Genomic DNA, 72,089 nt, shown 5'->3' with positions numbered 1-72,089 from the left:
ATGCCAATAATAACTAAGGGTCGAACAACCAAACATTGTTGAGACCAGGATTGTAGATGGGATGCTAAGGTCAATGCTCGAAAAAATCTCGAAGTAAATGTAACCTGTGCACGGAGAGAAACAAACCACACTCTAAGAAAATTACTCAATGGTATTTCCCAAACTTAAGTAGGTAATATTATTTTAACCAATTATATTCTGAGTAAAAGATGTATATCTACAAATATATACATATCTACCACATACTTAACACTCTAGTTACTACTCTATACATATTCAACTTGAACATTTTATGTGCCTATGACTAATAACAATTTTCCCCACTTCAATTTGAATTATATACAAATATCATTATACTTATAATAGTAAACATTCAATCATATGCTCATTTCTTTCTTTGATTACACGTCACTAGCACCCGGTAATACTTAATAAGCATAGCTTCACCTTTGCACTCACCTGAGTTATCTTGGACAACAATTAAAATGACACATGTATTTGTCTAATACCCTTATCATACACACACATGGATTTGTTCTAGGTTAGGGCAGCGATTCAATACAATTTCCACATGAAGCAACTTAAATCACCTACTCATAACAACATCAAGCTCGTCATTAGCAACACTCAAATTACATTTCTAAAATAACATTTTATTCATCAAATAAAAAAAAAACTCAATTCATGCATTAACGTCAACCTTTTCTATCTCAGTCCCAAAATTATTCATTGTAATCGTTACACCACAACAAAATAAATTTCAGACCTAAACTCCTCTCAAATCGTTGCTTGAAGACATCAAAATTTCATTATTAATGTAGTTCAATGTACGACATTTAACCACTTTAATTTATGTTTTAAGATAACAAATTAATTACATTCTATTCTAAATAACAGTAGCAGGACAACATAACTATAGCTATTAACTTCTTTTAATTTCAGCTTAGCACAATCATAATTTTAACATTTAAATTAGCACAAGATACACTGTTATTCAAACAACATTAGCTAACTATGCTAACTCCCAACTTCAGTACATTAATTCCATTTGAATGAAATATTAATTTGTTATTTTTAATTTAATCTTTAGACAGACACATCCCAAAGATCTCATCTCATAACAATAAACCAAATTCAGACAACGTAAAAATGAACATTTAAAACCATTAAAACACCAATTTGAACAGCAGCCAAGCATGTAATCTGATTAACAATTTAAATGCATCAATTCGGTTGTTTCTTAGTCATGCACTTCTGAGCAGCAAATAAATATTTATTCTTAGACAATGGCCAATTTAATATTTATTTTTAGACAATAATTAAATATGCAAAATTTGAACCACACTTTAATACATTTATTCGGACCACCCCATTATGCACAAAATGGATAGCTATGTTTATACATATTGGACAACATTATTATGTTCAAAAATTAAACAACACTAATGCTACATATACCATCAATTTGAACAGCCTAACAGACTTCAATCGATCAACATTAAATCTCAAAAACATAAGTCTTTAAACCGGATCCTTCATGCATTTCTTCCAAACAAAACAACAAGGTTGAAACAATGTATTTGAAAATTTAAAATTTGTAAAGGCCAAAAGAAACTCACTTAGACATTTTTCAATAGGACAACATATAAATGCATAATTTAGTACATAAACAGTAGCCCCAATTGGCAGCTAGACAACATAAATGGGCATGATTAAGGACCTTACGACAACAATTATGATCCCTATTTGGAAAGCATGGAAAAATCAATTTAGGACATAAGATAATAATAAAAAATCATATTTGGACTGCATAAAATTGCTCAAATTGGGACAATAAGTCAACAGCTAAAATTCTTGTTTGAAAAATAAAAAACACATAATTCTGAACATTTAGGAAGCAAAAAAAATTCATTTGTACAGGGTATTTAATTTGTAAAGTCTTACTTAATTTGTCACACCCCAAGTTTGGAGAATCCAAGGAGAAGGAGGGTTGTGGCGAAGTTATTCGTTTGGCATAGTGTAATCCGCCAATTACCAGTCTTTTGGCGGATAAGAGTTTGGCATAGTATATTCGTCGTAGAAATGATTAAGGATTTTGTCACAGGTTATTCTACTATTTAAGAAAAGGATTTGATAAGTAAAGAGTAAGCCTGGTATGAATTACTACTAAATGTATAGTACGCCCTGTTGTTTGAGCACTGTGCTAATTGGGTTTTGTAAAGTGATTTGGTTAGGAGCTAACTAGATTGACTGGTCAAATATCAATGATACGGAATTCTCATTTATGTTTATCTCAGAATCTGTAGGCCACTAATAAGGAAAAATTCTAGATTCAAGTGACACTTGTTATGTTCCACTAAGAGGAAATTGGTTATATATATATGTGTGAGAAGAGTTCGTGTAATGAATCAAAATTCACGGGCATCGAAAAAGTATAATATCGGGCCTCCGTCTTAGTAAATTAAGTTCGAAAATAATTATTAGAAATATTTACGAGGCTAGTTGTGTGTTTAATTAGATTTTTATTTAGTGAATATAGCTTAATTTAAAGTAATTAGGAAAAGGATAAAATTGAATAAAGAATGAAAGCCTAATTATAGATTAAAAGAAAGTGAAAGGGGCTAAAATGGCAATTAAGCCATTTATATGAAATGAGGCGGCATATAAACATTAAAATCTAAGATTTTATTTGAGTTATACATAAATATTATATTATTATTATTATAATTATTAAACCATTATTATGGTTTTATATTATTATTATTATTATTAAATAAAGTAAATAGTAGGCAAATGGATGGTGATAAAGTAATACATGTGTAATTAAAATATGTATATATTTGTAGTTTGTAGATTTAATTTGCTTATTAATTAGTATAAGATATTTATTATTTATTATTAGTTATTAGTTATTATTAAATTAAAAGATATTTAATAATTAAATAATTAGTATAAGATTTTTAGATAATAATAAATTATGATTTTGCCAAGTGTGTGGTAAAAATAAAATACAAGTGTACTACATTTATTTATTTACTTGAAAATTAAGTAAAAGATAATTATTAATTAAATAATTATATTATGAGATTTTATTTGATAGACAAATTAAGTAGTGACAATTGTATGGTATTGATGGTGTACAAATGTGAATATATAATTAAATATTTAATAAATATTTATATTAATAATAATAATAATAAATTAAATTAAGCTACCAAATAAAATAACGTAAATGAATTATAAAAGAAATAAAGAACAAAAGATAGAAAGAGGAAACAGAGAGTCATTCGAAACAGGGAAGGAAAAGAAAGAAAGAAAAGAAAAGGAAAAGGAAAAACTAGGGATTTGAAGCTTGAAGTTAATTGGTAAGTTAAATCAAGTCTTTTCTCATAAATTTGATGTTTTGGAATTCTAGAGTGAAATACTCTTGGATTTAAGTTGAAAATTTGAAAGTTAATAGATTTTTGAATAGGGTTTATGTTGAATAAATGATGGAATTGAGGGTTTATTTGATAGAAATTTTGATTAGAATTGATAAAAGGATTAAATTGTAAAAGAAACTATAAGTTTTATGTTTTAGGGACTAAATTGAGGGAAATTCGAAATTAGGAAAATATGCTGAAATTTTAATAGTTAAATTTGAGTTTGGATGAAATTTGAATAGAAATAGAGTGTGAATTGAATTAAGAAAGTAAGTAAACTTAGTTAAGATTAAATTGGGAATAAGGTAAGAATTGATTAGAAATTCAATTATTTATTTTAATTTAATGCTGTAATTAATAGCCAAAATTACTATTATTTTCGCAGCTAACAAAGAACACGAGGCATCAGCATCAAAAGGAAAGGAGAAAGCTATAGAGGATTAAAACGGGAGATTTACGGTTTGTATTACTATAATTCAAATTATTTATTAGTAAATGATATATTTAAATTTATATGTATGGTAAGTAAAATTAGATAAGTAATTGAAATGATAATATTGATTTGAATTGAATCAAATTGAATCGAATGAAGAAATATATGAGAATTTGAAAAGTATATTGATTGAAAAGTAATTAATAGTTTGAATTTGATTGGAAAATGAATTAAAATTACGAATAGAATAAAGTGAATTAAATTATGAATATGTGAATTGTATATTGAATGGAAAGTCGAAAGTGAATTTGAATTTATTTGTGATAGAAAGTAGAAAAAAAAGTGAAATTAAATTGAAATGTGAATTTAGAGACCCTATTAACTAGTCGGGCCGAGTCGAATATAGTTGGCATGCCATAGGATTGGAAGAGTTCAGGGATACTTCGACCTTGAGTCGATGAGACACTGGGTGTCACTATATTTCTTCGGATAGATTCGATGAGGTACTGGGTACCAACTTTCTTCGGCTTTGCCGATGAGACACTGGGTGTCAACTATTGCTTCGAACTATCCGATGAGGCACTGGGTGCCATTTTGGTGTGTTTGGTTGGATTCGTGTATCCGCCAAAGTCCGAGTTTTGTTAATAGGGTAAATAATGAAAAGATAAACTGAATGAGTTGATCAATCGAGCTTGTAACACCCTTAACCCATATCCGTCGCCGAATTAGGGTTACGAGGCATTACCGAACAAACGCAACTATTTTTTTTTTTAAAACCAAACTGATCACAAACATAGAAATTAAACCATATTCACATGGCTAATTATATTATACAATCCAAATCTAACCAAAATCATACTCAAACCTATACATGCCATAAGATCAAGTTCAAACTGTTAACAAAATACCAAAAGAAGTCGATAGTGTGATAGACTATGCTGACGATCCCCGACCTCGTAACGCGTCTCCAAAATCTATAAACAAATAAACAAAAACAATCAAAGTAAGCTTCTATAGCTCAGTAAGTTTATAGCATATCCAAAATACATATAAACGATCATTTGTATTATCATTATATACCTAAAAATCAAGTTATATACATAATCATTAATCGTAAATATAAATTCCAAATATACTTATCATTGCATTTCATTGAATGCATGCTTATGATCTTTCATATACATATGTCAAAAGCAAATAATTATACTTATCAATCACGTGTGCCGAATGCACATATATATATACCTTAATTCACATATGCCGAACGCATAGATATATATACTCACCGACACACAAAGATTCGAGCTTTTATATGCTCATCAAAACATAGCAACAGATGTTCATATATTAATCCAATACAAATAACCAAATCATATACATATATATTCAATGTATACAATCACTTAATTTAAATGAGATTCAACGGCACATAACCTCGCTAAACTTACAAGATGATTCGGATCACCAAGACGTAGCCTCGCTAGGTTTATAACCTGATTCAAATCAACGCACGTAGCACGCTAGGTTTATAACTCGATTCGATCACCGTAGCGTAGCACTGCTAGGTTTATAACCTGATTCAGATCACCGGCACGTAGCCTGCTAGACTTAAAGTTTGAAAAGTTCACCGACATTAAGCACGCTAGGCGCTTAGCCCAAAATCTCAATTTCACAGATACAAGAATGATTTCTCGATATTTTTAATAGCAACACACGCTCATAACATTTATATATAATTCACAATCTCAACTCTATCCCAAGAAAATTTGTAGTCCATGTTCAAATCATACAAGTATTTAAAATTTATACTTTTAATTCAATGCAAATCTTAAACATATATATACATATACATTCAACCATGTATGTCAATATGTAATTCCATACTTAATTTCAATACAAGAAATTATACTGTACATATATATATATACATAACTATATAGTCGAATCTCACACTTATGCATATATATATCATTCATACTCAACTAATTTTCAATACATATACTTTTAATTTTAGCTCATCAAATATACAATAGATGTACATTTATATATATATATATGTACATATTCGAACTTCATTTATGCAGATATATATATAACACTCATACTTAAAATTCATTACAAGAACATATACATATATGTAAGCATGCTTATTCAAATATAGCATATACATATAAATTAAAATTCACATATACATATCTATTCAAAATTTCTCATACAATCATGGGTTACATAACTTTAAATAAATCCAAGAGTTTATACATATATGTACCTACATATATATATATATATTCGCACCATATATATATATATATATATATATACATTCCTTTGATTAAAATCAAGAATTTATACCTATGCAACATTCATACTTTAACTAATTTCAATAACTTTTATATATATGTATATATATTCTAGCTTATATATATATACATGCTTATTCGAATATCAACTATACTCTTATACATTTTTTACCTTTATTTCAACCCATAAATTTATACAAGATTATACTTGTATATTCGAACATGCTATATATGTAATTATCATCCATACTTCAAAATTTATTTAATCAACATACTTTTAATTATAGCTCAACATAAAATACAATTAGTATACATGTATAAATATTAACTTAATAACTTTTAATTGCTAATAGACTTACCTCGGATATTAGCGGACACGATCGACTATTCGATTACTTTCGTTTTTCCCCGAACCAAATCCGTTTTCTTCGATTCTTGATCTAAAATAATAAAATTTAACCTTTTTAATTCATCAAAACATTCAATTAAGTCCAAAAATACATAAATGGGAAAATTACCATTTTGCCCCTAACATTTTACACTTTTTGCAATTTAGTCCTTTTTGCACAAAACACAAAATACACAAAATTTGCCCACACTAATCTAGGGCCGAATGTTCCTTGTCTTCATACAATTCCACACATTTCATTTATTTCACATTTTAGTCTCTAAAAATATTATTTTTGCAAGTTAACCCTAATTACTCAATTTCACCAAAAATTCCAATACAAAACATATTAATCTAAAACACATCTTTCATTATTCATTATCAAACATCACAAAACACAATTATTCATCAATGGCATAGCTCAAAATATTCATCAAAATCAAAAATTCAAGCATGGGTCGGATAGTACTCGAAGCAACGATCTCAAAAACATAAAAATCATCAAAAACCGAACAAAATTCATACCTTAATCCAAGCTTGAAAGTGCCGAATTTTTCCAAAGCTTTAAACCCTTATTTTCTCTCTTAGTTTTGGTAGAAAAAGATAAAGAACATGTTTTAAATTTGTTATATTTAACATATAATAACCATAATAATTAATTTACTTAATTAACCTTTGTTAAAATATAATGTATAACACATATTATAAGGCCATTCTTGACCATTGCCATCCACTCACTTAATGGTGGACTAATTGCTTCTTAAATCCTCCAAATTATAAAGACAACAACAAATAGACACTTTCATATTTAACCATTAAATTTTTATTTTACGCGATTTAATCCTTTTATTTAATCGGACACTCAAACAACAAAATTAAAACACGAAAATTTCACACAATCAAATGCACACAAAATAAACACACAAAATAATATTAAAAATTTTTTTTGACTCAAACTTGTGGTCCCGAAACCACTATGTCCGATTAGAGACGAAATTGGGCTGTTACAGAGCTATTGAAATGAAATGAAAATTTGAATGGTGAATTGAAATGTGATATGAGATTTAAAAATGAACCTAAGGTTCATGATATGTCCTAATTCAAATTGTGGATATATGATATTGATTGATGGATTGCTATTGTTGAGATATTGAATTTAAATTTGTATATACGATTTATGCATTATATGTTTATTATTGTTATAATTTGAATTATGGTAATACCACTGAGTATGAAATACTCAGCGTACGGTTGTTTCCGTGCGCAAGTTGATAGAAATCAAAGGTTCCGGTTCAGCATCCAGATCAATCCCGACTTCAGCATAACTTTGGTGATGTATACTTTCTTTTAGTAATGTGACATGTACATAGGATGTGTATAAATGTTATTATTTTTTAATATAAATGGTTAAAAATGTTAGTATTAAAAGTTTATGAATTATAATGAAAGAAGTTTATCTATTTTTATTTAATTAGTACATTGTTAAATTGAAATTGATATTATATCGATTGACTTTGATTAGAAGGAATTTAGAATAGAAAATGAGAATGTGACATGAATTGGTTGATTTGATTATATTTGAAAATGATATGATTTTAAATTGCGGGGTTTTATGTAAAAATAAGCAGAAATGCTGCCAAAATTTATAAAAAAATAAAATAAAATGAAAAAAAATTAAGTCAATTGGTAAACAAACATATGAATTTATGATTTATTTTAGTATGTTGGTTATTTATTTAAGAATTATTTGTAAATCGTTTGATATGTCCGATAATGCCTCGTAACCCTGTTTCGGCGACAGGTTGGGGTTAGGGGGTGTTACAGTTCGTGGGGAAGTTTCTTCTTCCTTCAATATTACTCTTTGATTATTTTTCTTAAATTTAAATGTTATATCTTCCTCATTAAGCTGGAAGCTAAGAATCTTAATTTAATCAGTGGTTGTTCCACCTCTTGGTAAGTGATATAATTTTATATGCTAAATTTTTAAAGGAGTAAGATTGTTAAGAGTTATATGATCAGTAAGTCATGAATATAAGGCCTTACATGGGGTTATTTATGACTAGCAGATTGTATGTAAATGAGTTTTAATGGTGAATCTATGTTCTTTAAGTAGTTGTTGCAGCTGGGTCGAGATGGATGTCCATGTCTGGAGCTTCGAGCTATAGTTTAGGTTAGTATCAAGTGAGTCTCTACTCTAACTCCTGCACGTTAAATGTTCAAATTGAGATATATAATGTTAAAATCTTGGATAACGGGTAAGTATGTAAAGCATAGGTCGATGTTACATGAGTAATGATGGTATGTATGAAATACTATATGAAGAGAAATATGAGTGGTAAATATGCAGGTAAAGTGTGATGTGGGAGAGTACGAATCAGTTAAGAGTATGAATAAGTTTGGGTAAGTGAATTTTAGAAAGAACATTTCTTTGTGATGCCTCTGGTAGGGCAATTATATTGCTAACCAGATTGGCTGATCACAATAGAAAAAAAATGTGCAATACCATGTGGTTGAGACCCATGGCAATGTATGAACCGAAAAACTCATGGTGATAACTCCAGTATGATGAAGGCTGGACTGGCAGATCACGACATGAGAATGCGTAAGTCTATGTGGCTAAGTCCCATGGCATAATATGACAATATGAATGTTTATGGTGATGCCTTCGGTAATGTGTAGACCGAACTGGCAGATCATGACATGAAAGTACGTATAAGTCCATGAGGGATAAACCTATGACACCTTCTGTGAAAGTCCACTAGGATATTAAACACGTAATTCTGTATGTTTTCTTGTGTGGCGTGATTTGCTAAGCCTTTGTGGTGTATTCTGTATGGCCTTTGTGACAAGTTCTGAATTGTCTCATTGGTGTATTTGATGATGTCTGTGTGGTAGAATTTGGTTATCCGCCCTTGTGGTAGGTTCTGCATAATTCTGAGAGTTCTCTATTAAGTAAGACTGTGATAATGATATGATACATCTAAAATTAATTTTATGATGTAATCGAATCACTCTTAAGGGAAGTTTCCAGAAAAGAAGTACATATATGTATGTTTAAATAAGGTATCCACCATGGTAATCTGTTAGTTTAGAATATGGGCGTATTCATAGTTATGAAAGATATAAACATTTGTCAATCTGAGTTCGTCTGTGTTATGTAGTGTTGAAATCTGAGTATCTGGTATCCTACATATTTGAATAGTATCATGTCTCATTCTAGAATCCTATGGAATCTGAGCTATTTGTCATATTGGATAACTTTGTGTTTTGTAACAAAGATGTGTGTAGTCATTCTGAATGGTCTGAATAGTTCATTGTTAGTATGAGCTTGTGTTTGAAACTGAGATATGATTCGATTGGTAATTTGATAGTATCAAACTTAGCATGTGAGTTCGCCAATTGTGAGTCCGAATAGTAGGTATCTGCCAGTGAATAGTATCTGTGTACGACCATTCTAGGAAAATGCTAAGTGTTGGTTTGAAGAGAAAATCCATATGAAGTGGGTTTTGTAAAGAAGTTCCTATGAGAACTATCTTCGTGGTTCTAAGAGGAAAAAGATAATAGAATATTGTCGGGTAAAATCTAAAATCATACAATTAGTGATGGGAAAGTTGGTACGTTAAGTATGTTAGTTGGAGTATAAATGCGAGTTCGATATTATGAAAGTGTCCGCCCCAAAACATAAATGGTAGATTAAGTATGGAGACTAGCAAACAGACATACATCAGAAATTATAAAAGTACCTGCCAAGGTGTTCTATATTAAAGCTCACTAAATTTTCTTGAACATACATGTGTTTATCCTTGTTTCAGGTATTGATGAGTGTGCTTGAAGGGACTAGCCAAGAATATGCCAAGGAAGTAGCGATCGGGTTATTATGCATACAGTGGGCTATTTAGAAAAATGGTGTATAATGGGATTACGCCTTAAAGAGTCTGGCTTTAGCAAACTTTTGTGTTGTAATAAGTTGTGACGAGTCTGATGTGTTATTTTACTTTTAAATATTTTTTATTTCTTTAATAATGAAATTTTAGATTTGATTAAATGCTAAAGTTACATATTTTATGTAATTAAATTGGTTAATTTATGACAGTGCACCACTAATTTTTCCATGTTTTTGTTGAATTTTGTGCAGGGGTGCAATTTGGGGGTAAATAGAAGAAAAATGAAACAATTGGGCTAGATTGAAGAAAGGAGCAAAGAAAGAGGGCCAAAGCAGAATTTTTCCAAGATTAATTAGCTGAAATTTTTGTTGACTTAGTGGGAGATTATGTAGAGATTTTTAATATTTTATTCCTTGATTTTCTATACTAGTTGGCTCTTAATTTAGCAAAGCCACTAGTATAAATAGTGGACTACTTTGTTCATTTTTATCATCAAGTCTTGAATCAAGTCATTAATCAAGTTTTTAATTACCAAGTTTTTTTTATTAAGTATCCATTTCAGCTTTAGGCCGGAATTAGCCTCGTCAAAACCCGTGAGTTACGCACCCGAGCAAATTAACTCCTAAATTGCAGTACTTATTATTTCACCGGATTAAGAGTATGATTTTGTCAACTCACAAAGTCAGATCAACATTAAGTCAAAAAAGATGTCGTTTGATTTAGTGTGGTTAGACGTACAGTTGGAATTCCAGAAGGAACGTTTCTAATCGATTTTCTGTGACACATTGGCGTGCCAAGTGGAGATTGTTGTTTGGTTTCGTCAAGGGAAGTAGTAACCGGATTTAAATGTCCCACGCAGTTGAGGGCATTGGTTCGAGCTAGGCTCTTCTAGAATGCAAAGCTGTCAAGGTTCTAAATCACGAACGTTTCGTGGTTGTTCGACCGGTAAGTGTTAGTTATTGGACGTTCCATAACTAATTTACACAAGGAAGAGTTGGTGTCCGAGGCGTCCTTCGTAGCTATAACTAGCTTATTGGAAAAGAGGAGTTCATCTAATTTCAAGGATCGGTTCAAAGACGAGGAAAAATTCGTGCCTAAAGCTGAGCTTATTTTAATTAATTTTTCTTCAGATTTATTTAACTGCTTTTTATTATTTATTTTCAGCTTTTACTTTTTACGCATTTTATTTATTTATTTCAGGTTCCAGGTTTTCGATTTTATCCTCCCCCAAATTTCTTGGGCACAACAACTGCCCCGACATAAATCTGGTCAAGAGAGCAACAATTTGCAGTAAACCCAGTCTCTGAGGGATCGACCCTACTCCTTATACTGCTTAAAATTGCAAAATTAGGTGTAGGTTTATACTGGTAGATTCGACACCCATCAAGATTAAATAATAAAAGAAATGTTTTAAGTCAAGTGTACATATTGACTGATTCAAAAGTTTTACTAAGTATTATGTGAAATAACACCCAAGATCCGAACTCGGTGAATTGGGTCGGATTGAGGTCGTTTATAATTACATACAGTATAAAATCATAAACATTGCAAGTCATTAAATCAGCACCACCATCTCCAATTCGGACACTAATACTATTCAGAACGGACAGCTTAATTATCACCAATAACAGCATAACAACATCAATTTTTACAAATAAAATTAAACTCAATTCGGCAGATACAATTAATAAATAGAATATCCTAATCTATAGTGCATTAAACAGTGAGTTTAACACATTCGGACAGCTAAATCTTAAATTCACTATCAACTAATTAGCTTTTATATCACATATGCTATTGTTGCATTTACAACATGGTTTAATTAGATTAAAGCAGAGAATTTAAATGCTGAAATTTCCAGTGTTCAGACCCTAAATTACTCTTTCGAACAGTGACTAAAATCAACATTTATCTAAATTACAACAGCAGCAGAAAAAAAATTGCACTCTAAGTATTTGCACAATACACTACAACAATTACATGCTGAAACAATAAGCATTTAACAGCAACTTGTACGATATTTATCAAATTTTTCTTTCACTTCTAACAGCAGAATTTTGGTAACGATATCATGTATTTTAAGCTACAAATTTTTGCTTAACAGTACTTATAACCGAATCTTCCTGCATGTATTCACTACACCAAAACAGGCTTTTAGCGGCGTTTTTTGCGGCGGTTGGATAACAAACGCCGCTAAAGATCGATTATTAGCGGCGCATCATGGAAAACGCCGCTGAAAATAAGCATTAGCGGTGTTTCCATAAAGCGCCGCAAAATACCTAAGCCCAACGACGCCGTTTTTCTAGCTTTCGGGGATTTAACGGCGTTTTTAAGAAAGCGCCGCTAATGCTCAGGGCTTTCGCTGCGTTTTCGAGAAAGCGCCACAAAAAAACCAAAGCCTAACTACGCCATTTTTTGAGCGTTCAGGGATTTAGTGGCACTTTTAAGTAAACGCCGCTAATGCTCAGGGCTTTAGCGGCGTTTTTGGGAAAGCGCCGAAAAGATACCTAAGCCCAACGACGCCGTTTTCTGAGCTTTCGGGGATTTAGTGGCATTTTTAAGTAAGCGCCGCTAATGCTCAGGGCTTTAGCAGCGTTTTTGAGAAAGCGCCACAAAAAAACCAAAGCTCAATGACGCTGTTTTTTGAGCTTTTGGGGATTTAGTGGCGTTTTTAAGTAAGCGCCGCTAATGCTCAGGGCTTTAGCGGCGTTTTTGAGAAAGCGCTGCAATAAAAACTAAGCCCAACTACACCGCTTTCTGACAATTCGTGGGCTTTAGCGGCGTTTTAAGAATGCGCCGCCAATGCTTAAGGCTTTAGCGGCTTTTTTGTTGAAGCGCCGCAAAAAAACCTAAGCCCAACGGCGTCATTTTCTAAACTTTTAGGGCTTTAGCGGCGTTTTTAAAAAGCGCCACAAAAACCTTTTATTTGTTATTTACTATTTAATTTGTTTATTTATATTAATTAAAATTCAATTTATTTTTAATTGAATATTTGTTAAAAATGGAAAAATTAAAATAGTATTATTTAAAATAATTTTAAAAATTTTTAGGTACATGACTGATTGATTTTTAATTTATATATTAAATAATTTCATATATAATCGTAAAAGATATGATAGTATTAAACATAAAATATTTAATTAATTATCATTATAGTTTAGGGTTTAATATATATGGTTTAGGGTATATGGTTAATTTAGGATTTAAGGCCGGTTTAAGAGTTACAATTTTAACGTTTATAGATTATGGAATTAGGGATTATGGATTAGGGATTTTGGTTTAAGGGTTGTAATTTAGGGGTTAGAGATTAAGAGTTAGGGATTTAAGGTTTATGGATTTGGTGTCAGGTTAGGATTTAGGGTTTAGATTAATTAGTGTGTTTTAATTTTTATGAAATAAGGTTTAAGGGTTAGGGGTTAGGGATTCGGGTTAGGATTTAGGGTTTTGATTAATTAATATTTTTAATTTGTATATTAAATAAGGTTTAGGGGTTAGTAGTTAGGGGTTAGTGGTTTGGGGTTAAGGGTTAGAAGTTAAGAGTTAGTGATTTAGGGTTTAGAGATTCGGGATCAGGTTGGGCCTGTTGGGAACTTTAGTGGCGTTGCAAAATTTTTATTTTATTTTAGGGTTTACGTTATAGAATATATGATTTAATGTCTATGGTTTAGAGTTTTAGGGATTACAGTTTAATGTTTATTATTTTGGGTTAATAGTTTATGTGTTAGAGTTTGGGTTTTGGGTTTAAGGATACTGTTTAAAAATTGATGAACGTTTAGATTTTACTAAAGATTCATGCAATTTAATATATGAATATAAAATATATGTTTTGTATACAGTAACATTGGCCACACAATTTCCCAAAAATATGGTTTAGGAATATTACGGTTTGGGATTTTTAGTTTTGACTTTTAGGGTTTGTGATTTGGGGTTTAGGATTTAGGGGTTGGGGTTGGATTTTGGGGTTTGGTTGTTGTTGTTTGTAGTTTCTGGGTTAACTACACCAAAACAGGTTTAGGGTTACGGGTCACGAGTTTAGGGTTTAATTTTGGATTTTTTAGAATATAAATCTAAATAAGATAAATATAAATTATCATTTTAATATATATATATATATATGAAAATGGGTTAAATCCCAAAAGGGTACATTAAGAATGATTTAATGTTAAATTGTATACGTACATGAACTTTAATTTGATCGAAATCTTGTAAAATAATAAGACAATTATTGATATAATTAACATAATTTTTATTTATATATTGCATACATAAATATTTATATTTATTCAACATAAAAATAGATTGATGGATTTATTTTTAAAACGCTAATTTATTTTTTTAAAACGTATTATTCTCTCCTTTTATTATTATTATTAATTTTTCCATTTTATAACTTTGGTTTTAATTTTGGATCAATTTAACTTCAATCTTGGATGACACTAATTTGACAACTCACGTGGTAGTATATTTGTATTCTATTATTAGCGAAGATATAATTTAAAATAAAGTATAAATATTTTTAAATTTTGTTGAAATTTTAAATATTTTTTGTTATGAAGGCTTTAGCGACGTTTATATAAAAACGTCGGAAAAAGTATTTTAACGTTAAGTAAAACGGCGTCGTTTCCTGTGGGACTTGCAGCAGCATTAGCGGCGTTTATCCATAAACGCCGTAAAATCCTATAACTGGGAAGTGGAACGGAGCCGTTTTGTTCTTCTCTAATAGTGGCGCTTTAAAAAAAGTTGCAAGGTTGTATTAGGAGTTAATAAAACTGCGCCGTTTTACGTTGCTATTAGTGGCGCTTTACATCAAACGCTGCAAAATTGTAATTATGTTTATTGAAATGTTGTCGTTTTGTCTATGGTATTAGTGGTGTTTTTATGAAAACGCCACAAGCTTGAGTTAACTGTTGGGGAAACGACTTCGTTTGAGCTTATAGTTAGTGGCGCTTTACTCAAAACGCCGCAAAATTGTTCTAACATTTATAGAAACGCTGCCGTTTTGTAAATGTTATTAGTGGCGTTTTTTCGAAAACGCCACGGGTTTGAGGTAAGTGTTGATGAATCGACTGCGTTTTGATTTACAGTTAGTGGCGCTTCGGTTCAAACGCCGCAAAAATATTTTAACATTTATTGATACGAGGCCGTTTTGTTGTATTATTAGTGGCGTTTATTCAAAAACGCCACAGGTGTGAGCTATTTGTTGATGAAACAGCTTCGTTTTGACTTATAGTTAGTGGTTCTTATTTATAAACACCGCAAATGGTTAATTTTTTATACCCGATTCTCCATTACTTATCCCCCAACTCATTCTCCCCCAAATCCCTAAAATTTCCCTTAATCTCTAATAGCTCCCCAAACCCGACCACCTGCTACTCTGTCGTCTCCTGTGCTGCATCAATTTCTCCGTCCGTCTCCAGTGCCGCAACCATCGATAAGTTCGAGTACTTCGTTCTTTTTCTTCATGCATTAATGTATCTCTATTGCTTCTCCATTACTGTTGTTTTGACTCCTTTCTTTCAGCTACCCACGCTTTCAAGCTTCCAACTTTCCCCGAAGCTCCAAGGCTGAAACCGAGGAGAAGACGCTACAATTATTAATTTGGGATTCCATCTTTAGTTTTGGCCAATACCCTTTTCCAAGGTATAAAGCTCTCGGTATTAATTTCATCATTTTATTTCAAGCTTTGTGTCCTTAGTTCTGATATGGGTTACTTTTATTCGACTCGTTCATGCTCAAAATTTTGTCCTTTTTGAGTAAATTAGTCGATGCTTTTGATTAGTTTGATAGTGGGTACCATACCATGTGTTTCTTTTATGTGAAACACTGCTTTGCTCCTTTGGATTTGGAACTGGTAGACTGTTGTTTGCCTTTAGTCTGCTATATATATATATGGCGTGGAAAAGTTATTGGCATTTGTTATATCTAATTTATTTGTTTTAAAAACTTCTCATTGGGAAAAATATGTTGAAGTAATAGAAAAAATCAAGTTGGAGAAAAAATGCAATAATTTTTATTTTGTTTTTTTTTTCTTATGTTCATGAGAAATCAACTGTCAAGGGAAAGTAACTCCCCGAAAGAAAATTAGTTTACAAGAAAAATAAATAAAACTTGACATACCAAACATTATCTTAAGTTTTTTAATCAAAATTATAAATAAAACTTGGCATACCAAACTCATTCTTGTGTTTGATTATAATGAATATATATAGGCTTCCTTTTATCATTTCTGATTTGGTTTGATTTTATTGTAACTTGTTATAACCAAACTGAAATTCGAATTCAATTGCTATAGGTGCCTAACATCATGTTTTGGTCAAGATTTTATAGTAGAATTTATTGTTCAATGTTCATTGCTTTCTTTTTTGCTGCTGCACTTGCAGTGACACATAGGTGCCTAACATCATGTTTTCTGGTCGGCATTTCTGTTGCAAAGCCAAAAATCATAATTATCACAAATAAGGAGTCATAGCCTTACTGTTATTTTGCATTTAAAAATAAGGAGTCAAAAATAAGGGTTAGATTTTGATATCCATAGGAAAAAGAAAAGAAAGACTAGTAGTAATGGAGAAGCAATTATCACAAGGGTTGAAGTATTTGATACTAATTTATTTGGTACTAATTTACTGTTATCAAAAGCAGTAATGGAGTCATAGCCTTACTGTTATTTTTTTCTTATTTATTTGGTACTAATTTACTTATGTTTTCCTATTTATTTTATTTTTTTTGCCGTAGTTTGCTTCGAAGTCGAGGAAATTGAGGTATTTATTCCTATGTTTCCCACCTTTGTTTTCTTAAAAACACCTCCAAATGTTTAAATTTTGGATTCATTATATTTTAGCTTTATACTTTAATTATTATTTTGAGTTTTAAAAGGAATTTTAATTAAGATTTTTTTAAGTCAGGGTATCGGTTTTAATTATCATTTTGATTTATATGTTGCTAGCTCAATTTGCATGTTAGTTTGCAAACTTTTTCCATAACTACAAGGTATAAATTATGATTGTAATTTTGTACGTATTTTTTACCCAAGCAAAAACAATTACGCAAATGATTAAAATTCTTAAATCACTTTATATATTTGAGTAATTGAATAAATTATGAGCGAATAGTGGATTCGGTTTAAAGTGAACAAATTATCGATTTTCAATTTTATGTCAATTAATAAATTATCGACGTTAGTTCTCATTTATGCGATTGAATGTTAATGTTTAATAATCTATGATTATTCAATAAATTAATCGATTAATTGATTGAATATCAATGAATTATCAATTTTGTAAGTTAATTGATTGAATGTTTAATAAATTGATTATATAATGACTTGTCAATGAATTATTACTTGATTGCATGTTTAATATAAATAACTTATTAATATATATATTTTAAAGTTAATATATATTTTCAATATTTATTATATTTTTAATATATTTTTACAATTTAATTTAACTTATTACTAATATATATATTGATAATATATAATTTTTAAAATTTATATCTTACATTACTTAAATATATATTTTAAGTATATTTTACATGACTTACATTACTTACTAAAACATATTTTTACTAAAATTTATTTTAATATATTACTTGAATATATTACTTAAATAAATTACTTAAAGACATTACTTACTAAAATTTGGTTAAATTTATTACTTAAATATGTTACTTAAATACATTACTTACTAAAATATGTTTAAATTTATTACTTAAATATGTTACTTAAATACATTACTTACTAAAATTAAGTATATATTAAATTACTTACATAACTTATTAAAATATATTATAATTTTAAAAATAATTATAAATAAGATACATAAAACTGATATACTTACATCATACATATCTTACATAACCAAAATTTGTATGTACAAGAACTTACATAACTGTCACATAAACTTATATGTAAACTTACATAATACATAACTTACATGTTAACTTACATAATACATAACTTATAAAATTTTTTTATATAAACTTACATAACACATTACTTACATATTAACTTACGTAACAATTTCAATTAACAACATTGCATGGTTATTTTTCACCCCTTATATCTTAATACACGGCTGGAAGGAAACTTTTCCCTTCTCCAATTCTCCATTTCCACAAGATATTTAAGATTAAAGAAAAATTTAGGATGTTTTACCGAATTTCCTAAGGAACCAGCTCCTAATTGACCTCAAAAATAACATGCAATAGCTTTCCTCTTCCTTCTCTATTCGAACAGCAAAGTCCTTAACTTTCTCACCCTGAAGGTACTCCACCAAGTCAATTTTTTAAGTCCAATCAAGAATATGAAATGTTTCTTCCCACCTTCACCGGCTCCCCCTTTCTCACGATCAAGAAAAAAATATATAAAATAAAACAATCATCTACACACCCCACTCAACCGGCCACCAACGACATTGCATGCATTCGCCAACTTTCCTATTGTTTAAGCAACCTACCTACATGACATCATTTCCTCTTGGACAACAACTACTTTGTTGATTTTCAACTAATTCACTCTAAGCCTCTAAGCCTTGGCCGTTCATACTAAAGAAAATTAGGCCATAATCCACTCTCAATTTGTAATACCAAGTCTAATTTAAAATGTTACCAAATTTTCATATAATGGCCGGTCATATAATTATACTTAAGGGCCTACCACTTGCAATTTTTCCTTTTTAAACTTTTTCATGCTTAGCCAAAACAATTTAAATACATTAGTATGAAATACAAATAAGTATAATAATAATAATTTAGATGCTTAGGTAGGAGTACACCTAATTAATCTACTTCCAGAAATTCGGGTGCGGCACACTTGTATCTTAATTAATTATCAACTCAATAAAAATTTATAAACCAAAATTCAATGTTATTCAAAATAAACTCGTAAATATTAATATTTACAGACTCACTCGTTAGAAATAGAGTTCCAAAACCACCATTTTTCGACACCACTGAAAATTGGATTGTTACAGCATGCTATGACAATTTTATAATATTCATATTCATTTATTCACAAGAACCAATCAATCATAAAAACAAAAATTTTTGATTCTTCATAGTTTTTCTTTTAAGGGAAAAACTGAAGAGGTGAATATAAATCGTGCATCAGGAAGGGTCACAGGAATGGGAGGTGAGTCATATTTGACCACTTAAAACCCAAGTCTTTCATTGTTAGAGTCAATCTTAGACACAACCGAGATTTAAATAAGCCAAATTCAAGTAATAAAATTTTTACAGTAACGTGGACACAACCGAGCTCCCGTCGCACCGACCCGCCGAAGTCTGAGGGTTACCTGAAATCAACAGACATACAAAGAGTGAGTTTTCTTTTAAAACTCAGTATGTAACCCATACGTATACAGAAATTTAGATTTATCACAAGGCGGAACATATACAAACATACACTTAATACAAAATCGTATCAGAATAGTACAGATGCAGATATATATAAATCCTACCCCCATCCTCTACACACTAACTTCGACCATTCCAACACACCACGTGGGGTATAAAACACTCACCCAACCCTACACACCACATAGTGTCCTCACGACACTTTCCAGAATAATCACAGCAGTGGTACTAGTATAATGGCAAGTTAACGCCTTACACAGAACACTTCCTCCATATAATACATAACCCACCCCATAGTCAGATACAAACAAAATATCAGATATATCTGAATAACATATACCAGAATATATATATCATGCATGCTCGTAAAACATATATTGAACATGCTTATACATAATAGATCAAACATATAGCATCATATAACATGCATTTAGGCATTATTTACGTCAAAATCATACTAACAAAATAACAAATTTCATGCTTTAAGGCTTATATAACACATACGAACCCTACGGAAGGTCCACAGTCGGTCGAGAAGACATGTACGACCCTAGGGAAAAAATTCTAAAATTTGGGCCCACACAGCCCAAAATGGCCTAAACCGTGTGTCATAGACAACCTTACACATGGCCTGTCACACAACCATGTGGCATTAATAGGCCCCAATTTTGGCTTTCACTGTTTGTTGATTTTCGAGTTTTTCGTTACACACCTGACTCGATTTTGATACGAAAACAACCACGAGCCCTTCGAAACTGCTAATGAACAGCAATCAAACACACGAACTAGGTCGTTGAAGTAAAACCCAATGATTTTTAATATTTTCCAAGCTGAACAAAGAAAGCCAAGATATCCGAAATCGCAGTAATTCAAATGAAGGATTTGTGAACAGAATCAAGAGAAGAGGAAAAAAGGGACTTGTAGAGAAAAGAAAGAAAAGAACTTCAGTAAAAAGAGGAGTTTTTAGGAAACAAAATAAAATTAAAAATAAGATAATAATCTCAACTCCCCACTACCCCACTAACAATCAAATCCCACCAAAACCGACCCATGATCCTCATCCAACTACCTCCAAATTTCAATTCTACCAAACCTCTACTACACCACCAGCACACACCCACAGAAACAAAAATTATTGCCAAACGCCCACTCGGCGATTCAACCACAGGACCCAGAGCCAAGCTAACATTTACCACTTAAACTAGCAGGCTCATTCTGATATGAGTTGACCGAAAATATAAAATAAGTCAAACAATTAAGGATAAGGCTAGGAACAAAAAAATAGCAGAATTTCCAAAAGTGGGACATGAACCTAATACTTTAAACACATACCTACATCACTTAACTATTGAAGCAGATACTTGATTGTGATAGAATTCATGAAAACATAATCTAATAAATCAGGGCGTTACAACTCTACCCCCTAAAATAAATTTCGGCCTCAAAATATACTTGACTCAAATAGATATAGATATTGTTGACGAAACACGTCCTCAGGTTCCCACGTGGCTTCCTCAGTGCCATGATTCTGCCACAAAACTTTAACTAACAAAATAGATTTCTTTATCAAGATTTTCACATCTCAATCCAGAATCTGAACTGGCTCTACCTCAAAAGTCAAATTTGGTCTAACCTCAATCTCCTCAATAGAAATAACATGAGATGGGTTAGACCAATACCGCCTCAACATGGAGATGTGAAACACATCATTGATACAGTCTAACTCCAGAGTTAACTCTAATTGATAAGCAATTGGTCTCACACGTTTCAAAATCTGATACGGCCCAATGAACCTAAGGCTTAACTTGCCATTACGTCCAAACCGTAGAACTTTCTTCCACGGAGATACCTTAAGGAACACATAATCACCCATGGAATACTCAATCTCCCTACTCTTCAGATCTGCATAGGACTTCTATCTATTAGAAGCGGCCTTAAGACGATCTCGAATTAGTCTAACTTTATCCTCAGTCTCAAAAACCAACTCAGGACCCAAAACCTATCGCTCACCCAACTCAGTCTAACATAAAAGAGTACGACACTTATGACCGTACAGAGCCTCGTAAGGTGCCATTTGAATGCTAGACTGGAAACTGTTATTGTAGGCGAACTCAGCTAATGGTAGAAAATCCTCCCAACTACCTCGAAAATCAATCACACAACTCTGAAGCATATCCTCCAGTATTTGAATCACCCTATCAGATTGACCATCTTTTTGAGGATGAAACACAGTACTAAAGTCTAATCTCAAACCCAGAGCCTCATGAAGTTTTCTCTAAAACTGATAAGTGAAGTGATGATCTCTATCAGAAATAATTAAGACTGGTACCCCATGAAATCTCACGATCTTAGAAATATACAACTTAGCCAACTTCTGAAGAGAATAATCTGTCCGAACAGGAATGAAGTGGGCAGACTTGGTCAACCGATCAACGATGACCCACACAGAATCCTTCTTAGTAGGTGTTAGAGGCAACCCATTAACGAAGTTCATAGTCACATGCTCTCATTTCTATATGGGAATCTTAACAGGTTGAAGCAAACCCGAAGGCAACTGATGTTTAGCCTTAACTTGCTGGTACGTCAGACAACGAGAAACAAAATTTGTCACCTCCCGTTTTAAACCAGGCCACTAGTACAATTCACGAAGATCCTGATAAGGGCTATTATGCGCTTCCCTCAGAATAAAATACCTCAAATCAGAATCACTAGGTACACAAACCCGTCCTCGAAAACACAGAACCCTATCACTATTTATCCCAAAATAAGAAATACTACCATCCCTCAACTATTTACCTCGAATCTGATCAATCCAAGTCGTCTTAACTTGTAACTCGACTAATTGACTCCCATCATCAAACAGACTTAGACGAGCAAACATCGCCCTTAAATCAGACATTGCCCTACGACTTAGAGCATCGACCACCACATTAGCCTTACCGGGACTATACTTAATCGTGCAGTCGTAATCCTCAAGCAGTTCAATCCATTTACACTGTCTAAGGTTCAACTCCTTTTGGGTAAGGAGATATTTAAGCCTTTTGTGATTGGTATAAATAATACATCTCTCACCATAAAGATAGTGCCTCCAAATCTTTAAGGTAAAGACAATAACAGCTAACTCGAGATCATGCATCAGATAGTTGCCATCATGTGACTTAAGCTTTTGGGACGTATAAACCACAACCTTACCATCTTGTATCAGTACACAACCCAAACTGAAATGAGATGCATCACTGTAAATCACGAACTCCTTACCAAATTCAGACTGTATCAGAATAAAAACTTGAGCTAAAACAGATTTGAGCTTCTCAAAACTCGATTGCTGCTTATCAGTCCAAACAAAAAGGGCGTTCTAACGAAATAACTTAGTCAGAGGAGCCACAATTAACGAGAACTCCTCGATAAACCTCCGATAATAGCCTACAAGACCTAAAAAATTGTGGATCTCAGAAATTTTCCTAGGTTGTTTCAAATCAAGTACATCCTCAAATTTTTTAGGATCAACTCGGATCCCCTTTGCAGGTAGCACGCCCTAGAAAAGTTACTTCCCTAAACCAGAATTCACACTTGCTTAACTTAGCATAGAGCTATTTCTCTCGCAAAATCTGAAGAACTACTCTAAGATGCTCATCATGATCATCTTCGGTCTTAGAGCATACCAGAATATCGTCGATGAAGACCACGACTAACTGATCCAAATACGGCTGGAAAACCTGGTTCATAAGATCCATGAATAGGCTAGAAACCTAGAAGATATTGTTATAAGCTAATCGACTATAACCGTTGCATTCAGATATCTTTACAATTCAAACATTATTCCACTAATTATTACAGTCTTCATTAATCCCACATTATCTCATTCACTCAAGAAATCAATGTAGAAGAAATTTTCGGTTTATACATTCTTTAGATACCATACCTGAATAGGTTGATTACCCGAGAATAACCTTTTTTCAGCAATGACATTGCGTATCCCGAATAATCTTCAAAAAAATCTAATATCTCTTCTAAAACTCTCTTTATCTGCTAACCCATTCTCGGCTCTGACCGCATTATTATTCATTCATCCACTGAACTCTTCGATTTTACACTTGTGAGCTTAATCAAGATAAATCTTGTAAATTATGTTATATAAAACTATACAGGTGAGGGGGTGAAGGTCGTAAAGCCTCTAAAGTTGACTCTCATATAAATACACATAACATAAAATTCATCATTAGCATACATTATAAAATATTTATTCATACCTTTATAAGTTTCTACTAATTATAAGCAACATTTTTACTCAAATACTTGAGTATCGCATTCAGCATTATCGGAATTAGCTCTGTTGGAAAACATCTCTATCTAAAAATGAAACAAATCTCATCAGGGTCAGGAGATATCACATTATCACAGGTAATATAATGGCATTTATTTCTAGACTTCACACATGTTATGTAAGCTACTCGACTATAACCGCTGCATTCAGATATCTTTGCAATTCAAACATTATTCCACTGACTATTACAGTCTTCATTAATCCCACATTATCCCATACACTAAAGAAATCAATTCAGAAGAAATTTTTGGTTAATACATTATTTAGATACCATACCTGAATAGGTTGATTACCCGAGAATAACCTTTTTTTTCAACAACGACATTGCGTATCCCGAATGATCTTCAGAAAAATCTAATATCTCTTCTAGAACTCTCTTTATTTGCTAACTCATTCTCGGCTCTGACCCCATTATTATTCATTCATCCATTGAACTCTTCGATTTACACTTGTGAGCATAATCAAGATAAATCTTGTGAATTCCGTTGTATAAAATTGTACAGGTGAGGAGGTAAAGGTCGTAAAGCCTCTAAATTTAACTCTCATATAAATACACATAATATAAAATTCATCATCAGCATGCATTATAAAACATTTATTCAAACCTTTATCAGTTTCTACTCATCATAAGCAACATTTTTACTCAAATACTTGAATATCGCATTCAGCATTATTGGAATTAGCTCGGTTGGAAAATATCTCTGTCTAAAAATGAAACAAATCTCATCATAGTCGGGAGATATCACACTATCACAGGTTATATAATGGCATGTATTTCTAGAATTCACACATGTTATGTTCAGCCCAAGAACTGACTAAATTGTAGCTCTGATACTAATAAATATAACACCCTTAACCCGTATCCGTCGCCGAAATAGGGTTATAGAGCATTATCAGAGTTTATGTTTCAAAACTATCAAAAATTTTAAAACATTTAATTCACTACATCAAGCATAGAAAAATCAATCAATAACATACATGTCCCTTATGCAAGCCCTCGAAGCCCTAAAAGCACATTAGAAACAAGTCAGGACTAAATCAGAAGCTTATAGAATTTTTCAACAAATAATGAAAATTTTCAAAACTGCAGGGGTCACACGACCGTATGGCCAAGCTGTGTGACTTACATGGCTAAGAGGCACGCCCATGTCTTAGGTCGTGTGGACATTCAAAGTAGGGACACACAGTTGTGTCTCAACCCGTATCCGTACCTGTGTAACTCACTAACTTGGGTCACATGGCCAAGCCACACGCCCGTGAACCAGGCTGTGTACCCTTCGAAATGACCTCACGCGTCTGTGTAACAGCCTGACTTGTAACCCCTTGAAAACTACAAGGAACGCACGGTCGTGTCGCCAAGTCGTGTGTCACACATGGCTGAGACACACGCCCCTGTCTCTACCTATGTAGACAAAAAAAAAGGCAGTTTCCAAGCTATTTTTTCACCCATTCATGCATATACCTACAATCACTTTTGCACATATAAACAAGCCTTTAATTTGCACTAAGACCATGCATAAACAAGCTATTCAAATATGGTACATAAGTATACAACCAATACGCCCAAAAGGTACCTCAATCACAACAATTAAACATGTATATCTAAATGCTTAGTTTAGCCAAAACTTACCATTTTGTACACAAATCAAATCCACACTCATATGTACTTAATTTACCATTTAACATTATAAGTCATAAATACCAACTACATTTTTAATACCAAAATGACCATGTTCAACTTCCACCATCTAATCATCATAAAGACTATAAAGTCCTCCATCAAAAGGCCACATACATATATCTACATATCAACCATTTCAATCATTCAAAATACCAAATTTACAAGCCAAAATATAATGGCTAAAACATCAACCAAAAATACCTATACATGTGCATATTTATCCAATTATCAATTAACTTGTTTCCATCCTAAAACTTAACATAATTGCTACATAATCACCACACCATATTAGATTCATGCCATATCTAGTTCAAACCTTTCAAAAGTATACCATATCTTAACCATGTTGATGTCAATTCATCATATATCACTTTGACCATTCAAACATGCTTTAACACATTATCAAATTAACACATATCAACAAGGCACCAAATGTACCAAGGCTACATCACCCAAAATGACATATACATGTCAAACTCATTACTAACATTCAACTATCATCAATCATAAGTCCACCTATACATGCTATTATAACATTAACCAAGATATCGAAAAATATCGATATAATTATTGGATAGTGCGATAGATCTCCAACGAGCTTCCAACCCGATCGAGCTTCTAATAATCTGAAAAGTAAAGGAAAGACAACTACGTAAGCAATGAATGCTTAGTAAGCTCGTATAAAATTTAGTCATATCAATCCATTTCAAATATGAAATTTATACATATCAAGAATAATCTTATACCGATACCGCAAGATTCATGAAATCATATTCAACAACTCACAAAGTGACTAAATCCATAATATCACATATACATATCATCTATAGCAAAGTAGGATTTTAAATAACTTTAAACTTTTTTCTAATTTTCTAATTTTCATTTGCATTTCATTACTTTCCATTGCATTTACTTTCTTTAACTTAAATAACAATATCAATTCAACTCATCATTCCCTTTTTCATCATTTTACACTTCAAGTATGAACTTACTATTTCATTACCTTTTCACACCCTTTTCACATGCATATCACACAAGACATAAGCATATCATTCAACCATAGCCACAAGCTGGTGCATTTAAACATAGCTCTTTTAGAATTAACCACATGATAAACCATTTCAATAGAAATTACATAATTTAAACCTTACCACTCTTTCATGATCACAAGTATATTTCCATTTAGGCACTTAACATTTCAATGCATAACTTATAAGTTTAACGTGGCATAATCCAACCACAACTTGGCCAAGGCCTAGGCATTTGCACCAAACATGTTAGCATACAAGATATAAATCGTAGGCACATTAACATAAATAGCCATTTAGCCACAACATGTATCTCATGAGTTTATAACTTATTTCAACCTATATAATTTTCATGTATCATCATATCAAGGATGTTCATATATGTACATGTCATAAAACATATCGTTCTCTTACCGTTTCTTATCTGAATAATGCCCGTTGAACCATTTAGAATACCGTTGAATACCCGGGATAGCTCACACATAGTGTGCTAAATCATATAACTATAATTTGTCAATTCTAGTACATGTATGCTCACACGAGCTGTGAATCAGAATGCTCACATGAGTTGTAAATCAGAATGCTTACATGATCTGTGAAAATGGGCCTGCTCATACAAGCTATGGGTCAGAACGTAGCTACACGATGCTGCTCACAAGAGTTGTGAAGTATCCACAAAACATGTCGGACCTCAGCCATCGATAGAACGTTCAGGACCAGCACCCGAATCATATAAACCCTAATGACATGTCATTTGTATCCTATGAATTCCTAAGGTTCAAATAAGGCTCAGTAATCGTCGTAAGTCGTTGGATTTAAGTCGTTTCAAAACACGGTAAATTTCATACTAACATATATATATATAGATTTAATCACAATATAATCACATATTAACATTAAATTTAATTAAAATTATACAGAATACAGTTCATACGAACTTACCTGGCTAAATTGCAGAAATACCAAAGTTTAGGGGTATTTTGGTAATTATCTATTTTTCTTGGTTTTCCACTCGATCTTGATCTAAATTAATAATTTCATTCAATATATTAATTTAGACAATAAAAAATCATTTTATGCAATTTTTCATTTTTGACATTTTACAAAATTGCCCTTAAAGTTTTACTTTTATTCAATTTAGTCCCTAAGCTCAAAACATGCAAATTAACCATTTTTACCCAAAATTGAGCATAGCTGAATGTTCATGGTATCCAACACAGCTCATTCATACAAAAATTTCACATTTAATCCTTACATTTTTTCTATTTTAACAAATTAGTCCCTAATCAATAAATTCATCAAAATCACTTAATAAAATACTTTTAAATAATAAATAATATTTAAAATTCATCAATTAACATTTAAAATCACAAGGTTCATCAATGGAAACATTCAAAATCTTTAATAGTTTCAAAATCGAAGGTACGAGCTAGCTAGACCTAGTTGCAACGATCTCAAAAACATAAAAATTATTAAAAACGGATAGCTTAGGGACTTACATGCATAATTTTAACCATGGCTGAACCTAGCTTCATTTCCATGGAGTTTTCTTCTTCCAATTTTAGTGACGAAGACACTAAATTGATGATAATAGTTTTTCTTTTATTTAATTAAAGTTCAATTATAAAATTATAATTTTGTCCATTTAAAATTCAACCAATTTTCAAGCTTTTAATTTCCAAAACCGTCCACTAAATTCTTAAATTTTCTAATTACCACTTAAGTCCCTTTTCCTTTATTCAATAAACCATTTAATCACTCAAATCAAATATTGACTAAATTTTACATCTTTTACAATTTAGTCTTTTAATTAATTAACTATCGAAATGTTAAAATTTTTCAACGGAACTTTAATACCACCTTAATGACACTCCTAAATATTTTTATAAATATTTACGGCTTGGTTGATATAAACAAGGTCCCGATATCTCAGCTTTTAAAATCACTTGACCTTAGGGTCATATCACTTAAACTTAATAAATCGCTTATAAATCATAATTTATCAAACCAAAAACCTTTTTAAAAACCATACTTGACTCATAAATATTAAATAATAATATTTATGAACTTTCTCGTCGAGTTTGGTGGCCCATAAACCACTACTTTTGACACCACTAAAAAACGTGTTGTTACACTAGCACCATTAGACCGAAGTCGTTTAGTTACCGACCCACAGCTCACAGAACCAGAATGAGGTCCAACGACCCTCTCTAACACCCTAAGCATGGCTTGGGACAATGCGTCATCCCTAGCCGAACGATTATGAGACCCAGTCACAGCAGTAGGTGTAGTTGGGGTCTCACTTGTATCCAAATTAGGCATACTACCCATCGAGGACGACTCAGCTCGAGTCCCTCTACAGCGCCCGCCACGCCCACGAGTACCATGGTCACACATTCCATGAGCACTAATCGTAATCATAGTTTTATCTACATTACAATGTTATATGTATCAGTTTCAGTGTTTATTAGCAAGTATTTTATGCTTCAAATAATTATCAAAAGTAGTTTTAGAAATTTCAGAAATTTTCAGTCTCTAACTAACTCAGTTCAGTTTTAATCATTTTAGAGTTTTCTAAATAAAGTATTTCTAAGTTAGAAGTACTTACAGGATCGACGTCGAAGACTCGGTATATCACAAACTTACTTTTCAAATTGAAACTAAACTTTACTCGAAAAATAGTTTTTACAAATATAATTTTGAACCCAAAATTTTCACAACTCGAGTTTTACAACCTGACTCTAATACCACTAAATGTAACACCCCAAACCTGACCTAGACGTTACGACTGAATTCGGAAGTGTTACGAAGGAAAGTTATAAATCTAACTTTTTTTCTTGAAATCATCATAAACCGTTGTCACTTAGTAAGCCCATTTTGTTTGGAAAACGTTTTGTGGTACTTTATTTAATTAAAACCGTTGTTCGTTTACGTCTTTCAAATAAATTGAATATTTTTGCGATGGAGTTTCATAAAACGTTATATTTTGGTAAACGGGGTTTGTTTTCTTAAAAATAGTTAATTTTAGAAAAGCAGACATTTTTATAAAAATCGTTTCATCAATTGTCATGCTAGAAAACCAAAATAAAAATCCGAAACCAAAAACAATCCCAAAATTCTAGAGAGTCGAAATTACACTTAACTCTCAAAACAGAAATTTAAGTAAGCCAAATTCAAGTAATTAAAGTTTTACAGCAACGTGGACACAACCGAGCTCCATCGCACAAATCTGCCTAAGTTTAAGGGTTACTTGAAATCATCAAACATACAAAGAGTGAGTTTTCTTTTAAAACTTAGTGTGTAACCCATACGTATACAAAAATTCAGATTTGATCACAAGGCAGAATAGATACAAACATACACTTAATACAAAATCGTCTCAGAATAGTACAGATGCAGATATATATAAATCCTACCTCCATCCTCTACACACCAACTCCGACCATACCAACATACCACGTGGGGTATAAAACACCCACCGAGCCCTACACACCACATAGTGTCCTCACGACACTTTCCAAAATAATCGTAGCAGTGCTGCCAGTATAATGGCGAGTTAACGCCTCAAACATAACACTTTCTCCATATAATACATAACCCAGCCCATAGTCAAATACAAACAGAAGTCAGATATATCTGAATAACATATACCAAAATATATATATCATGCATGCTCGTAAAACATATATTGAACATGCTTATACATAATAGATTAAACATATAGCATCATATAACATGCATTTAGGCGTTATTTACGTCAAAATCATACTAATAGAAGAATATATTTCATGCTTTAAGGCTTATATAACACATACCAACCCCACGAAAGGCCCACAGTTGATCGAGACGACATGTATGACCCTTGAGAAAAATTCTAAAATTTGGGCCCACACACCCGTGTGGTCGACACGGCCCAAAATGGTCTAGACCATTTGTCACACGCGGTCATGTGTTGCACAAGGCCTACCATATGGCCTGGCACACGGCCGTGTGGTATCGACAGGTCCTAATTTTAGCTTTTGTTGTTTACCAATTTTTGAGTTTTTCGTTACATACCTGGCTCAATTTTGATGCGAAAACAACCACGAAACCTCTAAAACTACCAACGAACAACAATCACACACACGAACTAAATCGTTAGAGTAAAACCCAATGATTCTCAATCTTTTCCAAGCCGGATGAAGAAAGCCAGGATATCCAAAACTGTAGCGATTCAAATGAACGATTTGTGAACAGAATCAAGGGAGGAAGAAAAAGGGAATTGTAGAGAAAAGAAAGAAAAAAAAGTTAAGAAAAGAGGAGTTTTTGGGAAACAAAATAAATTTAAAATTAAGATAATAATCTCAACTCCCCACTACCCCACTAACAATCAAATCCCACCAAAACCGACCCATGATTCTCATCCAACTACCTCCGAATTTTAATTCTACCTAACCTCTACTACACCACCGGCACACACCCACAGAAACAAAAATTATTGCCAAACGCCCACTTAGGGATTTGAACACAAGACCCTGGTCCAAGCTAACACTTACCATTTAAACCAGCAAGCTTATTCTTATATGAGTTGTTCGAAAATATAAAATAAGTCAAACAATTAAGGATAAGGCTAGGAACAAAAAAAAAATAGCAAAATTTCCAAAAGTGGAACTTAAACCCAAAACCTCAAATATACACTCATATCACTTAATCACTGAAGCATATACTTACTTGTGACAAAATTCATGCAAACAAAATTTAATAAATTAGGGTGTTACAACTATAATATAACATAATACAAATATTATAAACAATTATAAAACAAATATATAAGGAGATGGGTAATTAAAATAAAATTGCCAACCAAGGTTTCCATGGTTCTATTTCTAGAAAATAAATAAAAATAAAAAATTACACAATTTTTCACCACAAGGAATTCCTTGGGTCTTCAACCGGCATCGCTCCATCTTCTCATTGCCATTGACTCCTTTTGAAAAAAATTACATTTAAGTCCTATATTTGTTTTCGGCTCACAAGAATTCTATGAATTTAAAAAAAACAGTCCTATATGGATATGATAGTCCACGGTCTATTTCCTAAGAACCACAACCTTGGTAAAAAAATAACAATTATATAACACATATATAATATCACTTTCTATGTAATTGAATCATTCAATAAGAAGGAAATCTATTTTGATTACATGTTAATACTTATAAGTAGAGCACAACCTGGCTCTTATACTAATTGTTGGAAAAATATATTTTAGGAAAACAAGAGTTTTAAAAATTTTCTAAAACAAGAACTTTGTTGTGTTATCTAAAGTAATAAACACTATAATATTATATTAAAAAAATATTATCAAGATAAGTATCAAATTAAATTTAATATTAAATCTTATTAAAATAATATTATTTTTGAAATAGTTAATCTGAAATCAAATTATCCGATAGAGTCCCAGTATGAGTGTGATTCCTTCACTGCTCAACCACCGAAGGCCCACTCGCCGGCCATGGAATATCATCGTCGCCAACACCGACACCATTGTGTCCGATGGTGCCATCGCAGGTGCGACACCCTCACAACACCTTAAGTTGATTCAACTGTTGCCGATTCGACTCGACCAGTCCGATCTAGCCATTGGGTGGACCGTCGGCCCAGTTTCACATACCAGGCCCAATTCAACCAATTTTTAGGTCTCTCATTTTGGATTCTCGGGCCTAGTTTTCGATCTTAAATCCAATTTTAAGTTCATTTACCCATTGGGTCAATTTTCTGACTTGAAAATTAATTTTTAAAAATATCATATTAATTTTAATTAATTTGATTAGTTTAATTTTACTTGATCAAAATTAATTTTTCCAAAAATCACTTAGATTTTCTAAATTAATTTTTCAAGAAAATTCTTTAATAAAATTCTCTAGTTGAAAATTCTCACGACCGCCTAATATAATTCCACATAGAATAAATTGACTTAATTAAATTATTTCCAAAGTCGTAGAATTTTCTTCTAATTCAAATGTAGCTCGATCGAGTTTTTATTGAGCTAGCCGATGGACCAATCTACATACACAATTAGGCTCTAGTAATTGCAATTATGTCTAGAAGTATCGTTCTGATAATTCTTAATTTGCTTATCATGAAGTCAGTCCACAAGAAGTACCATGATTGAAAAATCCTTATTAAATACTCTTTACAAAAGGAATTCATTCAACTGCTTCGTCCAATGACCTCGTCATGCATGTGTTACTCTCATATGATATCCTTGACTCATTTGAGTTAATATGTTCACCCAATACAATCCTATTTTATCTCATTGTCACCATTGTGTCTTCTTAATGATTAATATGACCACTGTCAACAAATGACTATGATAAATTGCTCATTTGAGAACAAGTAACTCGTGCCCACGTTCTATATTTACCAATCCACACAATGCCAATGAGAGGATATTGTTAACTCTTTAATCGAGTTATGAATTCCATTATTGAAAGCCATATCATACACAAGTCATGTACCCAACATATCGGCTATGGGCTCGATCATCTCATAAGTCTTCACTTATATCAAAGCACATGAGTTAAATACTTATGGTTAATGACTAACTCAGGATTTAGGTAAATCACACCATAAATGTCACAAGTGAAGTAATTCACAAACGAAGTAATTCACAAACGGATTCAAAAGTAATTCATCTTGGATCCAGTGCAATGTGTCATTCTTCCAATGAATAAATCTATGTCTTTACTCGTGGATTCAACTACTCTGATAGCCAAGACTAGTCATTTCCCCAATTGAAATTGTAGATGACATAATAATCATTCTAAGTATTTGAATCAAATGCTCTCTTTATTTCTTTTACAAGATTATAGACTCGTTTAGATTATCTACTAAATTAAGTTGTCTTTCTCGCTATGTAAACATTCTTATAGTGTCACTTATAACCAGTTTGAACTTAAACAATCAATGAGTTAATATTTGTTTGTTACAATTTTTCTATGCATGCAAAACATGAAAGACAAAAACATAAAAGGCATAGTAGTGAAATGTGAAATTAACTTTATTTATTTGTTCAAATACATAGAAAACAATTACATGTTTACTACAATATGGACAATTTCCCAACACAAAGTGTGGCGTACCTTAATCTTGAGTGGATGATGGACTATGTATATGTGACTCATACACTTTGATGTAAGTAAAAACTTGAGTTCAAATAGAAAAGAAGCCGAAAGTTGGTGCGTTTGGTATACGACTTCTGTAGTATGTAGCATCATTTACAATAGTGGACTTCATAGCCTAAGACATGGGTAAATGATATCCTCTTATTGGCATTATATGATAGATGAAAAGTAAACGTGGTCATGGGTCTTTCTTCTTTGTGATGAATGCCTTAATTACTATTTGATAGTAATTGACTTTTCATGAAGGAAGATGTAATAGTTACTATGAGATAAAATAGGATCATATTGAGACAACGAATTTATCCCAAAGAGATTAAGGATATCTTATGAAGGTAACACACCTATGACAAGGTCATTGGATGAGTATTGATCAAGTTGCTTTCGTAATGGTATGTGATTAGGGAAAGCTTAGTCACTATAGTGGAATGACTTCGTAACTAAATGAGTTTATAATTAATAGGCAAAAAGTAATAACTTAATTATAAATCACTTGAGTCCTAATTACATATGTCCAATCGATCGCTTAAGTAGATTGTTGAAACCAGAAATGAAATTGCATGTTGAATCAAATGAGCATAAATGATAAACCATATCCTCCTACATTCGTAAGAATGTCATTGCCAATCAAGCTAAGACTCAACCGACTAGCTAAAGTTTAACTTGGTTTTTATATTAATTTCTTATAAATATATTTTTCTTCTATATTATATATTAAGCCCCTAATTAAGTTGGTGTAAGGAGTCAATATGAAAGATATTATATCATTTATAAAGTAAATTATATTATTTTAAAAGTATCTTGATATTTTTTGCTAAATTAGCTAAATACGCCGAAAAAAAAGTTAATTAACCAAATTGGCCCTTTTTTTAAAATTTAGGGAAATGAGTTGTTTTTGGAGAAAGAGTGTGAAAACGCGACCAGCTGGACGCGCTTTCTGCACAATTGGCAGGAAGGCGCACCCAGCTGGACGCGCTTTCCGTTTAAGTCGCATTTTCTGACTTTTATAACATAATCAGTTTCTCAAGTCAGATGGTTAAATGTTAGTGGTTTTTTCATTGAGTCCTGGGTTTGATTCTTCTTCCACTTACATTTTTATTTTTTATTTCATGTTATTTTAAGTTTTTTTTGTATTTTTAATTAATATTTATAACATATTAGCTCCCTTGGTTAAATGGTTAAATAATAATGATTTTATCATCGAGTCCCGAGTTCAATTCCTCTTCTTTAACACATTTGTAATTTTTATTCCATGTTGTTACAATTTTTTTAATTAATAAATATATTATTTTAAAAAATTTATTTTTAATTCATCTTTTAATTAATAACTCTTTTATTTATAAAATCAAATAATTATTACAAATATCATTATTTTTAGTAAATATAATTTTTATAGGTGTAAATTTTTTGTCAATCCATATCATGAGTGTAGTAAATTTTAGTATTATATATTTTGTATGTGTATTTAAAATATTTCACATATAAACATAAAATAATAATTATATTTGAAATAATTATTTCATTTTATACTATTAGAAATCGCTACACTTGCAATATATGTGGAGAAAATAAATATTTGACATATAAATATTATATATAAAGAAAAATATATAAAAAATTAGTTGATGTTTATATTATATATAAAGGAGTTATTAATTTCAAATATTTTTAACATAATGATATATGTAAAATATATATTTTATTATATAATTACATAATTATTACTTGATTTTATGAATAAAAGAGTTATTAATTAAAAGATGAATTAAAATAAAAATAATATATTTATTATGTAACGCCTCAAAAATTTGAATGTTTGACTAAGAAATATTAGCGTAATCATCTTTATTTTTGTGGTTATGTGTTCTGCTGATGTATTTGAGGTTAGGAGTTCGAGTCGTGCTTTTAAAAAGTTTTCCTATTTATTTTAGCATAACCTTTTTCCCTCAATAGTTAATTTAAGTTTAATTCTGTAGAAAATTATTACAAGAATGAGCTTGATGGTTTGATGGTTAAGTTTTTGTATTCTCTTTGGTTTTGTGTTCGAATCTCGGCGTGTGCATTCGTAAATATTTTTGCTTATTGTTGAAATATTGACTGGTGGTTTTAACCATTAAAAAAAAGTAACATTCTTTCTTTTTCTTTCTTCTTTTTTCTTCTTTTTTCTTCTTCTTTCTTTCTTTTTTTGTTGTTTGATTTTTCGTTCCTCTTTTCCTTTTCTTAAAATTTTCCTGGTTCGTTCCTTCTCGTTGGTTGTTGTTAAATCCTTGCAGTATATTCAGGTTAGTATGTACTTTGTATTGTTGATTGAAAGTTAATTGTGTAAATCTCGTTGTGAATTTCTTAAAAATGCCAGGTTGTTCTGTTGAAATGACTTTGTTTTTGTTGAGTCGAATTCTTGTGATTAAACAACTTTTGGCTTCTTTATTTTAGGCATAGGTGTCGGAGGTAGCGCTTCCTGATAGATTATTTGAGTGGTTGCTGCTAATTCGTTGGTAAGCATTAGTTTTGTTGGAAGTTTATGTTGAGGTTTTTGACATAGTTCAGTAAGGGTTAAATTGTGCGAATTAAGTTGTGGTAGTTGTTACATTGGTTTTCGGTTGGTTAATTTAGGCTCTGGGATTCCATTGCGTTGTTTCTACGTCAAAACTACTTTAGGCGCGTACTGAAAACCTAACTTTCTACGAACTTCGGACGCCGAAAAACATGGTTGTCGACGCCATACGGCCTACTGTTTGCCACTATGGACCACATGGGCGAAGGACAAGGGCGTGTGTCCAGGCCATGTGACATATTATTTGTATATTAGGACCACACGAGCAAGTGACACGGACGTGTGTCAGGCCGTGTAAGGCACATTGGCGATCACACGGTCATGTGCTACGGTGTGTGGACCAGTATTTTAAATTTTTCATTAGGGCCGTAAATGTCGTTTCTAACAAATGTAAGCCTACCGTAGGGTCTGTATGGTCTGATTTGGTTATAAAATCCACTGGCTGATAATCTGTTTTTTGTATAAACTGTTATTATGTACATAACAATGATATTGTAGACAAGCGAGTAAATGTAAGTTGTTTTAACTGGGTATGATCTGAATCTGTTACTTGGCATACTTATATCTGCATCTGTTAGTTTGCATCAGCATCGGAATTGAGACTTTATAAAGAAGTTAGTGTGACAAATTAATTACATGTTGAATCTGGTGGAGATTTATCATATTCTGATCTGGCAGCTATGCTGCGAACATTCTGAAACGTAACATATAGTCACTACGCGGTGTGTAGGGATGAATGGGTACTTAATGCCCTATACGGTGTGTTGAGATGAGTGGAGATGGTATGTAACAAATGAGAAATCTATATTTGAATCTGATTTATTCTGCATCTGAATATAATATGTTCTGCATCTGTATCTGACATACCATGTAACTGTATTCGACTTACTCTGTTCTATTTTGTATTTGATCCTGAGTACCGAATAATGTACGAGAAATGAAATTATAATTGTAGTTTACTGATCATTATTAAATGTAAGTTGCACACACTAGGTTGCAAACTCATTTAGTTGTTGTATGGATTTCAAGTGACCCATAAACTTAGGCGGGTCGGCGTGGCGAGAGCTTGGTGATCTCTTTACTTCTTATTTAATGTTTATATGGATTTAGACTGTTATATGTGTTTCGGGTTTCAGACTATGAATTGGACTCCATATAGACTTAATTATATATGATCATGTTTGTCAAACTTTAAATAGTTAAAAAGTAGGTTTTTCAGAAATAATGTGATGTAATCCTCCAGACTTGGTCTTAACTAGGCCATGTATAGGGTGTTACATATTAATTAAAATTAATTAAAACTTAAAAACTTTAAACAACATAAAATAAAAATTACAAATGTGTTAGGAGGAATTAAACTTGGGATTCCAGGATCAATTTATTATTATTTAACCATTTAACCAAAAATACTAATATATGAAAATTATTAATTAAAAATAATAAAAAGCTTAAAACAACATAAAATAAAATATATAAATGTGACCTAAGAATAAAACCACTAATATTTAACCATATGACAAGAAAAATTAGCTATATTAGAAAAGTAAAAATTGCGACTAAAATGGCACGCACTTTCACACACTCTTTTCAAAAACGACTTATTTCCTAAGTTAAAAAAAAAGACCTACCTATTTGATCAATTAACTTTTTTTCGACATATTTAACTAATTTAACTTATAGTTTTATATCCTTATATATATAATACACATAATAAAATTTGATCTTATTTAAGATCATTTTACCATTTCAACTTATACGTCTTCGTTTGCTTTTATAAAGATATTTGTCATATGATCTTATTTTTCACTCAGTGTACCATAGTCTAGTTTTTAATTATGTGATTAAATCCATGTTGTTCCGTCACATTAGTATATAACGTGAAAAATAAAATTAGGTATTAGAATAAATGAAGTTTTGATTAAATAATAAAATATAAGTGTTGAAAATTATAAAACTAAGGTATTAGATTACCCTAAAAATACTATAAAATAAAAGTATTTTATAAGAAAAACAGCTTGAAAAGAGGTTTTAATATAAAAATTTTACATAAAAAAGGAATGAATCATTTTTATTTATTCAAGAAAACAGGCATTCATAATTTACATGAAAAATAGATAAGATACAGCCAAAATTAATAAATATAAATCATATAAAAGGTTAAAAAATTTGTAAGATCAATTTAATTTTATACTAAAAATAACAATTATTATGATGATGTAATAAAAATCTGTTCAAAATATTTATAGCTTCGTAGGATGTTGTTACCGTTGTAGTTACATCCCAATTCAAAGGATTGAGTGCAAAATTTTCAAAAGAATAGAGAACCTAACTAGACAAATACATAGTTTGTTTCTGTGAGAAAAATGTGTAACCATCAGACCAGACCAGACCACACTATTTGCTCTCTTAAACTTGGGCAGCATATCACCAAAATGAGAACACAAACAAAAGTAGTAATAAAGATTTGAAGCCTCACATTATTCACCATTTCCACTTGAAATCAACTTCAATCTACCTTTCTCTGCTCGTTTTACACCCTTCTGCCAAAAATATTAAAATTGTAACAACGCAAAGCTAAAGTCAATCAAATCCCATCCACTGAGCCAACAAATGGAAACAGCATCACATAAACAACTTTACTATTTCTTTAATTTAATTCATTCAATTGGTTTCTAACTGTACTTTTTCGCACCTACCTTTAAATTTTGAATGATATTTTACCTCTGAATCATGATAGGTAACAAAGTTTTCTACTATAAGACTGTTCGTTGAGACGTTGAATGGTGTAAAAGTTCAGTCATGAGCAGTCAATACCATCCAACCATGATCACATAATGACTATATAACCTATTGGATAAACAGGTTGTGTATTCTATAGTATCCCCCTGGTTCATCAAATTAAAGTGCAAACAACAGGAAGAATAACTGAAAGAAAAACAAAAACTAATTGGTTAGATGTGCTTCCTTGAGTAAACCAGGGAAACCCCAAACAGATAAATAAAATCAAATGACACTTCGGCTAATTCAATTAAAGGATATCTCAGAGTAAAAGTAACCCCATTATCACGACATTCCAATTGAAACAATCATTAAAAGACAGGAAAACAGAAATTATCATGAGACTAAACATGCTGCAACCGTGCTCCAAGTACAAGAGCATATAACATGGGTAAGTTATTCAGTATAGATCCCAGCATGAAGAGGAAATCAACAATATCAAATCACTGGAACTCGTAGAACACCAATAAATAAGGGGAGAAGAATGCATAGTAAGAAAAGAAAGTTTGCCTCAGCTCATTGTTCATTTGTCTCCTTACAAACACACTACATACAGCAAACAAAGGGTGTTTACAGCTGCAAATTCATGTCAAATTCAGATATACTGCAACTGACAAAGAGGTTGAGAGGCACAAACCTACCTATTTCAACTAGAAACTTTACCAAGCTCTGATGTCAATCAATTGACCTAATCTCTTATTCATTTTGGCCATATGTACCAAAGAATTCCATAATAGAAAAACTTGAACCATCAAACCTTAAGTTTCCATCCCCTTGCATGTTTTGAAATATACCAAAGTCCTTGCACCACCTTGACAAATGCCACTTAATTGGACCTCAAACTCTAGAAGGGAAAAATCATCCAGATTAAGATTATCTTTAGCTTTGGGAGAACTAAGAACTGATTTCCCACCAAAAGAGGCAGACAGGTTGCTAGCAATCGTCAAGGACTAGTCTCTAGTGTGAATTACTAAAAAGAAAACTTGATATTTCTTAATCCATAAAAGAATCGATAAAGCTAGAAGAGCAACTTAGCTAGAATGGCATACCATGAAAACAATGACTATAGAAGATTAGCAACAAAATTTTATAGCTCCTGCTAGGGTGCTATGTGTATCCAACTTCTAGATCCCACCCACTTAATGCAAATTCCCCAAAAGCAAGATGAAGTTTCATAAAAGGATCAAAGAGCAGAAATTATACTTGAATGAAATGTAAACTACGTATAAAACCCCAGAAGCAATTAAAGAAAAAGCTAGTTGCTTTTGTTCATCTACATGTAAAAAGTTTACTGAACAATCGCACGTTAAGCAAAGCATGTGTTTAATCAAATGCTGAAATGCAAGAATTATTCTAGATCACACGAAGATATGCATAATTAACAATGAGAAGAAACCTAAATCCTCACCGTTGGTTGGACTGGAAGAGGATCAAGATCCACGGAGCGTATGGACATCTTAGCAATCTCACTAACTGCATCCTCTCTAACCCCAGGCACATCGCTGGTCAACTCCTCGTAGGCAGCCTCAAATGCCTCTTGCCAAAACCTCGGTAATCTAATCCGACGGCTGTTAGTGTACACATCCCACATGTGCTTCACCACCTTCTCTCTCTCCTCCATTTCCTAACCGAAAATGAAACAAGAAAAGAATTGAGTAGCGAGAAGTGAGAACAGAACTTTAGGCAAAAGCAGAATTAGAAAAAGAAAAAAGAAGAAAAGGAGAAAATTTGTGGGGAACATACGAGAACGTCTAGATCGTCGTGAATATGGCTATCAAAATCATCTGAAAAACGGTTGAGGTTACCGGCTGACCACCGGAGAGTAACGGTTCCGGTGAACATCGACCAGAATGCCAATAACAAAATCGCCGCTAAAGCCCAGAACTTGTAACGACCTTTACCAAATAAACTCGAATCTGAGCTTTCCTTCTTCACATTCGCTAACGCCGTTGTTGTCGCTGCGGTTGTCGTCGGCAGAGTATCGTCATTCTTCATTTCCTTTTTTCTTCTTGCGTTCTTTGTTTAGTAGAAATGGTGTGGACTTGGATTTGGAAGGAAACCGACAAAGGGAACTGATCTTTGATTCGCCGTTTTAATTTTGATCCATTTGCCGTTTTGAGGGAAAAGGACGGAATTAGTAATTGTATGTAAATGTCATTATATTAATTTGTGGACGATATTGACCGTTGATGTGAATCTGATGATAGATTTGACGGTTTTGCCAGTGTTCTTGTCAATTTCATTTCTCATGTAACCCACCGACTCCACACGGCGCCGTCTCTCACTTTGAGATCGCATTTCTTTTTAAGGTCAAATTCTGCTACTAGTCCTTATACTATGAGAAAGTTGCATATCTAATCCTTATACTCTAATTTAGTTAGTCTTAATCTTTTTCTTTCTTGAATATTGATATTTCAATCCTAATCCAATCGGTAACAGCTAGGTTAGATCCTGCTATTAGTTACTTACTATGCTAAAATTGCGAATTTAGTCTCTAGTTTTCAATTTAATCATTTTAATCTTTATACTTTTCAAATTTTGAAATTTCGGTCTTGACTTAAATAAGACCCATTAAATTCATTAATTAAAATGGTATTATGCATATAATAATATATTTACAGCATTAAATTTTAAAAATATCATAAATTAAAGTTTAGTTAAATTTGAAATTTCAAAATTTACAAAATTATTTGTAAGAATTTGAGCTACGGAAGGTAAAAAAATAACATTGGAGTTTTCTAATTAGCTTTTTTAGTACAAATATTAAGTTTTAAATCAATAAAACTTTTATTTTTCATTAACGAAATCAAATAAAAAAATAAAACAACAATAATGTTCTAAGAAGCAATTAAGGGAGAAATCTATCACTACACCAAAATAGGTCTTTAGCGGCGTTTTTTATGCCTTTAGCGGCGCTTTCTAACGCCGCTAAAAATATTTGCGGCGTTTTTGAAAGCGCCGCAAAAAACGCCGCTGTTGTGAACGCCGCTATAGAGCAGGACCTTTAGCGGCGCTTTTCCACAAACGCCGCTATAGAGCAGGACCTTTAGCGGCGCTTTTAGCACAAACGCCGCTATAGACCAGGACCTTTAGCGGCGCTTTTCGCACAAACGCCGCTATAGACCAGGACCTTTAGCGGCGCTTTTCGCACAAACGCCGCTATAGACCAGGACCTTTAGCGGCGCTTTTACCACAAACGCCGCTAAAAACATATCTTTTAAAAAAATAATTTTTTAAATAATATTTATTTCTATGATAAATATTATATTATATTTTAAGGATAAATAAAAATATTATTTAAATTAAATTTTCTACAAAAATTTTAATCAGAAACTAAATATAAAATTTAATGAATTTAAATTTAGAATTTAAAATAATACATTAATAACACAATTAAAATCTAAAAGTTAGAACTCTTAAGTAAAAATAAAAATTTAGAATCAAAACTAAAATAAATAATACATATTCAAGGTAATAAAACATACAATGCATTTTTTTACTCAAATAAATAATACATTTACTTAATCAAGGAAATCTTGTACATCATTGAAGTCACACCATCAAATCTGTACCCATCAAACTTATACTCCTCCAGCCACCATCTTGCATATGAAAGAAGATACCTCAATACCTAAAGCAACAACTAAGAAAAAATATTTACAACTGGAAGGGAGGAAGCCAAAATCTTTAAACAAGAGCTATTCATTAAGAAATGTTTAGGTAGAAGTACATACTTCCCAGCTTCCATAATTAAAAAGGCGAGAATCCCACACCGAGTGGTGACCCCTTAACCCCGTGCGGAAGTAATGTGCATCAGTTCCATCAAACATGTTCAGCCCATCTAACACATTATTGGAAGCATGGTTGTATTCATAAAACATCATTCAGATACACAGGTAGATAAGAAGATAAAATTAGCAACTTAACTATAGAATAAAAATGAACGGGGAAATAGCAAACAAATGCTTTCACAACAAGTTGGTCGTGAACAATCATACTAGAAATTTTATAGTATTCTAGTCATTTATATATTCTCAATCAATTACGACTTTGCTTCTCTCTTTTAGATTTATTTTTTAGCAACCTTTTAGGAAGCAAAAATCAACTAGAGAAACGAAGGAGTAAAAGTGACAACCAATAAGAGCCTATATTCTCATGGCCATATTTGCATCAAGTCTACTGGAAAAATGAGCATAAAGCCAAAGCAGGAAAAGAATAAGAGTTCAAGTTCTCATTTTATTTACAAAACAATCAGGGAAAATGTTGGCATAAAAAGTATAACATCAAATATAGCTGAAGGGCATGTTTCTAGAAATTATATTCTCCTGCAGACATAACTATATAGTGAAGATGAAACAATTATAAAGAAAATTATAGCTTTAGTACCTTTAATATCTAATGAGCCTTGCACATGGTTGGCATACAAAGACGCAGGAAAATTATAGCTTTAGTACCTTTAATATCTAATGTTTCATAATTGCCCAAACATAAACATGAGATTTTAAGAAATAAAACAATAGACAATAATTTAAAGTTTCTAATATTAGTATTTATTTGTAATAATTATATTTAGTTATATTAAATAAAATTATTGATAAATTTTATTTTATTTAATAATGATGATGTATAATATTATTATTTATTAATGATAATTGAGACCCATGCATCCATACATTATAACCTAAAAATCAAGCATTAATTTAGTTTTCTATGTTAAAAGATAGAACTTGTTTTAAAAGGTATTAATCTGAAATAAGATAATTGACTAATATGTTATATTAACTTCTTTACTTGTATTTAATATTTTTAGTCATTATTCAAAACAAGGTTAATTTTCCAAAATTTAAGATTTTATTTTACTTTTCAATAATTTAATTATGTTTATTAACTCTTACAAATTAAATCTTGTAATTGGACAAAGATTGGGATTGATACCCACTCCACTACAACAAATATGAAAATATGGAAAGAACATAGGAAAGTATGTAGAAATAGAACAACGATGAAACTGTGAAGACAAAATAGAAAGAAATAAAACAACAAATCACAGTTAATTGGTCTCTTATATTAGCAAAATAGAAGCTAAAATATTTAATCCAACACAGCTCCAGTTTAAGCCACTCAGTAAATGCATTGGAACTAAATGTGTTACTTGAGCATAAAACATACAGGCATAGAAAACTGAAATCCTCCTCTTCTACATGCCTCTATTAGGAAAAAGGTAATTTTTGGTTTGACATATTCACATATAATGAGAGAATATACATTTATCATTTTGCGGATGTCTAAAAACAGTAGGGAACAGGGATTTAGATTTATACCTGCCTATAATTTGCTTCTTTTGAAGTAACATGTAGCAAACAATTAGTCTATATGAATAAAAGAAATAAGAGTATATAGTAATATCCCTATGCTGAAATACGCATATTCAGTTATATTCCAATTCATATAACTACTGCTAGGATTTAGATTCATAACTGTTGATAATTTCTTTGAATCAATCTATAGGAAACAATCATCATCACATAAAACCAAAATCAGAGAGCAAATAGCAATTTCACTCTGCTACAATATAAGAAGATATTAAATCATACTATACCATTAATGCATGATCCATCATATTCCAGTTTATATAATTATTAGATATAATATGATTAACCCAAATGAAGACCAACCAACATATTTAAGCATAAGGGTATGGGCAAATAAATTACCTTGATTAGCTTTGGATTATTGGCGGATTTATGTGAATATCCCTCCATAAAAGAGGATCATTCTGAACTACAGATCGCAGAGATGTGCAAACATTCTCAATAACAAAAAGATCCCGCACACCCAAATAGCCAAGCGCCAAAATAAGAGCTTCATGAGGGGTTCCTTCATGTCCCTCAGCACGAAACTCACAGTCCTGAAATTCTTCATTTTCCTGATCAACCGAAACCATATCTTCATCCCCAAAAGACAAAACATCCTCTACATTACAATGGAAAACCACTGTCAAACTACCCAATACAAATAAAAACTAACACGAGACTAAACTAAGTTACAGGGAATAAAACAATTGAAAATAAAGGCACGACCTTCATTTTCAATGCAACTAGCTATGGCATTATCTAACAACTCATGCTGAAGTAAAAAAGCTAGCAATAAGAATATTTTCCATTCACACTTCTTCTCTTTGCTTCAGTACTGAGCAAAAAATAGTTAGCAAAAGAGTTAGCAAAAGTAGCAACTAACTGCTACCTGATGAACTAATCTCAGCTTAACGAAGCTCAATAGTTTCAAATTCTTAGCTAATTAATCTTCGAAGCTAAAAACAACATGAAAAAAATTATAAAAGAAGGCAAATAAAGGAAGCTTAAATAATAATTCAATTGCTAACATGATAAAATCTCTGTATTTGATCTTGTGCATCAGGAGGTATCTCTCTTCCAGGGATGAAGGGATTTTTCTGTATGTAGCTAAAATCTTTAACCAATCAAATATTCCACAATGAACCAAGATAAGAACACAACCTCATCTTTAGATGGTAGCGTGGAATTTTTGGACTCCTGTACAATTTGCTCTTTGGCATCCTCCATGCCCGACGTAGCTCCTTGTAAACCCCATCCCTAAATATTTACTTGCTGAAACATATATGTTCTGCATCAAAACCAATTATATAATTGCAGTAACAATGAAAAACCCCCAAATACCAAATATTTTACAATTAATAACATGCCAAAAATTTTACATTACATTAAATATTACAAATACTAACCATTGAATTTAATTAATTTGAGGCAGAAGAAATGAGGTCCTTACTTAAGCTAGAAATACGAATTAAAAACCCTATGAATATCAAAACCTAACAAACAATCAAACCACAATATATTCTCCAACTAAAATTAAAAACAACCCTACATAAAAAAAACCCTAGGTGCTAACAATTATTTTACAAGTTAATTCAGCAAATAAATGACGATAAATTGGAACTAAATTCAAAGATTGGAGGAAATAAAATGCGAAATTGAAAAATACCGAAGTACCTGAATATTTTTCAGCACTCTGAATGGATCAGAAATTCAAAAGAAAAGATTTGAAAAATGGAGTTTGAAAAAAAAATACAAAAGAAAAAGAGGAAAACCAATAATTAGACTACTAAAAGCAAGAACAGGAACACAAGAAAGAGAAAGAGAGAAAGGAAAAAACACAGAGTTAATAAGCTTTTGGGTTTTTTTTTCTTGGACGTGGGAAATTAGGGATTTTGGGGGGAAAGTTGGGAGGGAATTTTATAATATGGCGCCTGTTTTTTTAAAGTGAAATTATTTTTTGTGGTGTTTTTCATAAAAACGCCGCTATTGCTGATCTTTTGCGGCGTTTTTCACAAAAACACCGCAAAAAATTATTTCATTTAAAATAAAACGACACTGTTTTGTTATGCTAAAAGGGCGCTACTTTTTTAAAGTAAATTTTTTTTGTGGCGTTTTTATAAAAGCACCGCTATTGCTTAACTTTTGCGGCGTTTAATATATAAATTAAAAAACACTAATTAATCTAAATCCTAAATCCTAAACCCTAACCCGAGCCCAAATCCCTAACCCTTAACCCCTAAACATTATTTAATATATAAATTAAAAAACACTAATTAATCTAAATCCTAAACCCTAACCCGACCCTAAATCCCTAACCCCTAACCCCTAAACATTATTTAATATATAAATTAAAACACAGTACTAATTAATCTAAACCCTAAACCCTAACCTAACACTGAATTCATAAACCTTAAATCCCTAACTCTTAACCTCTAACCCCTAACCCATAAACCTTAAATCACAACCCTTAAATCAAAATCCCTAATCCATAAATATCCCTAATTCCATAATCTATAAACCTTAAAATTGTAAATCTTAAATCGGCCCTAAATCCTAAATTGACCATATATATACCCTAAATCATATATATTAAACCCTAAACTATAATGATAATTAAATTAAATATTTTAAAATTAATACTATCGTATCTTTTACAATTATATTTGAAATTATTTAATATATAAATTAAAAATCAATCAATTATGTACCCAAAAATTTTAAAATTATTTTAAATAATAGTATTTTAATTTCTCCATTTTTAACAAATATTTTCTATATTTTTATTTCAAATTATTTCTACGTGTCATTATTTCAAATTTATCCATTTTAACAAATATTCAATTAAAATAAATTGAATTTTAATTAATATAAATAAACAAAATAAAATAGTAAATAGACAGATAAAATATTTTTGCGGCGCTTTTCTAAAAACGCCGCTATAGATCTGAGCATCAGCGGCGCTTTTTTAAAAACGCCGCTACAGATCTGAGCATATTTTTCTATATTTTTTTATTTCAAATTATTTCTACGTGTCATTATTTCAAATTTATCCATTTTTAACAAATATTCAATTAAAAATAAATTGAATTTTAATTAATATAAATAAACAAAATAAAATAGTAAATAGACAGATAAAATGTTTTTGCGGCGCTTTTCCAAAAACGCCGCTACAGATCTGAGCATCAGCGGCGCTTTTTCAAAAACGCCGCTAAAGATCTGAGCATTAGCGGCGCTTCTTAAAAAACGTCGTTAAAGATCTGAGCATTAGCGGTGCTTCTTCAAAAACGCCGCTAAAGCCCCGAAAGGTAGAAAACGATGCCGTTTGGCTTAGGTTTTTTGCGGCGTTTTCTAGAAAAACGCCGCTAATGCTGATTTTTAGCGACGCTTTCCTGAAAGCGCCGCTAATGCTCGATCTTTAGCGGCGTTTTACGTAATGCGCCGCTAATGCTTGATTTTTAGCGGCGTTTTTTGTCCAAGCGCCACTAAAAAATGCTAGAGACATTGAAATTATTAGTAGCAAAATCCAAAACCAAAATAGCATAAAGAAAAGAAGGAAAATCATTCCAACTAGAACGAAATGCTGATGATTATGAGCTGCTCTATTAGCACGGAAGGATATTAGTTGAAATTGAGATTTCAAACGTAAATAGTCGTGAACAATGGTGCCAAACTAGGAGATGTCTTGCTTCAGTTTAGTAATAGCATGGACAGCCTCCTGGCAATCGGTTCATGCAGCCAAGACAAAGCCTCTCTTATCGACATGATTTTAATAAGTTTCGCTTCCATCCCGACCCCCAACGATCCAGACAAGCCTTTGACAAAATGGCCAGAGGGGTCACGAACAAGAATCCAAAGCCCCATCCACATTGCATTTCATCCAACCTTCCGGTGGTCTTTCCCAGCCATTTGTAGTACCTGCAGCTGTTTGAAACTTTCCCGAGCATCGTTCCAATCCTGCAAATAACCATCACAAAAAGACACAATTCGATTAGGAGACTCGTCAACAGATTTCCAGCAAAGAAGGTTTCAATGGAACCAAAAACTCCAAGCTATAAGCAAAACCCCATTCTGCTGTGCAAGACCAGCATTTGAAATATAATACACAAGAAGTTCATGCACCGATTGGAAATTTGTACTAATACCAACACACTGCCAAGCATCGACAGCCTTAGAGCAATGCAACAAGATTGTTACGGTGAATTGATTTCATTTCTGCCAAATTCCTTTACCAGATTGTTAAGGTGTTGGAGTTCATTGGAAAGAAAGAAGGGCTGCAACTTCCATCTGGTTTTGCGGCCCGCATTGCTGAAAAGTCAAACTGGAATTTGAAGATGGAGAGAGAGGGACGGTGAGTGGAGGGGGAGAGAGAGGGGGCGGTGGACGGGGAAGGGAAAGGTCATTTATTTTTATTTTATTTAATTATATTTTAATAAGACGATGACTTAGTGAAATTTGATTGGTTAACATTTTTTTTTTTACTGAGGGCAGTAACAGTTACAGCAGGTATCAATTTCTGTAACGGAATTAAAGTTTAGTATCATAAAAAAATAATTTAGGTACTTAACTCAAATAAATCTAATAGCTTAGGTAGCTATTATCAATTAAACCTTTTCATTTAAAAAATATTATGCAAATACTACTTTTTCCCATATATATATATAAGCTTAAACGAGTGGATCGATCAATAGGCCAGCATGTAAAGTTATCTCTTTTGGAATATTTAAATAATAAATTTTACACAAAAGTGAAAAAGAAAGCAGAAAAATCTAATAGGGAATACGAACCTTTTAGCATTAAGCATCTTGTAAAGCAAATGGCCAGTAACTTGTCAAGTGCTTTACTGAGTCACTATAGTTAATTATACAAATATTTTTTAATTAAAATAAGTTATATTATTCGAGAATAATTTAATTTTTTTTAAATAAATAAATAATAATTTGTATATGATAAGATTTGGGGTTTCTTACAAAAGTAATATAAAAATTAAAAATTATCAAAATGTTATAAATTTTTTATTTACCAAAATATATATAATTTTTTTATTTACCAAAATATATCAAAAAACCAAAAAAACAAAAAAACCTCAAAAAAAATCGACCGATGATGGCATTGATGGTCACACCAATGGCATTGGCGGCACCAAAGGTGCCAAAACCATTGGCGGCACCAATGGTGCCAATGCCATTGGCGGCACCAGTTGATAATAGGGGGGGTCGGTGGTGGGGGGCAGAAGGAGAGGGAAAGAAAGAAAGGAGAGGAAAGAAAGAAAAAGAAGGAAAGAAAAGGAAAGGAGAAGAGAAAAAAAGAAAGAAAGAAGAAGAAAAGGAAAGGAGAAGAAAAAAGAAAGAAAGAAGGAAAGAAAAGGAAAGGAGAAGAGAAAAAAATAGAAGAGGGAAGGAAGGAAAAAAAAGAAAAAAAAAGGTAATTTTTTTTTATAAATTTAATTTTTTGTAATATTTGTGTGTTTAAAATTTATGTTATGTACATTATAGTTATTTTATTATTTTATTTAGCATATATATTTTATGAAATATATTTAGAATGAAAAAATAATGGTATGTACATTGTATGTTGATTAGGGATTTTTTATGAAATTTACTTAGAATTTGAAATTAAAATTTTAGGAAAATAGCATTAAAAGTAAAATGACAAAGAAGTATGTTTAAGAAAACATAAAATACGAAAAGAAAAAGGGAATTGTATATTTATCGAAAATAATAAAATGCTAAAAATGTACATGTAATAAATTTCAAACATAATAAATTGAAATAATGTAAAATTATAAAATACAAAATTACGATATTTTTAAAATAATAAAATGCGGATAAAAATATGAACAAATGGTCAAGTAAGAGTGTATTAGTAAATTTTTTAAAAATTCAGAAATAATTTATACAAATAATTGAAACAAATGTACTGAAATAATATAAAATAATAAAATACGAAAATAATATAGTTTTATTGAAAGTAATAAAAATCGGGAAAATAATAATACGACCAAAGGGCAGGGGAAAGGGTTTATTTCGGGTTTTTTACCAAAATATTACAAAAAAATTAAAAAAATACCAAAATATTATAAACTTTTTTTTTATTTACCAAAATAATAGAGGAAAAAAAAATGGTGATGGAGGGGAATAAAAAGGCGGCACCAATATGTGGCTAATTACTTTTAATCCCTCCTTATTTATTATTTTCTTTTATTCCCCCTTAACACACTAAATTAATAAATTTCAAACATTATGCACTGAAATAATGTAAAATTATAAAAGACTAAGTTTATGATATTTTTAAAGTAATAAAATGCGGAGAAAAAATACGAACAAATGGCAAAAGTAAGAGTATATTACTAACTTTTTAAAATTCAGAAATAATTAATACAAAATATTTCAAAGAAAATGTCTTGAAATAATTTAAAACAATAAAATACGAGAATAATATATTTTTATTTAAAGTAATAAAAATCGAGAAAATAATACGAGCAAAGGGCAGGGGTAAGGGTTTTTTTACACCAAATTAATTTAAATAACACACTAGATTAATAAATTTCAAACATTATGCACTGAAATAATGTAAAATTATAAAATTAGAAATTATGATATTTTTAAAGGAATAAAATGCGGAGAAAAAAATACGAATAAATGGCCGAAGTAAGATTTTTTTACTAACTTTTTTTCAACTTGCAGGCATCGAATCGCAATGGCTCGATTGATTCGAAGCGATATTAGACACATATCTAATGCGGCTAATAACGCGGTATGATTTATTATTTGTTAATCAGGAGTTCTATTTATTTAAAAAGGATATACGCAGTATATACAAATAAATTATGTTATCGTAATATTTTTTCTATAATTTAACACTATCAGGACTCGTTCCGAGTATTAAGAGGCCGTGTGAGTGTTACAAAGATAGCTCCGGATGCACGATTGATGCCGTACTTGGAGCTAGCCGGATTTAGGTCATTAGCATTGATCCGGTCCTCCGACTTGCGCTTTGATTTATTATCTGCGCTAGTGGAGCGGTGGCATCTGGAGACCCATACTTTCCATTTTCCATGCTGGGAGTGCACAGTGACCTTGGAGGATGTTGCAGTGCAGCTTGGGCTCCCAATTGACGGGAGTCCCGTAACGGGAGTATCTTCATTCACTGATCCGGCTGCAGTTTGCTATCAACTCCTGGGAGAGTCACCAGAGGACGGTGATAAATATTTTTTCGGCATAAAATTTACATGGCTAAAAGCCAATATTAGACAATTATCAGCGACCGCCACTAAAGGTGAGTTGATGTGCGCTGCTCGAGCGTACATCATGCATATGATAGGGGCAGTACTCATGCCTGATGCAAACGGCGACAGTGTGCATTTGTCGTACTTGCCCCTACTAGCTGATTTGTCCACTGCTAGGTCGTATAGCTGGGGTTCTGTTGTTCTAGCAACGCTGTACCGGGAGCTTTGTCGGGCGACAGAGCCGCAAGTTAAAGACATCGACGGATGCCTCATACTGCTGCAGTCATGGGCGCTTTATCGGATGCCGTTTTTGGCACGCGTTAGTCACCAACCCTATCTGTATCCACTGCCACTCAGGTGATAAAATATAAATTGTCATTACTTGTAGTCATAATATATTGAGTAATGTTACCAACCCTAAACCCTATACTATTTTTTGTAGGTGGACCACCCGTCCAGGCATCGGGAAGTCGTGTGATGTCCCGATATACCGACTGAGGATTGAACAACATGCCTGGGAAGGGGTAAGCTGTTATTCTAATATTCATGACATCTATTCTATTTATATATCTTACTCACATGTTACCGGTCTAACTCGTTACAATGTTATTACTCATGCAGTTTATATGGATGCCATACCGGAGGCCGAAAATTACAAATGTTGTACCCTCGTCCGCACTCGTTGATTCCTACATATGGTGTACTAACACACCAATTATAAATTTCAATGTCGTCGAGTGGTATCACAGCGATCGGGTGCTTCGGTAGTTTGGCTGCATCCAACCCATCCCGGATCTGCTGTGCCAGTTGGGGGATGATCACGGCTTGACAAAGAGAGGAAGAGTTCAATTAGACTGGGGAATTAAGCACCGCAAATTTGTCGCACTGTGGAACGATTGATTGCATCGAATTCCTCAGATGGTTATGGCTACCGACCTGCAACCATCATTGGAGTATACCACGGCTCCATTGTGCGCAACCATTGTCGGAAAGATGTGTTTACCTGCCCCTCCATGTCACTATCAAGTCGGATCATTCCTTGCCGGAAAATATGTGGCTCTAACTCGTACGCTGCATACGTATTAACGAAAAATAAGTTCTAGTAAGTCGATAACATCAAACATTACAACTTATATTGAAAAGATTAGGTTATCATTTACCCATTGCCACAACTTGTCTCTTCCAGTCTGCATTCTTATAATCTTTATGAAAGTTAGACGCAATGTGACGAATGCAGTAAATGGATCTCCACGGCACACCGGAACGCCTAATAGCTGCAATTAAACCCTTCCCTCTATCGGAAATGATGCAAATGTTATCGTTCCTAATAACATACCTCCGCAGATTTGTGAGGAAGAATTCCCAAGACTCCATGTTCTCTTTATCTACGATAACAAATGCTATCGGGAGCACGTTTCTGTTACCGTCTTGAGCAACTGCAAGAAGCAGTATCTGTGTATATTTCCATACAGCCAAGTCTTATCCACCTGCACAAGTGGCTTTGCAGTGGGGAAATGCCCGCACACATGGATCGAACGTCCAGAACATCCGATGGAAAATCCTTTTTGCCGGCTGTAACTGGTCATCCGGGCCATAATATGGACTTGTCTGCAACTCAATCACAGTCCCTGGTACATACTCCCGCATAGCAGCTATCCAACCTTGAAGCTCGTTATACGACGAATCGTAATCCCCATACAGTTGCTCCATCGCCATCTGTTTAGCTATCCATGCCTTCCGATATGAGACTCGATACTGGAATCGTGCTTGCATTTCCGCAATGAGTACCGAAACTTTAATGGTCGGCATGTCCTTCACCATTGGCATGATACACTTACAAATAGTTTTCGAATCAAGTTTTCCATGATCTTTTGTCATATGTGTTGATGTGCATGTATGAGGACCAACAAATTTTCGTATCTCCCACATCTGAGAACTTCTAATGAATGCAACTCGTACCCGCCAATTGTAGCCTTCCAACACTCCCCAACATATATTGTCGGAGTAGACACGGAGACTTTATAATCCACTAATATCTTCATGCTGTACCGTTTAATGGCATATACGCACTCTTCTTTACAGCTGAATCTCTGGCCTATGAATAACTCATCATCATCAGATGTTACAACCAGCCCGTGAGAATGAACTATTTCAGGGTACTCCGAAAACTCAGCTACATACGCTGCGTCGGGGTCTATGAGCGACATGTGTGGCCCAAGATTATTGTGTATCACAATACGCCGCATCTGCTCCCCAACCGAAGAAGCGTTAATGCCTTCATCGTTGTTGACATCTTCATTGTTAATATCATCAGGTACATCGTCCACATCGGGATCACCGTCACTATCGACCTCTTCATCCCAATGATCGCCACCACCTTCTTCTTCGCCAGCACCTTCTTCTTCACCACCAACCATGTCAACATCGGGTGTAATATTCAGGTCGATACCGATCTCACCCATAGTTGATTCACTATCAACGTATGATATTGGAGCCACCATCCACGGTTCTTCAGCCCGGTCTTCTTCATCAGATGCATTAACATCTTTATTTTGCTCCATACCGACTAACTCAGCAAATAAGTGAATCGGTGCATTCTTCTCACTCCCATTCCCACAGTAGAGATCGACCATTATCTCCACGTCTTCATTGTCTACAAGTTCCATTTCGACGAATTTGACCGGATTTGTCGAAACTGGAAACTTGTAGAAAATTTTTGATATCCTTCTCCCACAACGTCTATGAATTTTTGCATTAATCCTTGCCTTCATTTCATCGAACGATACATTTCTATTAAATCTCATTGCTATTTGTTGCCAACATTCAAATACACATCCAACACTTGTTGTCAAGATGACTCCATCGAAATAAACGCATACAAGAAACTTAGCATCCATCTTCAATATTTAATCACAAAAAATTAAAATCTCATAAAATTCTCGAACGGTAACTAAATTACTTAAAAAATTTAATGTTTCAATATGCAATTTTGTACCGAAAACCGTTTAACCACTAATCCTTATAACTAACACACTAATAATATTAATAATTTTATACTCAAAATAATACACACTAAAATTATTAATTTTACTAAAATAATAACTAACTAACTAACTATAATAATAATACTAGTTTTTACTAACTAGTTTATTTTGGTAAATAAAAATAATAAGTAACCATAATAATAATACTAGTTTTTGCTAACAATAATATTACTAAGTTACATCTTAATACATTAATAACATCTTAATACTAACAACAACAACAACAACAACAACAATAATAATAATACTAACTAATACTATTATTTTGAGTTTTATTAATCTTAATAACTAAACTAAAACAAAAAATATTACAAAATATACAAAATAATAACAACAATATAATCAATTATTTTTAAAAAAAAACCTTCTTTTTCTCTCTTTTTCTCTTCTTTTCCGCAGCAACTCTTCTTCTCTTTTTTTTTTCTTTTGATTTTTCTCCCTTCAGCTAGACAGATCTCGGTTTTATAATACGAATAGTGCCGCCAATCAGTATGGCACCATTGGTGCCGCCAATGGCATTGGCACCATTGGTGCCGCCAATGCCATTGGCATGACCAAGGTGCCGTCACATCGGTCAGATTTTTTTTGCAGTTTTTTTTGTTTTTTTTATATTTTGGTAAATAAAAAAAATTATATATTTTTTGGTAAATAAAAAAAAGTTATAACATTTTGGTAATTTTTATTTTTTATATTATTTTATAAAAACTCTAAGATTTGAGTCCAAACCAAATTACATTTGTAAAACTTTCAATTTAACACTCAATTAAAGTTTTAGTTTGATATTTTATACATTTCAATTTTTATTATACACATTTTATTACCTTCATCAATTGTATATATATATATATATATATATATATATATATATATATATTAATGTATTTGATTAAATTAGCATCACAAGTTAACTCAACACCAACTCAAGATTGATGACAATACCGTGATAAATAATTTTAATCTAATTTTTTTCATTTTAATATAGTACATATTTCATGTGTTATTATTAATTAGTTTCAAAATATACATTTCATTATTTATTATATATTATTTTTAAACACACATTTATATTCTAAATTTGTGATTTTCACATACATACACATATAATAAGATTTCTTATATATAATATATTTTAACTAGAATATATATCCGTTTATTATATTTATATTGAAAATTTATTTAGATAGCATGAAATGTATACCATATTTTTATTTTTATTTTATTTTTTAACAATATCAATAACCTTACCGGCTAATATATCAGTAGCGTTTGTTTTTTGTAAGCTCCAATTTTACTATTATACTTTATTGTGGATTTAGTATTTGTATTTTAACTTAGTTATTTTTAATTTTATATATTTAGAATTTAGAAATTTTAGTTTTAGCCAAATAATAACTACTAAATTCATAAAGTTAAGTTATGTTATTTTTAAAAATTGATGTGTCAAGCGTATTAGCACGTGTAATGCTATGGTTGTTTATTATTTGGTTAAATTTTTATTAGTCCCTATACTTTTCAAATTAGTCAATTTTAGTCCTTATACTTTTCAAATTTTAAAATATTAGTCCTGACCCAGACAGTAACAGTTAAATCTGTTTGGTTAAATTTAATTATTAGTCATGTACTATGTGTACAGTTGTAGTTTTAGTCCATATTCTTCGATTGGACCATTCTAAGTCCCTATACTTTTTGAATTTAGAAAATTTTAGTTTTGACACAAATGACAGCTTGTTAATCCATTAATTAGATTTTTAGTTAGTAATATGTGAAAATAATAAGTTGACATGGCATTACACATATGATAATATACTTGGCACATCGATTTTGAAAATAATGTAACTTTTGTAATGAATTTAACAATTATTGTTTGGTGATAACTGGAATTTTAAAATTTAGAAAGTACAATGACAAGGATTAAATCCACAACTTTTGCAAAGTATAGGGACTAATAGAAGAAATTAACTTTGCTATTTTCACATATTATTCACAAAAAATCAGTTAATAGATTTAACACCTTTCGCTTACATTAAGACTAAAATTTTGAAATTCAAAAATATAGTCACTAAGAATGCTTCAATTGGTGAACATGGACTAAATCTATAACTTTAATCATAATACAAGATTAATGACATAATTTAACTAAACAAATTTAACTGTTATCATTGGGTCAAGGTAAAATTTCAAAATTCAAAAAGTATAAATACTAAAATTGATCAAATTGAAGTATAGATACTAAATCCACAATTTATATAAAGTACAAGGTGTAATAGTAGAATTTGACTTTTTGTATTAACTATGACTTTAATATGTTAGACTTTGATATATTATGGAAATATAAAAGGCATATTTATGAGTCAAAATGCTTGTTGTGAGCACTGTCAAATGTTCGATTTCGTTTAATGGGGGAGGTTGGGCCAATCTTGCATAATCAGGGGTTGTATCAAGGGATCCGTTGTCCCCTTATTTATTCACCCTTTTGCACCGAAGGTCTTAGTTACTTGATAAAAAAGGCCAAGTCTAGAAGTAATTTGCATAGGATTTCAGTTTGTAGAAGAGGTCCCAGTGTCTCTCATTTATTTTCGCTTCAATACTAGGCTTCCTATTTGCAATACCATCATGGCTTCTCTGGGTGTATTTAACTTGATAGATCATGGTCTTATTGGTCTTCCATCATTGGTTGGGCGTAAAAGAGAACAATTAAGCAAGAAAATTTTTAGTTGGAAGAACAAGTTGCTTTCAAGACTAGGAAAAGAGGTACTACTCAAAGTTTATTGTATGAGTGCATTCTGGTGGCAATGACCGTAAGGGAATTTGTTGAGTGGCTTAGGAAAGGTTATGTGCTCCCAAAAAGTTTGAAGGTATGGGGTTTCGTGTTCTTTATTGTTTCAATTTAGTTGTGCTTGGTAAACAAGCCTCACGGTGTGGAGTTATGCCTCGTATTTTTCGATTTTTTTCCCAGTTAAACTCTATTTTTAGTTTCCCACTTACACTTTCATTAGTGCAGGTTATTTTAATATTAGTTTCCCAGTTAAACTCTGTTTTTAGTTTTTCACTTAAACTCTGATTAGTGTAGGTTATTTTAATATTATTTGACCTACAAGTTTAGCCTATAAATAGATCCTTTTTTCACATTAGAAAAATAATTTATTACACATTTAGGTATTAGCTTTTATAAGCTTTTAGAGAATTTTGGGTTTACGTTTTATGGGTTCTTATTTTAAATTTTAGAGTTTAGTTTTATCTCCATCTTTTGTGCTCTACGTTTTTTTTCGTTATAGTGAAATTATCTTTACCCGTGATTTTTTTATCTTTTTTGGAGGGTTTTTCCACGTAAAATATTTGTGTTCGATCTTTTGAATTTCTTCGTTATTTTACTTATTTGTTGCTTAACTAGGTTTATCCCTAACAAACTGGTATCAGAACTAGTTCAATTTCCGCAATCAACCCATTCAAAGATAGCAATAACAAGGTTTGATATTGATAAGTTTGATGGCATCAAAATTTTCAATCTATGGCAAGTTCAGATGGCGGCAATTCTGATTTAAAGCGATCTTGAGAAGGTCCTTATAAAGAAGAAGTCTGTAGACATGGATAAATCAAAATGGGATAGATTAGATAAAAAAATTTGTATCCATGATTCAATTATGTTTAACAAATAATGTGTTGCAACCATCTACGTGACAAAGTCTCTGACTAATCAATTGGTGTTGAAACAATGTTTATACACGTTTCGCATGGACGAAAGTGAGCATCTTAGAGGTCATATAAGTCAATTTATTATCTTTTGAATGATTTAAAAAATGTTGAGGTCTAGATTGGCGATGAAGATCAGACTATGTTATTATTGTGTTCTTTACCCCCTTTTACAAGTCTTTCAGTGAGACCCTGATTTATGGCAGCGATGATCTCTCATTCGAGGATGTGAAGAGTCAGTTATTGAGCAAAGACAAACTCGACAATGAGTTGGGTTTGGTTAACAAGTCAGATAGGCAAGCATTGATTTTGGTAGTATCAAGGAAGCGAGACAAAAGATGTCGCCATTATAAGAAGTTAGGTCACGTTAAGGCAGATTGTTACAAACCGCGAAATAAAAGGGTTGTTGAGAGCAACAAGGAAGATTTAACTTGTGTTAATTTGACCAATGACAAGGGTGATGATTTCTTGTTGGTGTCAACAAGTGAAAGCTCCAAGCCTATGTCTGAGTAGATCTTGCATTCGAGGTGTTCTTTCCACATGAGTCTCAATAGGGACTGGTTCTTTACATACAATTCAGTTGAAGGTGCGGTTATGTACATAGGGAATGGTTCACTAAATAAAGTAATCGATATTGGTACAATTCAGATCAGGATGCACGACGTGACTATTAGGACACTGTTAGATGTCAGACATGTGTTTGACTTAAAGAAAAATCTCATCTCTTTGGGAATTTTGAACTCGAAGGGTTGTAAAATTAACATCAAGACAAGCAACATTAATGTATCCTATAGGGCTCTTGTTTTGATGAAAGGTAAAAATATTGACTATCTTTATGTTTTGGAAGGATCAACGGTGATTGCTGAAATAGGACATCCCTCGTCTGTTAAGGAGTTGAAATCGACTCGTTTGAAGCAGAGACAACTTGGTCATAGGAGGGAAAAAAGTATGACCATTTCGTATAAGAAAGGTTCTCTTTTGGGTGCATGTTTTGAAAAGATAGGGCACTGCGTTTGTGGAAGTAGAAGACTAGAAGACTTCCAGCTTCTAAGCACAACTTCGACTCAGTTAATATCCTGTATAGTTCGAGATGAGCCTGGGGCAGGCTTTGGAAAAGAAAGCGTCGTTGAAATATGAGTCAAGGTGGAGATTTGTGAAGTTATGCCTCGTATTTTTCGGCTTTTATTCTCCTAGTTAAACTTTATTTTTAGCTTCCTACTTAAGCTCTGATTAGTGTAGGTTATTTTAATATTAGTTTCCCACTTAAACTCTAATTAGTGTAGGTTATTTTAATATTATTTGACGTACAAATTTAGCCTATAAATAGGCTCTTTTTCCGCCCTAGAAAAATAACTCATTATACATTTAGGTATTAGCTTTTAGCTTTTAGAGAATCTTGTGTTTACGTTTTGTGGGTTATTATTTCAGATTTTAGGGTTTAGTTTTATCTCTATCTTTTGTACTCTTCGTTTTTGCCGTTATAATGAAATTATCTTTACTAGTGATTTTTTATCCTTTTCGGAGGGATTTTCCATGTAAAATATTTGTATTCAATCTTTTCAATTTCTTCATTATTTTACTTGTTCGTTGCTTAATCGGGTTTATCCCCTAACACATAATTTATTTCATCGTTGGATAATTTTGTTTGTCAAATCTTTAAACCTAGATATTTCCTTGATTGTAATTTTCTTAAAGTTCATTTGTGTGGCATAGTATTATGGCGACCAAGCACATTGTTGGTATAGGGACCTGTTGTTAATGATAGGGGAGGGGCAGGAAAGCGAGAGAATATCATATTCAAATTGTTCGACTCAAGAAAGAAGGATTTAGATCTGACCTATAAAGAAAAATAAAAAAATGTAGAAATAAAGAAATCGAAAACACTAAAAGAAGAAAATTGAGAACAAAGAATAAATAAAATAATAAATAACTAAAGAAACAATTTTTTTTTAAGTGGAAGATGGAACGAGTAAATCGATGGATATGATTGATAGATGTCCAATGGAAACCTTTGAGATATAAACCCTAACAAACTCAATTAGGGGCTCTAATCAACTCTCCAAGAAATAATTCATTGATAAATTGAGGATGAAGAATGAATTCTCACGACTCATTGAAGAAAATAAAAAAGAAAACTACTTCTATAAAACGCAAGAGCGAAATCTTTCACAAAGAAATAACTCCTAGAGTTGAAAATTTTATTAATGAAAACAATTGTGTTTCTAATGAAAATAAAGAGACCTTTATATAGGCTAGCTAAGTACATCCAAACAAAACTCTAATTAATCTAAATAAAAGTAGTTTTAAACTAAGTTTTCTTGTTGACTAAGAAACATAAAACTCTTAAATAACTTAGAATACATATAAAATATCCAAAATTCGAAATAAATAACTAATAAAATAATAAAACCTAATAAATACAATATTAGACTCATATACAATAATTAAGCCTAAAAATTGAACCCAATATATATGATTTAAACTCGAATTAAAAGTTAAAAACTCGTAATTTCCATAATAATCCCATCTAAAAAATTCTGTTTGCACAATCTTCACTAAAACGGTTATAACTTGAGTTTTAGAACTTGAAATCGAGTGATTCAAAACGTGTTTCAAAGATAAAAGATAGATCTTCGAACACCATGAAAACATCTCAATCAGAAATGTCAAGATCTCATCCAAAAAGTCATTACAAGTTGATTGGTTTTCCAAACTTGAAAATTGACGCGTTCGATAAATAAAATTTAATAAATTTCACTCTATCTATACATTTATCAGTTGTCGTATAGGGTATAGTCATGATATCGAGATTTTTAATGATTCGTGGCTTATTGGTGATAGGAATTTTTATACCAAAGACGCCTTAAGTGTTCGACACCCTACTAAGAAACCATAAGACTGTTGGCAAGATAAGGATATCTCGACAATTATCTATTTTGCTTTTTTAAAATTTTTAATTTTGATTTTTTAAGCTATTGAATTTAGATATTTAATGAATTCACATATTTGAAGGATAATGTTGTTTTTTTTAATTTGTATTTAGATTTGAATAATAATACTCATAATTTTGAAAAAATAATGTATAATCAAATTTATAGATTATAAAAATTATACAAACACAAACACACTTATTTATATATATTAGGGTCCGTTTGATTGTGGGATTTGATTTTTCGAAAATTGTTTTCCAATTTTTCCAGTGTTTGATTGTGGGAAAACATTTTCCATTTGGAAAATCAACTCCAAAAGACGGGAAAATGCCTTACAATTTTTGGGAAATTGTCTTACCGTTTCAATTTCCGTAAGACATTTTCCTAAAGCTTCCAGGCATTCTTCTCCCTTCATCCAGTAAGCTTCCTTCATCCAATCTTCTCCCTTCCTTCATTCCTTCAAATTTTTTCCTAAAGATGTTCTTCTGTTTCTTTTCACACTACCAGTGTGGCCTTTGCTTCTATTTTTTCTGCTCCTGTGGGGGATATCCCTAAGATTTTCCTTTTTAGTTTCCCTAAATCTTGAGAGGATGAGTTGGCAATGAAATTTTACTTAAAGCTGCAAATGAAGAACACCCTTTTAGTTAGACACTTCGTTTCCTTGCTTATTGTTGGATTTTGTTGTTTGAGCTCAGTTCCAGTTTTGGCTCAAAATGGACCGCTCACAGATTATGTCAAGCTCATTTCTGGTTGGTGTTCTATAATTCGGTTTAGATTCCTACTATAATGTGAAGTTCTTGTTTAAGTTTTCATTTCCTTTTGTATTTTGATTGTTTGCTTTATGTTTCCTTTCTCGTGTTTGGTTGCTGAATTGTAAGGCAGATTGAAGTAGTTGGTTGGGATCATTGATGGTTTTGAAAGATCTGGTCTTTTGTTTTCTATTTTTGCCTTTTCCCCACTCTTACTGTATGTTTAACCCGTGTGATTAAGAGAAAGGAAAAGGGTTTTGTTCCTACTTGTTGTCTCAAATTGTTTCATATTTACTGTATGTTTGTTGTGTATGCAGGAGGGGTGAATTTAGGTGCATGGAATAATGAGATATCAGAACTGCCACAAGCACCAGCGCCAACAACTTATGAGTCTCCAAGCACGCTGGTGTTGGCAGCACAAAGGACAAATAGGCCAGACCTTCTGCGCCATTTCAAGCATTATCACGGTGGTTGGAATATTACCAACCGCCACTACTGGGCGGTAAAGTCTTTAGTCTGCCTTGCTTTCTTGATAGCCTTTTGATTGATCTGTTGAATCTAATTACTTTATAGATTGTTCACTTTTAGCAGTATTGGACTGTATATACATAAACATATATGTATTATACTTGAACTAACAAATCTGCATCTTTATGCTGAGGATAGATTGCAATCTGTGTCAAATGATAATAGATTGTTATTGTCAATAAGAAAGTGTAATTTATTCAACCAAAAACCGAAAAAGTTATTTTATACTATTTTAGGAAATGCTGAAGATACCATTACGCTAACATGTTTTAGCTTGCACCTTGTCCTTAAGGATCGTATCCTGCTTGCTAATATGTGTATCAGATATTTCTGATCAGCATTTTCAACTGTTTTGTGTGTAGTCAGTTGGATTTACTGGGGCAGTGGGATTCATATTTGCTGCGTTGTGGTTTGTTTCTTTTGGCTTGGTTCTTTTGGCATATAATTACTGCAGATGGAGAGTAAACATCAAAGGAAAAAGAATGGATCATTCTCAAACAATTTGTCTTATACTACTCATATTGTTCACTAGCGCTGCAGCGTAATAACTCGAACTTATAGAATTTCAATGTCTACAATGTTATGTAGCTTTTACTATCTTATTTACTTTGGTTCTGATTTTATTGGTGCCTTTGCTTTTCAATAGAAAACAAAAACGATAAACATATAATTAATTAAAAACAAGATGTGGAAAGCAAAAAGTAAAAGCAAGGCACCGAGCAAATTATCTTGTACTTATTTATGCACATTCCCATGACTGTGTGTGTGTTTTATGCTCATGTTCTTTCTTGTACTTATTTATGCTCATGTTCTTTTCTTTATCTAAGCCGCAAATTGTTTCTTGAACAAGATTGGATGCATTCTTCTTTCGGTTGGGCAAGATGAGTTTCATGGTGAAGTGTTGCATACTTTGAAATATGTTGTAAACCAGTCAGACTACACTGTGCAAATCCTAAATAATGTTACACAATACCTTTCTCTTGCAAAAACCATCAATGTGGCCGAGTTGTTCCTTCCTTCCAATGCCATTACTGACACTGACAAGTTGAACATAGATCTAAATGCAGCAGCAGATACACTTAGAGAGAAGACCGATGAAAACGCTGTCAAAATAAGAAGAGTCTTCAATGCTGTGTATAGTCCCCCTAAACCATTTGATATTGCCTCATTATTGTCAAACTAGTATGCAAATAAAAGTATTTCAAATTTGTTTTCAGGCAATTGGCATTGATCTCCGTGGCAGCAGTGATGCTAATTTTGGCCCTGCTTGGTCTTTGTAAGTATATCACTATAAAATATTACTGACTTGTATCTTATATATTTCTCGACCATTACCATGTCTTGCCGATCTGAAATTTTGTTCATAATTTTGTTGCAGTGTTGTCTGTTCTAGGGCACCAACATGTCATTCACATGTAAGTTCTTTCGGGGCCTACATAATGTTTTTCCATTTTTCGTCTATACTTTTACATGATGAAATAACTAAACATCAAACTTTTTACTACATTCACAATCCCTTGTTTTCCGAATTTTCAAATTAGTTATTTTCCTTATCTTATTGATCACATTTAGAATATAAACAAAAATGGAAAATAGGAAACTTGTTCTGAAATTAAATGGCACTTAGTCTGGGAATTCTTCTCTTTCGGTTATTCTACAACTTCACATCTCTTTCTGACACTACCAACAAATTGTTGCAGATTCATAGTGAGCGGCTGGTTACTAGTTGCTATTACTTTCATCCTTTGTGGAGTTTTTGTAATCCTGAACAAGTAAGATGTTAGACTTAAACTTTTCCTACATGCTTTCTTGTAAGAAATTTAAAATCCTTCTGGCATCCGCATGTTTAGAGATTGCTAACATTTGATACAAGATGCATCGGCACCTTTTGGCATTTGCTAATTCAAGGTTGCATGCTGAAACAATATCTCAAATGTTTGAGTTTTGTGGTCGTAGTTTGTTTGAAGAAATTGATCCTCCATGCCATTCTACTTATTTTCTTTTTCCCCCTGTTACCGTATATGATTACTTGGCTGATGTTCTTTGTTGGAAGAAAGCTTAAAGAAATTTAACCTTGAGTTGTATACGACAAAATGCCTATATAGATGTCATCGTCTGACGGATGAATGACCTGTTTTGTGTATTTCAGTGCGATTTCCGACACTTGTTTGGCTAAGGAAGAATAGGTGGAAAATCTGCATGCAGATACTGCACGTAGCAACATACTTCCTTTTATGTGGTGTAATATTATGCACTTGGACAATGTTATTACTATGTGGTGTACTATTAATTATGTATTTGGATAATATTATTATTTTCTAGTACTCATTGTGGTTTCGAAGTAATTTATAATTATTCAATATTTATTTTTTTAACACAATTACAATTAATTTATTTGATATTAGTTTTTTCCAATTTATAACGATTAATATTGTAGCTTAATAATTTAGTATTATTATAAATAAATCATTGCAATATATGTAAAAATAATTTAAAATATAAAAATTTATTAATATATATTAATATATGTAAAACAACTTTTCCGGAAAATATTTTCAGAAATCATCAAACAATGAAAATATTTTACATGATTCAATCAAACACCGTAAAATATTTTCCAAGAAATCATTTTATGAAAAAGTAAAACATTTTCCGTAAATCATTTTCCAAAAACATTTTACTAGTAATCAAACAGACCCTTAATTTGTATATGCGTTCAACACACAGGTTTAATTGCATGAGAATTAAAATATAAATTAAATATTATTTTAGCATAATCAATAAGGGTTTTCAAAATGTAATTATGGTCGACTATATTGGTAAACGGACTTGTAAACTCTTTAATATATATTATACTTATTTAATAATAAGTATTATACTTATTTGTTTTAAATATGTCATATATTAATGTAAATATATTCATATTCAAATATATATATTTAATTATGTATGATAATTAATATATTTATTAAAAAATATACTAAATCATTAATTAAGGATAAAATTTATAGACTAATAATTAAATAAATATTTCAACTAATTAAAACTTTTTAATCTATGAACTTAAACCTTATCTATGGAGGAAAAATATAATATTACAAGAATGATTTTGACCTAAACTTTGCCAATGCCAATGGTATTGATTATGTCTCGAGAACGCTTGCAACTCGGTTTGGTCAGACTAATTGCCTTATTGTTCATGATATATGGGAGTAAGCATCAGAACAAATTGAGTCGAATCGAGTGAAAAAATTTCAACTCATATTTCATCATCCTAACTTAATTTAAAATTTTTCTAAATCGAGTTGAGTGAAATAAAATTTAAATCGAGTGAAATTGTTTAAGTTAAATTAAAAATTAAACATGTCAAATTAAAATTTTGTTACAATATAATTAATTTCATGTTAGAGCACATAAATTTGAAACTATATATGTTTTAAAACTTTTTCAAAGCAAAATAAGAAAAAAAATACTTTAATGTGATAAATTTGTATCATTAATTAACTTATTTAGGTCCCAAAATTATTATTTTAGAAATTTTTAAAATTTTAACTTTCTTTATATATTCTTTATAATTTTTTAAAAAATTTATAATATTTTAAAATATAAATTTTGGAATTTTTATAAATATTTTGAATTTTAAAAATTATTTTGATATTTTTTTTGTAATTTTTGTTGAGTGAGAGACCAATTTGCTCATTTTCAAATTTGACAGGGACCAAAGGAGTATTTATATCAATCTGTTATTCGAATTATTTGAGTTATTTGAATTGTAAAATTTAACTCGACTTGAACTTGAAACTCGAATTACTTATTCAAGTTGATTTGAAAAAATCGAATAAATCAATTTTTTTTTCAAATCGAATCGAATCGAGTTTTACTCAAACTAATTTTTGCCAACAAGTTTGGGTCTGACTGAAAAGATGAATCGTTAAGGTATCTTTGGTTAAAAATAGCTCATATATGTGTTCAGTCAACGAATTACCTTCAACACCATTAGCCTTGTTGTCCACTGATTTATCGGCTATAACGTTCGAAACCTGACTAGGTAGCTAAGAGCACCCTAACTAAAATGGACCTCCGATAGATTAACACTCAAAATTTGTAGAAAAAAATCAGATAAATTGAGACCTGGGGAGGGGGGGAGGTAAACAAAGACTAGGTTAGGGAAAGAGACAACCATGTTGGAGACAAATGAGTGCAAAAGAAGCCTTTTGTTTTAGCTTTTGCGAAAACAAACCCATGTCCCCTTAAAAGGGATGATTAAAGCGGAAGGAAAAAAGGGTGAAAACATATGGAATTTGGATGATTTTGTTTCATTGGATCCCCATGATATTAACAAACCCACCATTTTACACTAAGTAAAGGAGAATATAGGTTAAAATCATAAAGATAATATTGTTAAGAGAAACAACATGAAATCAAAAAATACTTATTATAAAATATTTTTTTATAATCTCACTAAAGAATTAATACATTATCGATTTTGTACTATATTAATCTCATGTACTATATGGTTCATCGGTTAATAAACTAATATGATATATAAAAGTGCTGAACTTTAGTGGGAAAAAATAGTTGATGTCTTTGACAAATGCATATGGCTTCAAGACATACTTAAACACAGAGCTATTCAAAAAAATATACAAAAAGAGCAATGGCGTAACGCTTCAAGCTTAAGATATCGCGTGTCTTCTTCCCTTCCTTCCAATCTTGCCGCTCCAAAAATCCTTCTGATTTCCCTAACCCTATGTTCAATTCCCTCCATTTACCGCCACCAACCGCACAAACCATCGTCCTTAGAGCTTCCTCCTTACTCCTCCCTCAAACATCACGTTTCCACCGCGTTCTCCTCAATGGGTTGCGGCCTCTGACCAAGATTTTCTGCGCAGTGTTCCTCTGAGACTGACTGTTGCAATGACTCACCTCCGCGACCAACACCAGAGTTTCATTGGGAAAGAGAAGATAGAAGGCACGTGATCACCAAAGTTCACGATGACGACCACACCCCCCGTCGCAAAATCTACAATATCTCTGAAAATGACGATGACTTTTTTATCTCTCGATCTAAGCCTCTCAACATGGAGATGAAGAGAAAACGACGATACAAAAAGAAGAAAACGACACCGAGCTTTGACGATGAAGAAACAGAAACCGTAGTCTCATCTTCTGGGAGCTTCTCGGCTGATTCCTTTTCAGAGTTCAACGCTAACTTGGAAAGCATACGTGAAACAATGCCAATGAGGCATGGAAAGAGGAGAAAGAAAAACAAGAAAGTGAAGAAATCAACTAGAAGGAATGAGATGATGATGCAGGAGATGAGCGAATCGCCAGCGAGATTGTGGAGCTTTTTGCAATGGGTGGTGGTACCTTGCACGGTGGAAGGGAAAGTGAGGGAGAGTTTTGCAGTGGTGAAGAAATCGGAGGATCCCTATAAGGATTTTAACAGGTCAATGATGGAGATGATATTGCAGAAACAACTGTTTGAAGATGAAGATTTGGAACAACTCTTGCATTGTTTCTTGTCTTTGAATTCAAGGCATCATCATGGGACTATTGTACAGGCTTTTACTGAGAATTGGGAGGCTTTGTTTTCTCGAAGATCGACTAGTGTTGGGGTTTCTTGTGCTCTTAATTAATAAACTAAATCATTATCAAAATTAATATAATAAATAATCAAGCTTTTAATTTCTTTTTTGTTAATGTTACTGTGTGTGTTTGCAAAATTTCTCATCACTCTCTAATCATAGCTATGTCACATCATTAACATTGTACTAACTAATTTTAGTTTAATGTTATTGTTCTTCTATCAGATCGTCAATCATGGGCAGTGGTTTCATAAGATGATTAAAAAAAGGGTGGTCCGCGTACATCTACTAAAGGAGTCATGAATTGGAGACCCTACATACAATTAACATTACTATATATAATCACCAACCACTGGATTGGTTGATGATTTAAAGCTTTAACCCACTCATCATGTAAAATGTTGCTTAAATTTTGGATATCCATGTTTCCCATGCATCAATCCCTATTTTCTCCGTTTTGAGGATTAAAGTATTATAAAGTTTGTTATAAGTTGTTTATTTAAAAAATAATAAAGTATTTTATGTACAATACATGAATAAATTGATGTTTTCTGTTAAAAAAATTTATTCATCTGTATTATTAAAAACTGACAAAGTTGACACATGATATGTTTAATGTACCTCATGCTAGCATACAAAAATTAATTTTAATAGTGAAATGAATGAATTTTTTAATAGAAAAAATAATTTACTCTTTGATATAATATATAAGAACTAATTTGCTCAATTTTAATTAAAGAGGGCAAAAATACAATCCAACTTTTAATAGTGAGATGTATACAGTGCTTTTACCCACTTTGCCCCATGATTGTTCCCTGGCACATGCATTTTTTTAAGTCAATAAGGGTCCACTTATTTTACCCGGCCATCATTCTTTAAGCCAGTGTGCCCTCCATAACCAAAAGAGAAAGAAACTTGGTCCCTATTCTGTCCCGAGTTTAATTAAATTTTATTTTTATTTAATTTATAATTATTTTTAATTTTTATGATATAAAAAATTTTATATTTAAAATAGTGATTCAAAAATATTTTTCAAAAGATACCATATAAAAGTTATAGATTATTTTTATTTATTTAAAAATTATTGATTTTTAAAATATTTTATAAAAAAACTTTAAAATTTTACCAAATAACATCCAAAACTCATAAAACAAAATTCAATTTATCAAAATAAATTTAAAAGTTTAAAACCAAAAATTAATATAAAAAATCAAAAATCAAAACCAATTTATAACAAACAATTGAAAAAATCCAAACAAAACCAACAAAAACGATATCACCCTTATCCATAACCATGAAAATGAAGCGTGTAAGTAGGGGCGAATCTAGGGGCTGGCAGGGCTAAAATAGAAAATTTTTCATTTTGGCTTTTTAAAATTTTTAAAATTTTAAATTAGTAAATGTAAAATTATACTTTGTCTCTCTTAAAAATGATAAAATTTTGATTTAATCTTTTAAAATTTACATTTTTACTATCGTAAAAAAATTACAATTTAATTTCGACCCCTAAAAAAATTTTCTACCTTCCCTGCGTGTAAAATTGTTATTACTTGGTAGTGTTTGATTAGTCCTCTTGCATGCATGTGCTGCTGCATGTGCATAACAGTGTCTATCAATGATGAATCCCTGCTTATAGTTTTATAAGGTTAATTCTGTTTCATAAATGGCACCCAAAGTTTCAAAATTTTTCTTTTTTGAACCCTTCACCATATAAAGGGAGAAGATATAAAATTTCACTTTCTGGTAAAGGATAATTTCAATATTGAATATCATACATGATATCAGGGATTCATTACCAACCTAAAGAAACTGTTGCACTCCTCCCAACTAAAACTTAAAAATATATTTTATTTTCTTCTCTTTAGTTTTTTTTTTATACTTACAATTGACTCACACACCTATGGCAAGTGTGGAGTATACCTTGCATTTATCGGACAGTTTGCAGAAACTTATCGAAGACAGTCGCAACCAGTCACAAAGCAGGGGCGACGTCACGATGAGGAGACTCGTGACGTCGCGATGATTTCTCCAATTAAGTAGTCGCGTTTTGACAGCTCAGCAAGACTCTTTCTCCCAGTTGAACTCTGATTATACCAGAGATAATTTAGTATGATTAAAACTCTAATCTTAGCCTATTTAAAGGGTTCATTGTATCCCTATTTTGAAGATGCCAATTAAAAGGCAACAAGATGTAGTCGTAGGATGAGTTTTAAAGAGAATTTCGTGATAGCTATGGAGAGAACTTTGTACCCAAGTTAGGGCTTCATATTCGGGGTTTGGGTTTTGTACATTTAGTATATTTAAGTTTATTTTCTTCATATTGTGCTCTCTCTTGTTCACTCACCTAGTGAAAAGCCGAAGCCTCCTTTGCCATGATTTTTTATCCTCTTCATCGGAAGAGTTTTTCCACGTAAATATTTGTGCCTAATTTGGTTCTATCCCCAACAACAAGAGTAAATGTAATGACCCAAAATTTTCAATTTCAGAATGTTTCATTTTGTGTCAAAATTGGTAATCCAAGTTTTTTAGGGAAGTCAAAATGAATATCGAGTTAGTTTTATTATATGTAATTAGTGGGTTGTAATCAATAATCAATTAAAATTAGATAGTTGGAGTTTTAAGGTATGGACTATTTTATAATAAAATCATAATTTATGGGGGGGGGGGGAATTTAAAAGTAGAAAATAAAACTAGAAAGAGGTGAGGTCCTTATTAGGTGATTGGCCAAAGGGTATTTGAACAATTAGTTGGAGTGAACAATTACCCATTTTATTTTCACGATAGTTGCTATTTTCTCTCAAATTTCCATTACCCGTTGATTCTTAATCAAATTCAATTGATTTTAACAAGGTAAAAATTATTTCTAACTCTTTTCTTTAGATTTCAATCCTTAAAACTTGAATGTTCCATCTCTTTTCCATTTTCACTATTTTCATTGGATTTTGGACAAATAAAGGTTGAATTTTGTTGATTTCTTGTTGTTTCTAGTTATATTTCGAGTGTTTATGAACTTAGATTATTATAGGATTATTAAGAATTAGATTTTGGTAGGGATTTGGCAAGTTCTTGATGTAATTGAGAGAAGACTGTTGAGTAATCTTTAGTTTCTTGAGGAATTTTGTATAGAGATTGTGTGTTTTTGAGTTGTTAATCATCACTAGATCATTAGATTTCAGTTTTGGATGGTTTAGATTGGAGATTGGTTGAGTGCTCTAGAGTGAATTTGAGAAAGTGAAGTTAGATTTAGGATTTTTAATTGATGTTTGATGATTTCCTAACTTATTTAATTGTTTTGACATTAAAATAAAATCTAAGGAGATTGGCGAATCATTGAAAGCCAAAAGGAAGAAAAAATAGTAACAAACGTGTGAGCGATTTTAATTTGTGCTCTCTAGATTTTTTATTTTACTTTATATGTTTGATTAAGTTAATTGATTAGGTTGACATGATGAATTAGGTAAATATATTACTTGTGAATGAATAATTGATATTGGATGGAGAATGTTGTTTGCTTATGCTTTAAGGTGTGTTTGATGTTTAACATCATGCTTAATGTACATGTTTGGTGCTTAGTGAATGGTTAATGCATGTTTCAATGACTAAACATCCCTATTAACCAACGTAAGTGTTTGGGTATAATTTCCATATCATAGGATATGGTGTACTAATGAGTTA

The 72,089-nt window shown here is 31.8% G+C and overlaps 4 protein-coding genes and 1 long non-coding RNA gene across 10 annotated transcripts; 3 read left to right on the top strand and 2 right to left on the bottom strand.

Moving 5' to 3' along the window:
- Nucleotides 1-38,745: 38,745 nt before the first annotated feature.
- LOC105803818 (uncharacterized) lies at nt 38,746-41,442 on the bottom strand. Of its 4 annotated transcripts, none has more exons than XM_012636216.2 (3): nt 41,050-41,441; nt 40,715-40,930; nt 38,746-39,065 (listed from the first exon to the last, which is right to left on the bottom strand). In XM_012636216.2, the coding sequence occupies exons 1-3, from the start codon at nt 41,299-41,301 to the stop codon at nt 39,006-39,008; spliced, it is 528 nt and encodes a 175-aa protein (XP_012491670.1). In that variant the 5' UTR covers nt 41,302-41,441; the 3' UTR covers nt 38,746-39,005. The 4 variants fall into 4 exon arrangements, with proteins under 4 accessions (XP_012491670.1, XP_012491669.1, XP_012491671.1 ...); XM_012636215.2 differs by having other exon boundaries at nt 38,746-39,068; nt 41,050-41,438; XM_012636217.2 differs by lacking the exon at nt 38,746-39,065 and adding an exon at nt 39,156-39,453 and having other exon boundaries at nt 41,050-41,442.
- Nucleotides 41,443-42,739: 1,297 nt separating this feature from the next.
- On the bottom strand, nt 42,740-46,676 carry LOC128034592 (uncharacterized). 3 transcript variants are annotated; one of them, XR_008190671.1, is made up of 4 exons: nt 46,335-46,676; nt 45,689-45,948; nt 45,021-45,495; nt 42,740-43,147 (listed from the first exon to the last, which is right to left on the bottom strand). It is a non-coding gene; the product is annotated as an uncharacterized LOC128034592 (long non-coding RNA). The 3 variants fall into 3 exon arrangements; XR_008190670.1 differs by having other exon boundaries at nt 45,021-45,279; nt 46,335-46,657; XR_008190669.1 differs by having other exon boundaries at nt 45,021-45,279; nt 45,822-45,948; nt 46,335-46,602.
- Nucleotides 46,677-51,356: 4,680 nt separating this feature from the next.
- On the top strand, nt 51,357-53,169 carry LOC105801053 (protein MAIN-LIKE 2-like). Its single transcript, XM_012632390.2, has 5 exons — nt 51,357-51,413; nt 51,527-52,242; nt 52,328-52,409; nt 52,804-52,951; nt 53,072-53,169. The coding sequence occupies exons 1-5, from the start codon at nt 51,357-51,359 to the stop codon at nt 53,167-53,169; spliced, it is 1,101 nt and encodes a 366-aa protein (XP_012487844.2).
- An 8,645-nt stretch (nt 53,170-61,814) lies between these two features.
- LOC105803819 (uncharacterized) lies at nt 61,815-65,227 on the top strand. The gene is made up of 7 exons (XM_012636220.2): nt 61,815-62,298; nt 62,616-62,800; nt 63,677-63,960; nt 64,044-64,102; nt 64,205-64,241; nt 64,527-64,598; nt 64,976-65,227. The coding sequence occupies exons 1-7, from the start codon at nt 62,151-62,153 to the stop codon at nt 65,010-65,012; spliced, it is 822 nt and encodes a 273-aa protein (XP_012491674.1). The 5' UTR covers nt 61,815-62,150; the 3' UTR covers nt 65,013-65,227.
- A 2,241-nt stretch (nt 65,228-67,468) lies between these two features.
- On the top strand, nt 67,469-68,638 carry LOC105803820 (transcription repressor OFP7). The gene is given in 2 exon segments (XM_012636224.2): nt 67,469-67,605; nt 67,607-68,638. Coding segments are annotated over 2 exon segments (981 nt in total). The 5' UTR covers nt 67,469-67,483; the 3' UTR covers nt 68,466-68,638.
- Nucleotides 68,639-72,089: the final 3,451 nt, after the last annotated feature.

The sequence above is a fragment of the Gossypium raimondii genome, chromosome 11, assembly GCF_025698545.1.
Source record: "Gossypium raimondii isolate GPD5lz chromosome 11, ASM2569854v1, whole genome shotgun sequence".
Taxonomy (NCBI): domain Eukaryota; kingdom Viridiplantae; phylum Streptophyta; class Magnoliopsida; order Malvales; family Malvaceae; genus Gossypium; species Gossypium raimondii.
The sequence above is the reverse complement of the archived record's forward strand: the minus strand, read 5'-3'. Positions and strand labels throughout refer to the sequence as shown.

Bases quoted from the DNA above. Each gene is read 5' to 3' on its own strand.
- LOC105803818 (XM_012636215.2), bottom strand. From the start codon at position 41,301: ATGAAGAATGACGATACTCTGCCGACGACAACCGCAGCGACAACAACG. The intron at 40,931-41,049 runs GTATGTTCCCCA...ATTTTCGGTTAG, and splicing joins ACGACGATCTAGACGTTCTC to GAAATGGAGGAGAGAGAGAA. The intron at 39,069-40,714 runs GTGAGGATTTAG...TATTTTTGGCAG, and splicing joins CTCTTCCAGTCCAACCAACG to AAGGGTGTAAAACGAGCAGA.
- LOC105803819 (XM_012636220.2), top strand. From the start codon at position 62,151: ATGAAATTTTACTTAAAGCTGCAAATGAAGAACACCCTTTTAGTTAGA. The intron at 64,242-64,526 runs GTAAGTTCTTTC...AAATTGTTGCAG, and splicing joins CACCAACATGTCATTCACAT to ATTCATAGTGAGCGGCTGGT. The intron at 64,599-64,975 runs GTAAGATGTTAG...TGTGTATTTCAG, and splicing joins GTTTTTGTAATCCTGAACAA to TGCGATTTCCGACACTTGTT.
- LOC105801053 (XM_012632390.2), top strand. From the start codon at position 51,357: ATGGCTCGATTGATTCGAAGCGATATTAGACACATATCTAATGCGGCT. The intron at 52,243-52,327 runs GTGATAAAATAT...TATTTTTTGTAG, and splicing joins CTGTATCCACTGCCACTCAG to GTGGACCACCCGTCCAGGCA. The intron at 52,952-53,071 runs GTACGCTGCATA...TGTCTCTTCCAG, and splicing joins AAAATATGTGGCTCTAACTC to TCTGCATTCTTATAATCTTT.